Source organism: Chiloscyllium punctatum, chromosome 29 (genome assembly GCF_047496795.1).
Source record: "Chiloscyllium punctatum isolate Juve2018m chromosome 29, sChiPun1.3, whole genome shotgun sequence".
Taxonomy (NCBI): Eukaryota; Metazoa; Chordata; class Chondrichthyes; order Orectolobiformes; family Hemiscylliidae; genus Chiloscyllium; species Chiloscyllium punctatum.
The window spans coordinates 21,468,794-21,540,882 of record NC_092767.1 but is presented as its reverse complement, the minus strand read 5'-3'; the positions used below and the strand labels follow the sequence as shown (position 1 = coordinate 21,540,882).

The window sequence follows — 72,089 nt, the reverse complement described above, 5'->3', positions numbered from 1 at the left end:
GGAAGGTGCTGAGCTGGAAGGTTGGAACTGGGGTAAGGTGGGGGGGAGGGGAAATGAGGAAATGGTGAAGCGCACATTGATTCCCTGGGATTGAAGTGTTCCGAGACGGAAGATGAGGCATTCTTCCTCCAGGCATTAGGGGTGAGGGAGTGGCGGTGGAGGAGGCCCAGGACCTGCATAACCTTGTCAGAGTGGGAGGGGGAGTTCAATTTCTGCCATCACTCATAAAAGATTTTATCTTTGTGACTAAGGCTGTGCAGAAACGTGAGCATAACTTCAGTACACCATGCACTAACTTCATGTCCTGAAGTTTGACTATCTGCGAACAATATTATGTCATTATTGGAGCATTAACACTTGCTTCAGTTCAAGTGGACAAGTAGAGATCATTTTAACCTAATTGCTGTGCTTAATTGGTTAAAGTAGTTTAATGCTGAAGGGCTGTGCACTGATATTTTATATCTGATTTCCAATTTCTTAAGCTTCATTTTTAGCTAACATAGTGACCATGTGCTATTGCATTAGACAGCTTTGGGAATGTGGCCTGTGCCACCTCCACTGGAGGCCTAACCAACACCTTGGTCGGCTGGATTGGTGATAGCCCCTGCATAGGGAAGAATTCCTCTTGTTGCTTGCATGGTATTCCTAACTTATCTGCTTTTGCACGTTCTATCCATGCAGTCACAGAGCAAGAGAAACCAACTTCCATTCACTGAGGGTGGAGCAAAAGGGAAGTTGGAGGGCTTTAGGGAGACTGGGGGGAGATGTGGAGGTCAAGGAAGTATAAGAAGCAGGGAAATGGAAGGATTGGTGAATGGGGGCGAGAATAGGGAACGGGGCTGAATTCTGCCTGGGGAAAAGGTAAATGGAGATGGAGAAGAGGGACACTTGGAGGGAAGTCCCATGTGGAGCCAAACCACCTTTTATCAACTATAATTCCTCCATCAAATACATGCACTGGCCATTCATCCTGCTGTCAGTGGAGCCTGTTTCTTTTTCTATAAATAGTTTCTATCAAATCTTCCCTTCACCTACTCTGCTGTAAGAAGAATATTCCTGGCTTCTCTTGGTTCCAACTATTCTTGCTCTCATCCTTTATCCTCAATACCATTTCAGTGAATCCCCTTTTTGTGCGTTGCCATTCATCCTATATTATGTTATCCAGTGTCGAGCAGAGTTCTCTGACTGGGACTTAACCAACGATTTTTCAAAATTGGGAGAAAATCTTTTGCTTTATTGTAATCTTTGCATCTATTTGCTCCTTCATAATGTCAGAGGTGAGAATATTTACTGATGACCGTACAATGTTAAGCACCATGTGCAACTCCTGTCCTTACTGTATCCTGGAGCCACTTGATTGGTATTCCTGCATTGTCACTGAATCAAAGTCATGGAAGTCCCTGCCTAACATCAGCATAGATGCATCTTCACCGGATAGACCAGTTGTTCAAGTCAGCAACTCACCAGCACTGCCTCAATGGAAGTGAATGACAAGCCTTGCTAGTGTTGACCCTGTTGCTAAACTGTAAGTTAAAACCAAGATTGCTGGAAAATCATGTATCCATAACCTCTCAACACAAATGGAGCTCCATTTCAGGTGCATTGTTTGTAGATATGTTCGATGTTCAAAGTTATTGCACATCTCTGGAAGAGGTGGGATTTGATCCCAGGCCTCCTTGACAAGACACACGGATTTTACCATAAGAGACCTTCAAATTATGGATTTATAAGGTGCAATTTTGGATTGATTATCTAATCTGTGTTATAACTCAGTCTGTAGATGCGCTATTTAGTTCCTGTAGAGGGAAATAAACGTTTTGCTTTGGGAGCAGAGCATGATAATTGGAGCTGTTCTGGGAACGTCCTTAAAACAGGTAAACATCTTACAACTCTGACAACGTTTCATAAGACACAACAGGTTTTAAAACTAAATTGGTTGGTCAGCTTGTCTGAAACATCCTACAAAAGCAAGAAAAATCATACTAAATATGAATCCTTTCTGCCTTCTCCCCATGCTCAGTAATTGGACTGCATTTTGCAGCTGAGGATGATGTAAAAATGCTGAAAGTGTGTTGCTGGAAAAGCACAGCAGGTCAGGCAGCATCCAAGGAGCAGGAGAATCAACATTTCGGGCATGATTTTACAACATCATCTCAAAGGTCTCTTCTGTTTTGAGCAACTGACTATGCAGTGATTGGGAAAAAAAAATGATGTTTTGCAGTGCCCTTCCTGAATGACTTCTGGATTCTCACCAGAAGTGAAATTCATTTCGAGTATATTCTGTCTTTATTTAGATCTCCATCTAACCTGCATCTTTATGTCCAAGGCCTTTCCAAATGCTTGTTCCTTTTCAAAAAACTTTGAGCAAAGAGAGTTTTAACTACTTCAAGTTAAAGTAACAGTGGTGCAATATAGTTCGTATTTTGAAATACTTCCATTGGAAGCTTTGACATAAGAAAGAGTAACAGGGATTTTAATGCTTGGCTTTTTTTTAAAACTGAAGACAATTCTTTGAGAAATCTAATCGAATCTAAAAATAAAGTAACAAAGATGATTGATGAGGGAAGGGCTGTAGATGTCTTACTCATGGACTTCAGGAAGGCATTTGATAAGGTTCGAGCTGAAAATGTGTTGCTGGAAAAGCGCAGCAGGTCAGGCAGCATCAAAGGAGAAGGGGAATCGACATTTCGGGCATGAGCCCTTCTTCATTCCACTGGCTGCCTGATTTTACAGGAATCTTTGGGCTCATTCTTCGGATATTCTAACCCCGATCCAGAAATTACTCCACAATTTATACAGTTTAATTCTCGGTCCTTCCCCGTTTACCTCATTGGCCTTCAAACCTATCAATATTCCTTATTGTGTTCTGCCCCTGCCCAGCTGCACTCCGCCCTTGTTTACTTCTCCCCCTACTCCAAGCCGGGCGACCCTCCCCCCATAAGTGACTTGGCTCGCCTCAGTGCTGGCATGAGGGAAATTTGCTGAGCTTAGAATATCTTGATGTTCTTTTTCAACTTATCTACTTGTCTGTAACCTCTTCCAGTGTTTGCAGGCATATTCCAGTCTTGTATGCACACTTTAGATAGCTCAGCTCTTTGCTGAAACCATTATACACTGGTGTAGGTTAGTTCATTCACATTGTATAAGCAATTATGCTTGCAGAAGTAACACTACTTTATCTATATCCCACACATGTGATTATCAGTTTAATCACAATAGTTGTTTCCAGAAGCTCTCCCAACACCAGTATTAAACTGACAAGGCTGTTAATTCCAGGATTAACTTACAAATCTTCACAGAACAAGGTCATAATGTTGATAACCCTCCAGTCTCCTGACACCTCCTCTCAGTCCAGAGGAGACTGTAATGTTGTGGTCAGTGCCCCTCTCACTTCAATCAGGATCCTTGGATGGATCTCATCCTGATCTGGTGTCCTGTTAACCCCGAGTGCCAACATCATTTGGACAGGTAATTGGACAGAAAAACTTTCCTCCTCAGTGCATCCGCACATTAACAATTTACTGATTAGTATCATAGATGTTTTCTCACCTTCACTGGAAAGACTTAAAAATAAACTCTTATTTCTCTCCAGCGCGAGGCCCCACTCCGCGAGCTCGCGCAGATTCGGTTAAACGGCCGAGCCTCGAGACCCCACGTGAGCCCTCAGGGCGGGCCTTTACTCTCATCCAGCTCTGATTGATCAGAACATCTGTCAATCTCGTGCTTATAGCCAATAGAAGTGCGGTCCCGCGTTGGGAATGTCATCTGGAAGTGAATGTGGATGAAAAGAGAAATCGCTGGAGAAACTCGGCAGGTTTAGCAGCTTCTGTGGAGTTAAAACAAAGGTAACGTTTCAGATTCAGTGACCCTTCATCAGTACTGAAAGTAGCTCGGAAAAAAAGTGAAGTTAGTGGCTCTCCCTCCTGTAATAGGTGGAGATGGAGCCCAGAAAGAGAGAGAAGAGACACAGATAAAGGGGATGGATAATTGTGAGGCAGGGAGAAATAAAAGCTGATACTGGGGAAAATGTAGGAGCAGATTACTGCAGATACTGGAATCTATTGAAAACAAGTCACATTCCTGATGAAGGGCTTATTTCCGAAATGTGGACGGCACAGCATTTCTGCATTTTTGGGGTTTCGCTTGAGTGAAGGATAGGATTGATAAATCAATGGCTGAAAAGGTGGTGCACTGTGCAGGGATTCAGTTTCTTGGATCATTGGGATCTCTTCTGGGACATAAAAGATCTGTTCAAAAGGATGGCTTTCACCTGAACTGGAAAGGGACCAATATCCGACTGGGGAGATTTGCTAGTTCTAGTTTCGGATCCTGTCAACATTTTTAGAGTGATGAGGTGGGAGCTTCTAAGTAACAGTGCATAGACAGAAATATGAGGATGGTTCTGAATCAGAAAAGAGCAAGTTAATTCGAAAAGTCAGACATGAGCGGTCAGAGAATGACTTAACTCTCAGGTCAGGCTGATGAGCTCAGCGCATGTATGGGAATGTGGGTTTGGGATGTCAAAGCTACTACAGGAGCTTGGCTGAGGAATTGACAAGAGAGACAGCTCAACATTTCAGGCTTTAGGTGTTATAGGAGGGATAGTAAGAGAGTAATTAATTCCTTAATGAAATGGCATATTTAATTAAGGAATACATTACTATTGCAATTAGAATAGATATTTCTGAGGGACTGTCGTAGTGTTCAAGTTTTGGTTGGTGAAGAATTTGTTAAATGTGTTCAAGAAAATTTTCTTTATCAATATATAAATGTTCCTGAAGAGAACGAGCAAAACTTGAATATCTTTTGCAAAATAAGGCAGAGCAAGTGACTGGAACTAGTGATTGTCATGCTGTTAGTTTTAAAATAGCTATGGAAAAGGATAAATCTTCCAAAAAAGTTAAAGCTCTTAATTGGAATAAGGCAAAATTTAAGGGAATGATGCAATAACTTTCAAAAGTTGATTAGAGCAAACCATTTACAGGTAAAAGTATGACTGATAAGTGGGAGTCTTTAAAAGTGTGATAATGAGAGTTCAGAAGCATATGGTCCTGTTGGTTGAAGGGTAGAAAGAGGGTATGAACATGCTTAAAAAGGAAATCAGAAAGGCAAAAATGGAAAATTAGATAGCCTGGCAAGTAAGATTTAAGATAACCCAAAAAAGATTCTATAAACACTTCAAGAGCAGGAGAGCAATGAAAGAGAGAGAGAGAGAGAGAGAGAGAGGAGGACCCTTTAAAGATCAACAATGTTGTCTTTGTGTTGAACCTCAGGAAGTGGGAGAGATGGTAACTGAATATTTCACATCAATTTTTATTGTTGAAAAAGAAATGGGGGCTCGAGAACTCCGGGAAATAAATATTGATATTTTAAAAACAGTTTAAGAGGAAGAACTGGAGGTCTTAGAAAACGTAAAGATAGGTAACCCTCCAGTGCCTGATTATATGTGTCCCAGGATGTTGTGGGAAGTTGGGTAGGAAATTACGGGGCACCTTGTAGAAATATTTGTATATCCATGAACATGGGTGAAGAACGAAAGGACTGGAGTTTGGCTTATGTTGTGCTATTGTTTAAGAAAGGATGTGAGGAGAAGCTTGGGAACTATAGACCTGTGGGTCTAACTTTAGTGGTGGGAAAGTTGTTGGCGATGATTCTGAAAGATAGGCTATATATGCTTTTAGAGAGGCAAGGATTGAGTAGAGATAGCATGCATTTTTTGCAAGGAAAATCCTACCTCACAAACTTGCTTGAGTTTTTTTGAGGAAGTAATCAGTAAGATTGAGGGCAGAGCAGAAGTTGTTGACTTGGATTTTAGTGCAGCCTTTAACAAGGTTCTGCATGGTTGACTGGTTAGTAAAGTTAGATCACACGGGATTCAGGGTGGGTTTGCCAATTCGTTACAAAATTGGCTTTGGAAGAGGAGACAGAGGATGGTGGTGGAGGGTTGTTTATCAGACTGGAGGCCTCTGACCAGTGGTGCTCCACAGAATTTGGTGCTGGGTCCACTACTTTTTATCATTTTACATAAATGATTTGGATGTAAATATAGGAGGTATGGTTAGTAAGATTGCAACAAGTTTGCTTTGTCCTAAGATGGCAGCACCATATGGCAGAACGGCTCTTGTGCCAGAACTCATTTGCTCCGACCGCTTTTCTCTTTCTTTCTTTTGCTTCTCTGTTTTATATTTCTCTTCTTGACCTTGTCCTGAGCTTGGACAGTATCATGGCAGCAAGCGTCCAACACAGGGAAGAGTGGGCCCAGGACACACCTCAAGTATGCCGCTACTTACTTTTCCAGAGCATGCACAGGACCTAAAATCAGAATCTGTCATATTGGAGACGACATCAGCGAGATCAACCCAGAGGCAAAAGATCGTGCCTGAGGTTTGGCAACTTTATTGTTGGTTGCGTCCAGCACTAGCACCAGTGCAGTGGTGGAAAGGCACGATGGCAACATCGACGAGGTGGGTCTACCGGTGAGTTATACAGCTCTGACGTTGGTAGGTTTGGCGCAGCCATTGGTTTGGAATGGTCGAGCAGTACATGTCTAAGGATCAGCAACTTCAGTGTTGGTTGGGTCCACTGCAGATGATGGTGAAGTGGTGGTGGAAAAATGATGATTGCATAGGCATTGATTACCGTGCTTAGCTGGCTCATCTTCAGCCATATCTTTCCATTTTTTCTTATTCTTAAATTATTCAAAATAGTGCTGTGTCATGGTGACAAATGAAATGTTTTCACTGTATTTTATTGTATTTTTTATGTAAAGTGCACATGACAATAAAATAATAATCAAAATCAAATCACACCAAAATTGTTGGTGTAGTAGACAGTACAGATGGCTATGTCAAAGTACATCATATGAGCCAATGTGCCAAGGAGTGGCAGAAGGAGTTTAATTCAGATAAGTGTGTGTGTTGCATTTTGGTATGGCAAATCAGGAAAGGACCAATATACTTAATGGGAAGTGTTGTCAAATAAAGAGTCCTTGGGGTGCAGGTTCATTGTTCCTTGAAAGTGAAGTCGCAGGTAGACAGGGTAGTGAAGTAGGCTTTTGGTGTGCTTGCCTTTATTGTTCAGCATGTTGACTATGAGAGTTAGAAAGTCATGTTGCGGCTATACAGGACATTGGTTAGACCTTTTGGAATGCTGTGCGCAATTCTGGTCTCCCTGTTGTAGGAAAGATGTTGTTAAACTTGAAAAGTTTCAGGAAAGATTTACGAGGATGTTGCCAGGGCTGGAAGGCTTGAGCTGTCGGGGGAAGTTGAATAGGATGAGGCTATTTTTCCTGGAGTATTGGAGGCTGAGGGGTGACCTTATAGAGGTTAATAAAATCATGAGGGGCCTGGATTGGGTGAATCACCAAGGTCTTTTTCCTAGGGGCGAGGAGTGCAAACCTAGAGGGTATAGGTTTAGGAGACGGAGTTGGATAATCAGAAGGACTTAGAGAGGAATCGAGAAGTTTGGACAGTGCAGTGACACAGGATTGTTCCCAATTGTCAAACTTACTGTTGATTCTGGCATTCTTACCTGCATTTCATTTCACTTAATTCTATGAAATCAGTCATTTCTTTCACAATCACACCAGCTGGTAACATTTACATCACAACAGAACAGCGAACACTTTCATAGAGATTTTACAAAACGTGATTCACACCTGTCCAAGAAAGCACATAAATTAATGATGAACATGGAAGATTTTGAATACAGGTAAACAGGTGAGAATTGGGTGGCGCGGTGGCACAGTGGTTAGCACTGCTGCCTCACAGCACCGGAGACCTGGGTTCCATTCCCGCCTCAGGCGACTGTCTGTGTGGAGTTTGCACGTTCTCCCTGTGCCTGCGTGGGTTTCCACCGGATGCTCTGGTTTGCTCCCACAGTCCAAAGATGTGCAGGTCAGGTGAATTGGCCATGCTAAATTGCCCGTAGTGTCAGGTAAGGGGTAAATGCAGGGGTATTGGGTGGGTTGCGCTTCGGCGGGTCGGTGTGGACTTGTTGGGCCGAAGGGCCTGTTTCCACACTGTAATGTAATCTGACTTTGAGAATTTAGAGGACAACATGCTCCATTATAAAGATTAAATCACATACTTTTTTAAAATCTGTGTCTTTTGATTGCAAATGTATTTTCAGCAATACTTTACTTGGTCTGTTTCCATTCAGTTCATTCTGGCCTGATGCCGATGTCACCCACTTTTATCATGACAAATTAAATGAAGTTAATTTTGACCCATCAAGCATGCAGGTACAGCAGGCAGTGAAGAAAGCTAATAGCTTGCTGGCCTTCATAACAAGAGGAATTGAGTATAGAAGCAAAGAGGTTCTTCTGCAGCTGTGCAGGGCCCTGGTGAGACCGCAAATGGAATATTGTGTGCAGTTTTGGTCTCCAAATTTGAGGAAGGACATTCTGGCTATTGAGGGGGTGCAGCTTGGATTCACAAGGTCAATTCCCGGAATGGCGGGACTATCTTACTTGAAAGATTGGAGCGACTGGGCTTGTATACCCTTGAGTTTAGAAGGCTGAGAGGGGATCTGATTGAGCCGCATAAGATTATTAAAGGATTGGACACTCTGGAGGCAGGAAGCATGTTTCCGCTGATGGGTGAGTCCCAAACCAGAGGACACAGTTTAACAATAAGGGGTAGTCCATTTAGAAAAGAGTTGAGGAGAAACGTCTTCACCCAGAGAGTGGTGGGTGTGTGGAATGCTCTGCCCCAGAAGGCTGTGGAGGCCAATTCTCTGGATACATTCAAGAAAGAGTTGGATAGAGCTCTTAAGGTTAGTGGAATCAAGGGTTTTGGGGATAAGGCAGGAACAGGATTCTGATTGAGGATAATCAGCCATGATCATAATGAATGGTGGCGCTTGCTCGAAGGGCAGAATGGCGTACTCCTGCACCTATTGTCTATATTACGTAAGATGACAATAACTTATTCAAGGACATGAATTTTAAGGGGTATCTTAAACAGGGGAAGGACCTGTTTACTCGGAATTATGAGGCTGGCCGAAGGAAAGTGCAGCCTCTCAACCTGCACCAGCCGTTACCTCATGGCTGTGGTGACAGCAGATCTATTTATTATAATCACAGAGGTTATTCTGTGGCAGATTAAATGTATTAATTTCCCCTGTCTTTCCTGGATCTCACCACTGTGTAGTGTTCACAATGTTCTGATTCATTCAGCCAAAAATTGTTCTGTCTGGTTGACAGTTACCTCCTCCTTTGATCGATTTAATTGTCATCTGTCTCCAGAACGTGGATACACAGTAATGCACCAAGAAAAATGCAGCTGTTGTCCTCTGAATAACATGCATTCTGGTCTATTTTTAAAAACACCCCCTTCTACTATAGATATGAACCGACAGAGGTAATTGCCAATTGTTTCTGTTATCCAAAGCAGAATTATTTTTCTGTGCCGGTTGAGTGGGATTTGACTGTTTTGATTGGGTTTTAATGCCCTTGGTTCCATACACTTTAATTCTGTCACTCAGTACTGACAGTGAGACATATTCCTGTGACAAGTCGGGCCCATCAGAGACTGAAGGGCCAGAGCAAAGGAGAGAATCCCAGTGACCCAGAGATGGAAAGCAGAAGAAAGTCTGTGATTTTACTTTTGTCGTTATCCGACATTTTCATCATTCTGTGGTCGGTGCAAGAATTTTAGAATTCTTTTATTATAACATTCAGGGAACATACCTGAGATATTACAACATTTCAGAATTTATATTTGCAACGATTGGCGTTTCACTGGTGAATTTAAATTGCTGCATAAGCACTCAGTTCAAGTTCAGACTGCAAGTCAAAGAAATGATGAAGTATCCTGTCATATTAATTATCCAATTAATACATAAACAACATATCTGAGAGTAGTCTAGAGAACCCAGTATATACATTGCATGAATGAAAAAAAAACTCATGAAGGCTATTGCGAATAACTGGAACCCAAGCATTGATCCTTATAATACCCAGTGTCATTACCTTCCACTCCAAACAATACAGGTTCTGTTTGCTATGAATTCTCAATTGAAGTCAGTATATTATCCTGATCCCATTTGCTTTGATGTTGCAAACTAACTTTTCATGTGGGACTTTGTCAAAAGATTTCTGAAAATCCAAATACCCACGTCCACTAGATCTCCCTTGTCTATTCTCTGAGATAATACCAACTTAATAGAATTATTTGAGGAAGTGACAAAGTTGATTGATGAGAGAAGGGCTGAAGATGTCATTTACGTGGACTTCAATAAGGCGTTTGATAAGGTTCCCCAAGGCAGGCTTATGGAGAAAGTGAAGTTGCATGGGATCCAGGCTGTACTAGCTAGATGACTAGAGAATTGGCTGGACAACAGGAGACTGTGAGTAATAGTGGAAGGGAGTTTCTCAAAATGAAGAACTGTGACCAGTGGTGGAGTATCAGTTAGTGAAGGGGACTGTCCGAGAATGCAGCAGAATATGGATAGATTGGAGAGTTGGGCAGAGAAATGGCAGATGGAGTTCAGTCTAGGCAAATGCGAGGTGATGCATTTTGGAAGACTCAGTTCTCAAGCAAACTATACAGTAAATTAGAATCCCAACAGTGTTGTAACAGGCCATTTGGCCCAACAAGTCCACACCAACCCAGTCCCCTACACCAATTAGTCTAGGCTTCCCCGATCTAATGCACCTTGCTTACATATCCCGAACACGATGGATAATTTAGCAAGGTCAATTCACCCAATTTGTACATCTTTGCACTTAAGCCCTGGGGAAATTGACATACGGAGAGATCTGCGTGTTCAGGCTCATAATTCCATGAAGGTGGCAATGCAGGTCAATAGAGTGGTCAAGAAGGCATATAACATGCTTTCCTACGTCGGACGGGGTATTGAGTACAAGATTTGTCAGGTCATGTTACAGTTGTATAGGACTTCGGTTTGGCCACATTTGGAATACAGCAGACAGTTCTGGTTGCTACATTATCAGAAGGATGTGGATGCTTTGGAGAGGGTGCAGAGGAGATTCACCAGGATGTTGCCTGGTATGGAGGGTGCTAGCTATTAAGAGAGGTTGAGTAGAATAAGATTATTTTCATTAAAAAGATGGAGTTTGAGCGGGGGATCCTGACTGATGTCAACAAAACCATGAGAGGTATAGACAGGGTGGATAGCAAGAAGCTTTTTTTTTACCAGGGTGGGGGACTTAATTACTAGGTGTCACAAGTTCAAGATGAGATGGGAAAGGGTTAAGGGAAATATGCGTGGAAAGTTCTTTACACAGGGAGGAGGTAGAGATGGATATGATAGCTTTGCTTAAGATGTATCTAGACAGCTACATGAATGGCCAGGGGACAGAGGGATACAGATCATTGGAAAATAGGCAAAGGGTTTTAATTGAGGATCCGGATCAGCAGAGGCATGGAGGGCTGAAAGGCCTGTTCCTGTGCTGTAATTTTCTTTGTTCTTTTTTGTTAGCGTGGTTTTGTCAGAGGGACAAAATGTATCACAAGTGTGGTGAAATTTTTCGAGGAAGTGACCAGGTCTTTGAATGAGAGAAGGGCAATTGTTGTAGTTTATATGGATTTTAGCAAAGCCTTTGACAAGATTATATTCAATTCCCTACAGTATAGAAACAGGCCATGCAGGCCAACAAGTCCACACTCACCCTCCAAAGGTTAACCCATCCGGACCCATTCCCCTACCTAATGCACCTATCTCTATGGGCAATTTAGCATGGACAATTCACCTAACCTGCACACCTTCGGACTGTGGGAGTAAAACAAGCACCCAGAGAAAACCCGCACAGACACAGGGAGAATGTGTAAACTCCACACAGACAGTCACCCAAGTCTGGAATTGAACCCAGGGCCCTGGTGATGTGAGGCAGCAGTACTAAGCACTAAGTCACTGAACTGTCCCAAAGCCACATTTAGGAGATTAACAACTAAAGTAAAAACACATGGAATTCAGAATAAATTAGAAATTGACTCAGTCAGAGGAAGCAGAGGCAAAGCTGAAAGAAGGCTGTTAGTGTAATTGGAGACTGGTATCCAGTGGGATCAATTTTGGAACTTTTATTGTTTGTGATATTCTTAAATGATGATAAAGGGTGTGTGTGTGTGTGTCGGGGGGGGTGTATGTGAGTGAGTGTGTGTATGTCTGCATGTGTGTGTTCATGTATGTGGGTGAATGTGTGTGTTGTTAGGGGATGGGGGTGGTTGGGGATACTAAGTAAGTTTGTGATGACACAAATATTGACTGGGTGGTTGGCAGTGAGGAAAATATTCTTAGGCTACAAACAAAAATAGGTAGATTAGTCAAACAGGTAGATCAACGACAGATAAAATTTAATCCTGATAAACCCTGACGTGATACATTTTGCCAGAAGTTGCAAAGCAAGGCAGTACTCAGTGAATGGGAAGACACCCAGGCTGCATAAAGCAACCAAAAGATCTTAAGGTGCTTGTTAACACGTCTCTGAAGGTGGCAAGACTGACTAATAGGATAGTTAAGAAGGTGTACAGGATATGTGCCTTTACTAGTCAAGACGTAGGTTATAAGAGCAGGGAAGTGCTGTTGGACTTTGTTTAGGCCATAGTTGAACCATTGTGTGTAGTTCTGGTCACCGCAGCATGGGAAGGATGTGTTTGCATTGGAGGGAGTGCAAAGGAGGTTCAGCAGAATGTTGCTTAGGCTGTAGCAATTTAGCTGTGAAGAGGGAGGCTGGATAAGCTCGGGTTGCTTCTCTAAGAACAGAGATCGGAGTATCTATGAAGTCCATAGACAGGGTGAATAGAAAGCAGTTGTTCCCCTTAGTCAAAGGGCCTATAACAGGGTGGTGTAATTTTAAGCTGAAAGGCAGGAGGTTTAAAGGGCACATGAGCAAAATTCTTCCCCCCTAGAGGTTGGTAAGGGACCTGAAATTGAAATCGTAAACCTTAGAAAAGTACTTGGAAGAGCACTTGAAATGTCATAACATTCAAGGCTATGGGCCAAGTGCTGGAAAGTGGGACTGTTGTAGATTTAGTGTCATTTTGGTGGGATAAACATGATGGTCCAAAGGGCCTCTTCTGTTCGATGTGATTCTGTTATTTGAGAATTCTGAGGATAAGGATCTGAATTTGTTCCTGTTTTTCTTTGTATTTGTTTTAAGAAAGTATTTCCTAGTGTGAGTTCTAGCAGTTATTGTGGTCCACATCAGCTTTTGGTTCTGTACCAGAGTGCTCATTCACAGATAGAATTTCCTAAATGGGTTGCAAAACTATATTTAAAAATGTGTTGCTGGAAAAGCGCAGCAGGTCAGGCAGCATCAAAGGAGAAGAAGATTCGACGTTTCGGGCATAAGCCCTTCTTCAGGAATGAGGAGGGTGTGCCAAGCAGGCTAAGATAAAAGGTAGGGAGGAGGGACTTGGGGGAGGGAGCGTTTGGGAATGCGATAGGTGGAAGGAGGTTAGTGTGAGGGTGATAGGCTGGAGAGGGGTTGGGGGCGGAGAGGTCGGGAAGAAGATTGCAGTTCAAGAAGGCGGTGCTGAGTCTGAGGGTTGGGACTGAGAAAAGGTGGGGGGAGGGGAATTGAGGAAGCTGGAGAAATCTGCATTCATCCCTGGTGGTTGGAGGGTTTCTCCAGCTTCCTCATTTCCCCTCTCCCTTTTCTCAGTCCTGCTTGGCACACCCTCCTCATTCCTGAAGAAGGACTTATGCCCGAAATGTCGATTCTCCTTCTCCTTTGATGCTGCCTGACCTGCTGCACTTTTCCAGCAACACGTTTTTAAGCTCTGATCTCCAGCATCTGCAGTCCTCACTTTCTCCTCGTGCAAAACTGAATTAACAAGAAAAGCAGTGGGATAACAGTACTTAGTAAAACAGCTTTCAGGGTGATCTACAACATGAGATATTGATTGCCTGACTAGCCTCAGCAAAATGAAGGTCATCGCTGAAAAGAATATTGAAAGATATTTCAATATTGATGGGACTGATAGTGCGTGTAATCTGCAAGTCTTATTGTTTGAATACAAGTTGGAATTAGCATTTGAGACCTAATAGGATCAGATTAATCCAACAAAAATCTCAATGATATCACATCATTGTGGGTTTCTCTATGCTGTACAGAATGTGTAAAAACTGAGGATACATTGATGGAATTTGGCTGAGAACTGACCCGATCTGGTTCAGAAAGTGTTCAGCAAGACAGTCTTTCCTGTCGTAGTTTAAAGCCTGCTATTTCTCAGATGGGTTTTGTCATGACCCACTGCTCAGTGACACCTGGTGTTTCCCATTCCTTGATGGAAAGAGATGTTGTTAGTGGATTTTGCTCAGGCAGCTTGCTCCAAATGGGAGGCAAGCTACAATATTAGCAAAAGGTGAGTTGAGCAAGTCATTATGGAGTGATAACTGATGGCGAGCACGGATGGCATTGACTATCTGCATGCTTTCATCAATCAATGGATGTGTGCGGACATAATATTTGTGAGGACAGCTCACTGGGAGCGGTGTTAAGCACAGGGTTCCATTTATGATGTGTATTGTTGAATTATTTGTTTGTCAAAAGACATGTGAGTTATGCTATTTGTAGAAAGAGGCATAGTGCTGTGGTGCACAGTTTAACAGGACAAACACTGAGATCTGGAGTGTTGTGGTAGCAGCTGTCCCAAAGAGGATCAAACAACTTTGTCAAACATAACGTTTCCCATCTTGCCCTTTGTTGCTGTTATCCTTTGATGTTCCCCAAACGATAATGGTCTATGTGAAGATACTCCCCATGTACATTTGCTTGGGATTGTTATTTCATTTTAGGCTATTAATTTGCGTAAGTATTTATTATTGTTATTATTACATTGTTGGTACTGACATTTTAGAGATAAATGCCCGGATATATTTTTAGACCAATTCATTGTGAGGCCATAGTGTTACACCTTGATGCAGTACTCCGTCAACTTTGTGAAATCTCTGTTATTGGACCTGGTCCAGAGGCCTCACCACTGTGGAAATTGGTTTGCCCAAAAGGATTTTTCACAGATGAAAGCCAAGTTGGTTTGTGGTGACTGACATGTGATTTAGGATATTTGATATTTTTGTGCTGCTCCAAGGCTCCAATTAGTATCAAGAACATTTGGCCTGACAGAGTGAAAGTCGGTGCTGCTATTGTGTAATCCTGATGAAGAGCTTATGCTCAAAATGTCGATTCTCCTGCTCCTCGGATGCTGTCTGACCTGCTGTGCTTTTCCAGCACCACACTCTTTCATTTTAATCTCCAGCATCTGCAGTGCTTTCTGTCTGTTGTGCCCTCCAGTTGAACTGAAATTCAACATTGAGAGACTCATGGGTTGGAAACTGTAAATGGATCACCAGTTGATTCATAGTCCATCAGCAGCATACTGCTAAAAGAATATGAATCATCTGTCAACTGTGATTTACAAGATGCTCTTTGCTTCATGGTGTGGGACATCATTGCACCGATTGTCACTTGGGATGTCTGTCCAAGCAGTGATGGTGATTCACACCACTCCCTCTGTCTCTTTCTCTCATTTTCTCTTTCACCCTGTCTTTTTCTCTTTGATCTGAAAGTGCCCACACAATATTGCATCCCCCTATTCTGTTCCCATTTTACTCCCCTCCCAAATGTTTGCCCTTCCCCAATTATTTTGCCCTCACAAATATATTCCTAACCAAATGTGTACCCTCACAAATATTTTGCTGTCCCCCATATCATGCTGAGCCCCACTCCCTGGCGCAGAGATTAATGAGTTTGTCTGGACTAACTGGCCTATAGCTGACTGCTTTCGTGCACAGCAAGATCCCAGTTCCAGAATTATGGAAGCTTCACATCACACAGATAATCCTTTCAGCCCATTATGCCTCCCTACCAACACAACCACCAACAACCCCCAATCCTCCTCCCACACCCTCCATTAAGTGATCCTGGTGCTGTCCAGCTACTCAGGCCTTGTCCCGAATGGCACTGTTACTCCCCTACGTGGGGAGACCGCTCTTCCACCCTGTCTCATACTCTGCCTCTCACCCCTCCATCTATCTCTCTCCTAAAACAGCCCCTTCCCCCTCAAAACCCATCAAACACTCCCCCTCTCCCTGGCTCTCTCTCACCACCTCCTTGCTTCCCATTCCTCCGCTAAAGAACTCAGGGGCATGGCTACTCCGCCTCCGCTCACAGACTCACAACCCCTGGGCTGAAGGACATGGTGAGTATGTTCAGAGACTAACTGGTCTTTTGACTGACTGCTGTAGTGCACAGCAAGATTCCAGTCTGCAGCCAACCGATCACACACTCAATGAGAAAGGTACTTTATGCCCCTTCCACTCATCCCTCCACCCCTTGTCCCGGTTTGGGTAAAACCAGGGAGAGACAGGGGAAATGTGTATCCTACTGCATTAACTGTACAGCAACTTGTGGCACTAAGTCCAAATCTTCCCAATCCCCCTTCCCTGCCACTGGGACAGAGCAGAGGGCCCAGGGAGAAAGAGGGAGAGAAAATGCATTGAGAGAAAAAGAGAAGAACCAACTGACAGAGAATGAGATAGTGACAGTCAGAGGGAGGGAATGAGTGAAAGAGAGTTCAAGTGAGGAAGAGATCGCAAGTGAAAATCCCAAGGACAGAAACAAGATGTCAGGCTAATAAAAGCAAGTATATTATCTCCATTCTTTATCTACCTTCAGAGACTGGTGTACATTCCCCCCAAATCTCTCTAATTGTCAATGCTTCCCAGGGTCCTATTGTTCATCGTGTATTTCCTTGTCTTGTTTGTCCTGCACACGTGCATTACATCACCTCACCTCATTACTGCTGTTTCCTTGATATGAAGGATTACTTTCTGTATAGAGACTTATTGTTATGTTTCACCATTTTATCATGAAATTCAGTGGCGTTGCTATTACTGAGTCCTCTTTATCCATATTCTCTGGGAGTGAGGGACAACTGGGGCGGAGGGGTTGGGGGTGGGGGGTGGGGGTAGGGTATATGGGTCAAACACAGCCAAATGGGACTATTTAACAGTGAAAACTGAGTGGCATCGTCAAATTGGGCTGAAAAGCCTGTTTCCATGCTGTAGACCTCTAGGATTCTATAAAACCTTCACAATCACAGCTCCATCTCCCTCTGCTTGTCAGTGACTATCACCCACACCCCAACACTCACCAGCTGCTACTGAAATTTTCCACTGAGTCTTGTTGAAACAAGGAAGACTCAACATCGCTCCCATTTTATTTCAAAATTCCAGGAGTTGCTTTTCTTGAGTCAATGTAATGTCTCATGTGTTTTGCTTTATCCTTTATAGAGGTGAGAGAAATACACCACACTGTAATATCGAGTCCAAATAGTTGGCACTTCTTGATCCTTTGATCACACAAATACACCAGCCCTGCATTATCTCAGTGATCAGAGCTACCTCTTTCCATCTGAAATGAACTGATTAATCCATAATCTAAGAATGAAATAAATGATTAATAACCAACCAATTAATAAAGTTAAAATTACAGAATCATTTGTATTTTTCCAACTGAAATGCACACATTTTGAAATCAAACTGTAGCAGCTACACAGTAATAGATGGGTGTAAGTGGTGGGGGAGAGAGAATCAAATGAGCTGCTGCACACACAGACAGTGCTGTAGGAAACTAAGGTGTTGATATTTGGGGAATAATGTAAATTGTGATGTAGTTGGACTGGGGGAACCTCATTGGACTTGTGCTGCAGTGACCCAGGATATAAATACCAGCAATTGGCAGAATTTAATCTCAAATAATTAATCCATCTGGAATTGAAAGTTAGTTTCATAGTCCCATTGCAGAATCTAACACCAATTGCTGTAAATACACATCTGCTTCACTCATGTCCTTCACCAAAGGGAATCTGGGAATCTTATCTGGTCTGGCCCAGAAGTGTTTTCAGAAGACATTAAATAGTTCTGACTGATATATAATGTAGGGTTAAAGATGTATGTTTCAGACATGAGTGAGGAATGAAAACAGGAATACTATTCGGTTTCAGCTTCGACATTGAAATTGGCAACACAGTAAAGTACTTCTTCCTAACAACTGGTAGCAAGACAGACATGGTCTAGGTTGTTTTTGCTGATTATTACATCACTTCACTCCTAAATGTTGATTGCCCTTTAAACACCACCTCAAAGACGTGCTTCAAATGGCAAGGATGGAGAACAGATTCTGACTGGGTAGCTTCAGATTCGCAGTAGCAGCACTAGGGACCAAATTCATCACTTTGTGAGGACATTGTCAACCAGATTAGACCTGAAACTCGCATGAAGGGAACCAGTAAGAGAAAACAACTTACTTGTGTCCACTCCTCCAAAAGAGGGAGCCCAGACGTGGGAGAGAGAAGAGCAGTCTGGCAGACAAAGGGATGAATAATTGTGAGGCAGGGAGAAAGACAAGCTGAAAATGGAGTGGGCTGTGCCTGAAGCAGCCCGTGTCATGACCAGGGCCTGGGTTGTGGAGGGTCGATGCAAACTCAATGGGCCAAATGGTCTCTTTCTGCAGTGTAGGGATTCTATGATCTTCGACAAGTTGAGTGACGATCACAGCTAAGTACCTAATGCAATTAATCATTAAAGCAAACATTAAAGTTAGAGCGACACAAACCCTGTTAATTGAGCTAAACGTTGAACTAGGAACTGAACTGAACTACATTGCCAAAGACTTCATCAATTTTGGAGAGTTGGCACAGGAAGATTACCAGGAGGGTACCAGAGCTGGAGAACTTTATTTAAATTTGTTCACAAATGGGAACATCATTGGTTGGGCCGGCATTATTTTCCATCTCCAATTGCCTAAAGGGTAGTTAAAGGTCAAGCACATTGCTGTGGTTCTGGTGTCTCATGTAAGCCAGACCAGGTCAAATGGCAAATTTCCTTACCTAAAGCACATTATTGTATCAGATGGGTTTTCACAACAATGTTTAAATGGGGAAGACTCCTTCCTTTTCCCCTGAAATTGAATTCAATTCCCTCCATCTGCCACGGTAGGATTCAAACTCATGTCCCCAAAACATTGACTTGATTTTTTTCTACCCTTGCCCAGTCCCTTCCCACTTCCATCTGTGATTCCTCTTATGCCTTACTTTGGTTCTGGATGCTGCCAAGTTTATAGTGTTGTCAATCACAGAGACCCTGTTTCCAAAACTCATTCACATTCCACGACAGAATAATCATCTCAATCCTTGTGTTCCTCATGTTGTGGCTCAGACTGGGAACACTTCACAGTTCCCATCTTCATATCCTGCAGTTTGACCTACACTGCTGTCCCACAGGGACAAATCACCTTTGGGTGTAGAAGGATGGACTGGGCAAGGAATGGGAATTTTAATCAGTCACTAAGTTAGCTTGGAAATATCTGCTGCACATTATATTCCATCTGCTAATTCCTTCCTCACTCAATGAAGTTGCCCATATCTTTGGTCATCCCCACAGCTTTCTCTCCCACCCACTGTAGGTCTTTTCAGTGAACCTGGAAACATTGTTCCCTTCAGCTACTCATTGCTATCAATTGAAAGTGTCTGTGTCTTTAGCAGTGACCCATCAGGCAGCCCCACTGGGTACTAACTCGGAGAAAGTGAGGACTGCAGATGCTGGAGACCAGAGTTGAAAAGTGTGGTGTTGGAAAAGCGCAGCAGGCCAGGCAGCATCTGAGGAGCAGAAGAATCGACGTTTTGTGCATAAGCCCTTCTTCAGGAATGAGGCTAGTGTGCCAAGCGGGCTGAGATAAAAGGTGGGGGGGAATTTGGTGGAAGGGCGCTGGGAATACGATAGGTGGAAGGAGGTGAGGGTGAGGGTGATAGGCCGGAGAGGGGGTGGGGGCGGAGAGGTCGGGAAGAAGATTGCAGGTCAAGAGGGCGATGCTGAATCCGGGGGTTGGGACTGAGATAAGGTACGGGGAGGGAAATGAGGAAGCTGGATAAATCTACATTCATCCCATGTGGTTGGAGGGTTCCTAGGCGGAAGATGAGGCGCTCTTCCTCCAGGCGTCGTGTGGCCAAGGTCTGGCGTTGGAGGAGGCCAAGGACCTGCATGTCCTTCGCGGAGTGGGAGGGGGAGTTAAAGTGTTCAGTCACGGGGTGGTTGGGTTGGTTGGTGCGGGTGTCCCAGAGGTGTTCTCTGAAACATTCCGCAAGTAGGTGGCCTATCTCCCCAACGTAGAGGCGACCACATTGGGTGCAGCGGATACAGTAAATGATGTGTGTGGAGGTGCAGGTGAATTTGTAATGGATATGGAAGGATCTATTGAGGTCTTGGAGGGAAGTGAGGGGGCAGATATGGGCGCAAGTTTTGCACTTCTTGCGGTTGCAGGTGAAGGTGCCGGGAGTGGAGGTTGGGTTGGTGGGGGGGGGGGGTGGACCTGACGAGGGAGTTGCGGAGGGAGTGGTCTCTCCAGAACGCTGAAAGGGGTGGGAGGGAAATATATCGCTGGTGATGGGGTCTGTTTGGAAGTGGCAGAAATGACGATGTATCCGAAGGTTGGTGGGGTGGAAGGTGAGGACCAGTGGGGTTCTGTCTTGGTGGCGATTGGAGGGACAGGGTTCAAGGGTGGAGGTGCAGGAAGTGGAGGAGATGTGGTGTAGAGCATCGTCGACCACGTCGGAGGGGAAATTGCAGTCTTTGAAGAAGGAGGCCATTTGGGCTGTTCGGTAGTGGAATTGGTCCTCCTGGGAGCAGATGAGGCGGAGGCGAAGGAATGTCGAATATGGGATGGCATTTTTACAGGGGGCAGGGTGGGAGGAGGTGTAGTCTAGCTAGCTGTGGGAGTCGGTCGGTTTGTAGTAAATGTCTGTGTTGAGTCGGACGCCCGTGATAGAAATGGAGAGGTCTAGGAAGGGGAGGAAGGATTCTGAGATGGTCCAGGTAAATTTGAGGCTGGGTGGTACTCGCTCACCAAGTTGGAAATGACCTTGTTTACTGCCCACCAGCTAGTCCTCCACCCTCCAGGGCACAGCAAACACTGTGACATTCATAGTACAGTCTCTCTTAACATCGCAATGGTGTCACGAACCCACAGAAAAACCACAGAAAGCAGAGATGAGGGAGGGAGGCAGAGAAGTGAGAGGCAAAGAGAGAGAGACACACACAGGGAGAGAAATAGGGAGACAGAAGAGGAGAGACAGACACACTGTCTATGCCTATTAGGGAGAGAGAGCTGTGAGGGCTCACCTGGCTGAATACATCCTAAATGATGAAACAAAATTCAGAGACAGATCTATAGTCATTGACAGTGTGGGGATGGCATTTCAAACCCATAGCCAAAGGAACAATGATGGGAACAATGTCATGGTGACTTCTTCCTCTATACCTAACACCATTCTGTCCCTGTCCTGGGAGTGTTTGATGAGGATGGAGTGGAGGGAGATTTACTCTTATCAATCCCAGGGTTGTTCCTGCCCTGGATGTATACAGTTGGCATTACATGTGGCATTACAGAGGCAACATTTCTCTTTGTATAGCTTCTGCTGTCATTGCCCTGTCAATTTTGGTGGGAGATGGATAAAATGGAGATGTCCGAGTCCTTGAAGTATGAAGCAAGCTCCATTAAACAATCCCTGGATGTTAGACTAACACGCACATTCACACACATAGGTCAGCTTCCGTCATTTGTACAGAAACCACCCTGAACCCCTCGATTAGATTCCAGTCTGAAACGCACTCCTCCATATCTGGTATTCTTTTCCAATCCACCCCGAGACCCTCAATTAGATGTGGACATCATTGCAGTGTTCTGATTTCTGTTCATTAAACAGCCATAATCATTCTCACTCAGTCCCATTTAGTTCCCATTTCTACAAGTAGATTCTATCTCATTTGTTTTCTTTTTGACTGTTTTCCTTTTTTATCTGCATCCAAATGATATCCAGTGTCACTATTTCCAGTGTTAGTGTCTATAGTTAAAACATCTGACATCGCAATGTCCAGCATTACACTGTCCAATGTCACAGTCTGATCTCAAAGTATCTAGTGATAGTGTCCAGAGTGACAGTGTTGTAACCAGACTGACAGTGTCCAGAGTTATTGTGCCTGGAGGTATGGTGTCCGGAATGATACTGGAAAATGAAGCTGAACCAAAACCAACCTCCCGATCACTGGATTTGCAACACAGTGACATTCAACCATTCAATGACCCACAAAATCGTTCAATCGTTCCTTACCAGAATTTACAAATAACAGATCTTGGATGTCAAGTTTATAACTTAATAGATTGTTAATTTCTGTTTATGTCACTATGCAGAACACAGATGATCATAAACCCATGCACCGCCCTCCCCCCCCAATTCGCACACCAGCAGACAATTAAGAGATAAACTTGTTTAAAATTTTAAATTACCAGTTGATAACAGTTTCAATGATAAATAGTAGGCCATCATGAAATCCTTTATGCTGGGTTGTATTACAGGCACAAGAACTGTACACCATGTTTGAATTTAAAGTCACCAGTCAATGCAAACAATTTCTGCAGACCTGTGGAGACTAATACTCATTCCCGAAGACTCACATTCTCATCTCAGATCTTTTAACAAGTTAACAACTGGGGAAATAACTAGACAAAGTCAAACCAAAAAGAACACCAGACCAGTCCAGCAACTTCCAAAGAAGCACTTCCTCGAAGCCCAAAATCCAGTCAGAGCGAGGTCACTCATGGTTTTTGCTTTCTTTCTCACCATTCTCTGTGGTTACCTGCCTGGCAGCATTCCTCTTACTGACTGACCCATTCAATATCCATCCAGCTGTCAGTCCCTGAGCAGAACTACATCTCGGTGCTGAAGCGTCTGCTGTGTTCAGAGAGCAGTAATTCACCTGCATTATCTTTCCTGGCCAGATCCTCACTGCAAACATCAGTCTTTTGTCTGTCCAGTTTTTTTTTAAAAGAAGAACTAGCCACTGTTCAAAGTTCAATTCTCAATTTGGACTCAGTTCCAAACCAAAATGAGAAAAATAAAAAAATAGTGATGGTCACAACACTGGTCTTGCAGTGTCCAGCTGTACAGTGCCCACTCGTGCAGTGTTCCAGTAATGCAGTGTCCACTCGTGCAGTGTTGAGTATTATTGGTGGATGTGTCCCTGTGAGACTGGGCACAAGTAACCCCATCGACCTGTGGCCAACCGCTTCAACTCCCCCTCCCACTCCACAATGACACTTCCTGCACCACCAAATCCAAGTTATCTGATGACTGGAGGAAGAACACCTCATCTTCTGCCTTGGGACCCTCAACCACATGGCATCAACATTGACATCACTAGTTTCCAAATCTCTCTTCTCCCCCCACCTCATCCCAGATCCAACCCTCCAAGTCGGCTTCCCCTCTTCACCTGTCCATCTTCCTTCCTAACTATATGTTCGACCTTCCCCACCGACCAATCACAATCACCCCCACCCATCTGGATTTACTGATCACCTTCCCAGCTACCTTCCCCAAAAGCCCCACCCTCACTCTATTTATCTCTCAACCCCCTTACTCCCCCACATTCCTGATGAAGGGCTTATACCTGAAATATCGGTTCTCCTGCTCCTCGGATGCTGCCTAACCTGCCGTGCTTTTCCAGCACCACACATTTTGACTCTTAGAGTGACTAATGTTACAGTGCTAAGTCTCACAGTGCCCAGTGTTACAGTGGATAGTATTAAGGTATCCAATCTCCACAGTGCCCAACACTATCGTGCCCAGCCTCACACTGTCTCGTGTTACAGTGGCCATGTTACAGCATGCAGTCTCACTGTGCCTGGCCTCCACAGCAGCCAGTGTTATACTATACAGTCTCACAGTGCCCAGTTTCACAGTGCCCAGTCTCTCAGTGTTTCCGATGTCTCACCCACCACCCCTACCACCATCACCGAGGTTTACTCCATCCCAACCTCTAACCCAGCCCCAGTCTTACCAAGTGTCCTGTTTCGGAGATATTCCTCCATGCACTGTACTGCCGTGTTGACCATGTTGGGGTCAAACTTATTTGCAAAGAAACATCTCTGACGGACCACCCAATGTAGATCTCCTGCCCCATACACACAAACCAAGTGGCGATACCTTCCCGTGCAGGGAGGGTATAGGGCACCCCTCGCAACGTCACTAGCCTCAACGGACCACTTTACTGCCCGGCCAAGTGTCCTGGTGGCTGCTTGGGTGTACGGGATGGAGCCTGGTACATTGGGCATTCTGTGCAGGGTAGCCCACACATGCTCGTCCGGACTGTAGGTGTCCTTCGACCACTTGAGGAAGGCCTGGATCTCGGCACTGTCAAACACATGGCCAACAAACTCTCTGGAGGCCATGAAGTAGGTGCTGCCCACGAAGATGGAGGTGCTGATGTTCGGCTGGCCTTTCAGTTGCGCGAAGATGACTTGGTCAAGGGTATCGTTGTGGTATTGCTGACGTTTCTAAAAGGCAAGTGCAAGAGAGAGTGAGAGAGATGAGAAAGCAGAAATTATAGCTTTTCAACTTCACCTATGGCTTTTTCCCTCCCCAACTCCTCTGCACTCTCCTCGCCCCCAGCTCCAGCAAGATCCATGCACACTCCTTCTCTCAGTTACTCACCTTACAGTGGAGAACAAGGCCATTCAGCCCCTCAGGCCTTTCTCACTCCTATTGCCTAGTGCCAGTCACCTGCCAATTTCCCCATATCCCTGCCTCCCAAACCATCTCCCAATGCTCATTCGCTGCGCAAACATATAACTCATCCTCAAACTCTCCCAGTGGATCTGGCTCCAAAAATACACTTCAAGCTGTGCCCTCTGGTCATAAAGGTTGAGAGCACCAGAAAAATAGATCCTTCAGCCCATCGTGACTGCGCTGGCAAAACAGGCTCCTTGCTACTCCAGTCTCATTTTCCAGCACTGGGAACATTGCCTTTCATGCCTCACCAGTGCAATGGAGACACTTTCCTGTGGTCATCAACTCCTGGAGTGGGACTTGAACACAGAGCTTTTGCCTTAGAGAGAAGGACATGGTGTGCAGGGATATAGATCTTTGAAAGTTGCATTGCAGATAGAGAGGGTGGTGAAGTAGGTTTTTGATACCTTTACCTTCATTGGTCAGTGCATTGAATATAGGAGTTGGGATGTAATGTTGCAGCTTTAACAGAGATGGATAGAGCTCTGAAAGATAGTGGAATCAAGGGTTATGGGGATAAGGCAGGAACAGGATACTGATTGTGGATGATTAGCCATGATCACAATGAATGGTGATACTGGCTCGAAGGGCTGAATGGCCTACTCCTGCACCTATTGTCTATAAGGAGGAGTATCTTTGATTATCTCTGATATACCTTTGCCATTACCAAGTGTGATCTATTGTCTGTAGAGGACGTTGGTGAGGTCACTTTTAAAATACTGCATACAATTCTGGTCGCCCTTTGAAAGAAAGAATGTTGTTAAACTTGAGAGGGTGCAGAAAAGATTTACCAGGATGTTGCCGAGATTGGAGGGCTTGAGCTACAGTAAGAGGTTGAATAGGCTGGGGCTATTTTTCCTGGAGGGTCAGACGCTGAGGGGTATCCTTACAGAAGTTCATAAAATCAGGAGAAGCATGGATAGATGTTGAAATAATCAGCCGGATGATAGTACACTTCACACAGCTTCCTTTATCACATACATGCAAGAAGACTCAACCAGCCGGGTCAAATCCCACCCTTGCCTGGAGAGTCTCAAACAGGCAGTTGCAATCACACTTTTACACACAAATCAGCGTTCCCCTTTCACGAATTACATTTTGATTTCAAGCCTTAGCAACACAATTGATCAATCAGATCCTGATCTAAGTACGTGACGTTTAGCATTAGATCATTGACCTTAAACTTCTACAACACCTGTTGAGTGTTGTTTCGGTCTTCCTGCCTTCTCACTTAATGGGAGCCAGTTTCAGTAAGCTAGCTAGCTTGCTTACGTGCTTGGCTGCACTTCTCTGTTGCTTCTCAGAATTGTTTAGCTGACCTCCTTTTCTGTTCTTGCCCCATTTTGATTCCTTCCAGGTCGGCTGTATAGCTAAACGTCTTTTCCCAACGGTGGGGGAGTCCAAAACTAGAAGCATAGGTTTAAGTTGAGAGGGGAAAGACCTGAGGGGTTACTTTTTCACGCAGTGGGTGATGTGTGCCTGGAATGAGCTACCAAGAGGTGGTGGAGGCGGCTGGTACAATGACAATATTTAAAAGGCATCTAGATGTGGACATGAATAGGAATAGGTTCGAGAGATACGTGCCAAAGGCTGGCAAATGGGACTAGGTCAGATTAGGATGACTGGTCAGCGCAGACAGGTTGAACTGAAGGGTCTGTTCCATACTGGATGATGCTGTGACTCCATGGTCTCTGGTTATTGAGGTTTAGAGCACCAAAATAATAAGTTGCCCTTCAGCCCATCGTGTCTGCACTGGTCAAAAAGACCAGCTTCGAACTATTCTCATCCCATTTTGTAGCACTTGGCCCATACCCTTGAGTGTCTCACAAAAGCAATGAAGATACCTTCCTATAGCCATCAGCTCCTGGATTAGGACTTGAATCCAAAGCTCCTCTCTCAGAGTGAAGGACACCACACATTAGATTCTCTACAGTATGGAAACAGGCCATTTGGCCCAACAAGTCCGCACCAATCCTCTGAAGAGCAACCCATCCACACCCATTATCCTACCCAATATTTACCCTTGACTAATGTACCCGAACACTATGGGCAATTTAGCACGACAAATCTACCTGGCCTGCACATCTTTGTGGATTGTGGCAGGAAACCAGAGCACCCGGAGGAAACCCACGCAGACATGGAGAGAATGTGCAAACTCCACACAGACAGTCGCCCAAGGCTGGAATCGAACGCAGGTCTTTGGCGCTGTGAGGCAACAGTGCTTACCACTGAGCCACCGTGCCACCCCTTCCACAAGATACAAGACACCTTATTTACATTGTGTCAAAAGATATCTTTTATCCTCGGTCCTTGTGGCATCATGCATGGGAGATATGGATCCTTGGTTACCAAGGGGAGGTAGATGGTATTCCAGAATGTGGATGGTGGAACAGGATCAAAAGGGCCAATGGCCTACTCTTGTTCCTTGTATATATGGGAGCAGATTTTATTTTTCCAACTTACATCGGAACTTGCCATCATCTCATACAAATGTAGTTTAGGCTTCATTTGCATTTCAATTCCTCAGATCTCCCCACCATGCCTCTAACCCAAAATCTTACATCTGAATTCCATTGCACTTGTACAATCGGTGAACAGTGAAGTATATTTCCTTGTCTTCATTACCGAGTGCTCACCCTGTACCCACTGAATAAACCTCACCCCAATCTCCTTTGTTCCAATGGGAACATCGTTGACCTTTCCAACTGTGCCATCCAACTTAAATCCTGGCACCATTCTGCGAAATCTCCTCCCTGTCCTGAGGGCCCTCACATCGTTTTATAGTCACCGGAAATGACCACAACAATCCAAGTGGGGCTAAACCAATTCGACATGCAGCATAACTCAACCATTTATTGGCATCAATGCCTCTATTTATGAAGCCTTCTGCTTTTCTACCCTCTTATGGCCTCCCCCATCTTCTAATGTCGATGAATGTTTATTGCCAGATCCCTCTAATCCTGCGCACTCTTTACGATTGTGCCATTACATTTCTATTACCTCTCCACATCCTTCTCCCAAAACATATCACCTTACACTCTTCTGTATTCACCTCTGACTGGATGCTGTCTGTTCACTGTGATGACTCTGGACAATTCACATCATCCTCACCATTTGCCAATCCTCCAGGTTTATCATTGCCCCGAATATGGGCATTCTGCCACATACTCCAAGATTGATATCACTGACATATTGAATAAAAGCAGTCGTCTATTTAGGGCTGAGAAACGGAAAAATTTAACTTACACGATAGTAAAGTTATGGAATTCTGTAACACAGAAAGCTGTGGAGTTTGAGTCATTGAATATTTCCAAGAATGCGATTAACAAATATTTAGGTTTCAAAAGCATCAAAGGCATGGGGAGAAAGCGGTAGTATGGCATTGAGATAGAGGATTAGCCACGATCATATAGTATGGTGGGCCTCATGGAGGGCCAAATCATCTTCTCCTGCTCCGGGTCTTGATGTTTATATGTCCCAGCTGTGTGGATCATTCCCATCCACCAACCTACCAACCTCTAGTCCAAAACAAGATCCATGAATCAGGGCTTGTGTTGTCAATTTTGTTGTCCAGCCATTTTTATCTAGTGCCTAGTGAAACACTTCATTGAATCCAGTTCAGACAACATTCTCTGCATTCAAATTCTCAGCAACTACATCAATGCATGATGCGAGGTTGGAGACTTACCTTTTGAAAACCTGCACTGGCTTTGCTTCATTAATTTGATCTAAAGCAGGTTGGTGCGAATTGCAGCCGTAACTACCAGCATGAATGTCAAGTGCATGATATAAAGTAAACTAGGATCCATGTGGTGTGAGCCTCGGAGACCCAGGTTCAAGTCGCTTCTGTTCCAGAGTTGTGCGATAACATCTTTGAACAGGTTCATCAGTAAATGTAAGACCATTAACAAGTCGGGACAGGAGTCGGCCATTTGGTCCCTCAAGCCAGCTTCACTCGGATCGTGGCTGATTCAACATTCCTCAAGTCCATGTTCTTGCCCTATCCCCGTAACGTTTAATTCCCCAACTGAGCAAGAATCTATTCATCTGAGCCTTAAATATATACAAGGACAGCTCTCTGTGGCAAGGAATTCCAAAGATTCACAACCTTCTGAGAGAGGAAATTCTACCTCATCTCAGTCTCAAACTGGTGCCCCTTTATTCTGAGACAATAACCCCCCCCCCCCCCTCCCCTCCCCCGGACCTGGACTCTCCCATGAGGAGAAACATCCTTTCAGCATTTACCCAGTCAAGCCCCTTAATCCTGTCCATTTCAATGGGGTCACCTCTCATTCTTCTAAACTCCAGTGAGTAGAATCCTGTTTAGCCTTTTGTTTTTTAAGATAATCCCTCCATAATGGGGCCATCCCACTGAACATTCTCTTAACTTCCTCCAATGAAACAACATGTTTTCTGAAATAAGGTGACCAGAAGTGCTCACAGTATTCCGGATGTGCTCTCACAAGCACCTTGCACAGTTGCAGTAAGACTGCCTGACTTTTATACTCCAACCCCCCTCCAAATAAGGGCAAACATTCCCCTTCAGTTCTAAAGAAAGGTCACCAAACTCGAAACATTGACTCTGTTTTCTCTCTATGAATGCTATCCGACCTGCTGAGTCTCTCCAGAAATTTCTGTTTTCGTCCAACATTCCATTAGTCTTCCCAATTACCTGCTGCCCTCGTGTGCAAGCTTTCCATGTTTCATTCACTACTTCCCCCAAGTCCCTTTGTGTTGCAGCTTTCTGAAGCTTTCTCCATTTAAATAATATTCTATTCTTTTGATTTCCCTTCCAAATGAACAATTTCACATTTTCCCACATTGCACTCCATTTGCCAACATTTTTCCCAACTTAACCTATCAATATCTGACTGTAAAGCACATAAGACAACATTTTTTACTGTAACTCGATTATACATGACAGTAATATATCAGCAAGGTTTGAGAAGGTTTGTAGTTCAGGTTGAGGTTCTAGATGTAGGTTTTGCTCGCTGAGTTGGAAGGTTCGCTGAAGATGTTGCCTAGTATGGTGACAAAAAATCTGAAAATGAACCTTCCAGCTCAACGAGCAAACCTACATCCAGAGTAATATTTCAAGTCAACCTCAGAGTACAACGGGATCTTGATCAGATGGGATAATAGGCCGAGGAGTGCCAGATGGAGTTTAATGTCGATAAATGTGAGGTGCTCCATTTTGGGAAAGCAAATCAGGGCAGGAATAATACACTTCATGGTAAAGTCTGGGGAGTGATGATGAAACAAGGGATCGTGGAATGCAGATTCATAGTTTCTTGAAAAAGGAGTCGCTGATAGACAGGGTAGTGAAGAAGTCGTTTGCTACACTTGCCATTATTGGTCAGTGCGTTGTGTGTAGGAGTTGGGAGGTCATGCTGTGGCTGAACAGGACATTGGTTTGGCAATTTCTGGAATACAGCATGCTATTCTGGTCTCCCTACTATAGGTAGGATGTTGTGAAACTTGAAAAGGTTCAGAAACGATTTACAAGATGTTGCCAGAGCTGAATGTGGAAATGCAGGAGATTGGTACTAGATGTGGAATAATTACAGACACGATGGCTGAATGGCATCCTTCCGCAAGAATTCTTTAATTCTGTGACTGGCGCAGAGGGAGATTAACTTCAAGGTTCATGTTATCAGGAGGGACACCAAAGCCCTTAGCTGAGTGGTCAGAAAACTCCCTACTCTTTATTTGAACTAAGGCATAACCTGTCTCCACCACTATCATACCATAAGTCAGCCATTCGTCCCTTCAAGTCTGCACCACCATTCAAGAAGATCACTGCTCTTCTGGTTGCAATTTCAATTCCACATTTCTATCGTTTGTCCTGGGGTCCTTATCTTTTTTTTAAAAAAAGGTCACCTTGCTCACCCTTTTATAACTTCATCAACTCAGCCTTCACAACTTTGTACAGAACTTACACAGTGCAACAGCCCTCTCAGGGGAAAATTATTCTGCAAGGCATTGGTGAGGCCACTTTTGGAGTATTGGATAAATTTGTGATCGCCCTGCTGTTAGAAGGGTGTTGTTAAACTGCAAAGGATGCAGAATAGATTTACAAAGATGTTGCCAGGACTGCAGTTATAAGGAGAGGCTAGATAGGCTAGGACTTTTCTCACTGGAGTATTGGAGGGTGAAGGGTGACCATATGGAAGTTTATAAAATTGTGGGGGAAATCAATAAAAGTGAAGAGCCCCAGGATGGGGGAGTCCAAACCCAGAGGGCATAGGTTTAAGGTGAGACCTGAGGGTGGTGCAAATACGCAGCAAGTTGCCAAAAAGAATTGTTGTAGTGGGTACAATCACAAGATTTAACAGACAACATAAATAGTTCAAGTTTAGAGGGAAATGGACCAAAGACAGGATAAGGGGACTAGTTCCAATTAGGATACCTGGTTAACATGGATGAGTTGGACGAAAGGATATGTTTCGGTGCTGTAGGACTCTTGACGATATCTTATTCTCCAGAACATCTTGTCAAACCTACAAGAGAAAGCAACGTCCCATCAATCACCTTATCATGTCCCCTCAGAGAAATTTATACATTTCAAAAAGATCTCTCAGATTTCCAAACTTAAATGTGTAAAAGCCAATTTGTTCAACCTTCATCCCTGGGAAAAAGGCAGGTGAAACTTGCTGTCAATGTAATTATTTTGTGTTTTAAATGAGAGAAAAATGTACAGACTGATTCTGATGTGGTCTCATCAAGGCCTTGTGTGGCATTCTCTCCACCCCTCAGGTCTGGAAATGGACTCTACATTTTGAAGAAAAATGTCTGTATGAATAGACTCTGGACTAGAACGGACTCTGTTTGTTTGTAATTAACTATCATATGATTTGTTGGGCTTATCACCTGCACTGTCTTGCATGTCCCTGGGTCTGGCAGGTGTTACTGTGAGCTGGGAGGCTCGTGGGTCGTCCTGAAAGCTGTCACCCCGAGAGCCGGCGAGTGGGTAGGCCATCCTGTGAACCTGAAGGTTGGTAGGCTGTCCCGAAAGCCAGAGGGTGGGTAGGCCACCCTGATGACAGTCTCTCCGATAACTAGATGGTGGGTAGACCGTTCTGAGCACTGTCAACCTGAAAAGGGGTAATCGGGATGGGCTGTCCTAGAGGTGGTTGAAAGCGGTATCAGAGCAGCCAAGAGCCAGAAAGCGTGTAGGGGCGGGCTGAGATCCAGAAGGCTTGTGGGCTGCCCTGCAAGCTGTCGTCCCAGGGAAGGGGACAGGCTGTCCTAGAGGTGGCCGAAAGGTGTGCCAGGATAGCCATTAGCCAGATGGCGCATCGGGGTGGGTGAGAACCCAATGGTACGTGGGGCAGACCGAGAGCGAGAAGGTGGGTAGCCGTCCTCAGCGCTGTCACCCCAGGTGGGTAGTGGGGCGGGCAGTCTTAGAGGTGGTCGAAAGGTGTGTCAGGGCGGACCGAGAGCCGGAAGGCGCGTGGGGGGGGGGGGGGGGGGGGGGGGCGGGGCTGCTATAGAGTGGTGAAAAGTTGGGAGGGACGGGGGCTTGCTGGGTCTGCATTATCTGCACTTTTTAACGTAACAGGATTGTTTTATGCATAAATGTCATTGTTGCTGTCTTTTCATATTTGAAACTGGGATTTGTGGTTTGTCCTCAATTCCCTGTAAACTGGTTGAACGGTAGGGTTTGGGGCCTAGCTTTGCTGCTCCTCTCCCTTGTAAAATTGCTGTTGTATACAGCTGTAAATGTTAACTGTTGTGCTGTAACCTCTTTTTTGGTACTTGTTTAATAAAATAAAAAAAAACAGGGGAATGCTCCTCTCCCTTGTAAAATTGCTGTCTCTTGTATACAGTTGTAAATGTTAACTGTTTTTGTAAACTGTTCAATAAAATTTATAAACAGGAGATTCAGAGGTCTTCTGGATTTAGGGGACTGACTCTGTGCTGGCTGGGTCACAGTCAGTGTGTTACTGTTGGTTTCTGCTTGTTTTTTGTGTGGGGGAAACCTGATTCCTGAACTGGCTGAATTATTTAGCCAGTTTGTTAACTGGCATTCCTTTACTGAGGACTGATTGTTAAACTCCTGATGCACAGACCGTGTTTCTCATTAGGGGACTGTTGTTTCACTGACTGGTTATAGTCTGTGTGTTACTCTTTTCTTCACTTTTGAGAAAAGGACAATGTTAATTTTGTGGTAGGGCTTAGCCCTTGGACTCTAGTTTTGTTTTTTGTATGTGTCCTCACTGTTTGGACTGAGCCCTTGTGGAAGACATACATTTTACCAGAGGAGCTGTTCCTGTGGGGAGGCCTAGCCCTGAGACTGGGCCTCTGAAGATTGAACACATGTGTGTACTGGGAGGTGAGCACTTGCTGTATCCTGGAGTTTGGGAGAAGACCTTCCCTTCAGGAGTGGACCAAAACCCCTGTGAGTTAATCACCTTTACAATGTACTGTGCTCCTGTGAGTGGGCCTGGCTCTCCAAGGATGTGCCAGGACTCCATGGAGACTGAACACCTGTGTGCTGTGGGGTGTGCATTTGCTGCCTTTGGGAGTGGACTCTGCCCTTGGTTGTAGACCTTGTTTTTAGCAGTGGACTCTATTTCTGACAACACATGTTGTAAACTGGAGTGGACTCTGTTCCTGAGAAGGACTCAGTTTTTTCACAATTAACTCTATTGTGTTTCTTGTTGGGCTTATCACCTGCACTGTCTTGTGTGTCCCTGGGTCTGGCAGGCCTTACTGTGAGCTGGGACGTTCATGGGTCGTCCTGAAAGCTGTCACCCCGAGAACCAGAGGGTGGGTAGGCCACCCTGATGCCAGTTGCCCCTAGAGCCAGTAGATGGGTAGGCCATTCTGAGCGCAGTTGTCCTTAGAATGGGTAATCTGGATGGGCTGTCCTGCAGGTGGTTGGAAGGTGTGTCAGGCCAGACTGAGAGCCGGAAGGTGCGTAGGGGCGGGCTGCCTTAGATCGGCCAGAAGGTGGGAGGGATTTAGCTGGGGGGTGGGGGGTGGAGGCTTGCTGGTTTTTTGGGGGTCTGTATTGTATGCTCTGTTTCTTACACAGTTGGACTGTCTTATATGTAGGGAATGTCATTGTTACTGTTCGTAATGATTGAAACTGGGATTTGAGGTTTGTCCTCCTTTCCCTGAAAACCGGTTGAATGTCAGGGTTTGGGGCTTGGCTTTGTCATTCCCCTCCCTTGTAAAATTGCTGTTTCTCTGTATACAGCTGTAAATGTAATTGTTTGTATAAACTGTGAATTGTTTAATAAAATATAATTAAACAGGACTGTCTGTTTCCTTTCTTCCTGGTGATGGAATATAAATTGTGAGGAGCAATTATAAATGTTGTCTGTGAAAATCACAAAGCTGAATCATGAAAGAGGAAGGGGAGTGTAGGTTAAGCTGGATATACTTGTACAAACAGTTATAAGCATCTGTTTCCCACTTCTGCAAAAACAAAAACCACAATCAAGAGGTCATAAGGCTCAGTGTGGACGAAGAATGAGAGGAAATGTTGCTTTCGCAAGCAAGGAAGCAGATGGCAGTGAAGGTAGATATACGCTAACAATAGACCACAGAGGGATGTGGTGAAATGGCCAAGCAAAACCTGTACTGTTACGCACAAGGCCAGATAAGGCAAGAGATAAACAAGAGGAATGGGCGCTGGGTTTAGAGTAGTGGGAGGAGGGAAAGAGAAATGAATTGTATTAAGGTTTTGTACTGTGTGCCTACCTTGTAGATACCACTCTTGCAAGAGTATATCAGATGATACTGCTGCTGCAGATCTTGTCTTGCACTGAAATTATTGAAGTGAGTGAGTTCTATTTCCCACATAAATTAAGATTTACACACTTGTTGTTTTTCACTGCATCTGACACCTACACACATGACATGGGTACAAGGGAAAAATAAGCATGACTGCTGTCGGGTGGTAGTGGAAGAAAAATAAACAGGCATGTCAAGGGATCTGCTCACTGAGAGCTGGCTCTAGGGGAGCTGGATCAGCATATGAAGGACTCTTCAATCCTCTCGAGGAGAGGAGACTGACTTCGAAACAGCTTCAGTGTGTCTTATGTGCTGCTGTTGGTGTCAAACTACTGAAAAGGAGTTTCAAATGTTTTTTCATGGTTTGTTGTGATTGTTTTCTGGGGTTTCTTTCTGCTTATTTCTGTTCATTTGAAGCTGTGCTCAGCTGCCCAGGCAGCTACTACCACCACTGCTGCTACAGTCTGGGCCTGCTCCTCCGACTGAAGCCTGGACCTCGCCTGCACCCCTGCTGCTGCTGCCTGGGCCTACCTACACCTGGGGATGACTTTGACTGCTACTCCTGAGGCTGCTTCCGAAAAAAAATAAACAGGATGATCAGATGTTCTGTTCACTCTGAGCTGGCTCTGAGGAAGCTGGATCCGTGTCAAGGACTCCATGTGTAAACAAAATGGTGAGTTGGTGACTGGATAATGGCCTCTGTGAAGTTATTCCTGATGTAGGGGTTTCCTGCTCCTCTGATGCTGCCTGACCTGCTGTGCTTTTTCAACACTGCTCTAATCTTGACTGTAATCTCCAGCATCTGCAGTACCCACTTACAGTCACAGAGATGTACAGCATGGAAACAGATCACCGGTCCAAATTGTCCAGGCTGACCAGATATCCCGACCCAATCTAGTTCCACCTGCCAGCACCCGGCCTATATCCCTCCAAACCCTTCCTATTCATATACCCATCCAAATGCCTCTTAAATGTTGCAATTGTACCAGTCTCCACCACATCCTCTGGCAGCTCATTCCATACACGTACCACATTCTCCATGAAAATGTTGCCCCTCAGGTCTCTTTTATATCTTTTCCCTCTCAACCGAAACCTATGCCCTCTAGTTCTGGACTCCCCGACCCCAGGGAAAAGACTTTGTCTATTTATCCTATCCATGCCCCTCATAATTTTGTTAACCTCCTATAAGGTCACCCCTCAGCCTCTGATGCTCCAGGGAAAACAGCCTCAGCCTGTTCAGCGTCTCCCTTTAGCTCCAATCTCCAACCCTGGCAACATCCTTGTAAATCATTTTGGAATCCTTTCAACATCTTTCCAATAGGAAGGAGACCAGAATTGCATGCAATATTACAACAGGGCCTAACCAATATCCTGTACAGCCACAAATGACCTCCCAACTCCTGTACTCCATACTCTGATCAATAAAGGAGCATATACCAAACGCTGCCTTCACTATCCTATCAACCTGCAACTCTGCTTCAAGGAGCTAGGAACCTGCACTCCAAGGTTTCTTTGTTCAGCAACACTCCCAAGGACCATTAAATGTTTAAGTCCTGCTAAGATTTGCTTTCCCAAAATGCAGCACCGCACATTTATCTGAATTAAACTCCATCTGCCATGTCTCAGCCCATTCGCCCATCTGGTCCAGATCTTGTTGTAATCTGAGGTAACCCTCTTCACTGTCCACTACACCTTCAATTTTGGTGTCATCTGCAAACTTACTAACTGTACCTCTTATGCTCGCATCCAAATCATTTATGTAAATGACAAAAAAATAGAGGGCCCAGCACCGATCCTTGTGGCACTCCACTGGTCACAGGCCTCCAGTCTGAAAAACAACCCTCCACCACCACCGTCTGTCTTCTACCTTTTGAGCCAGTTCTGTCTCCAAATGGCTAGTTCTCCCTGTATTCCATGAGATCTAACCTTGCTAATCAGTCTCCCATGGGGAACCTTGTTGAATACCTTACTGAAGTCCATATAGATGACATCTACTACTCTGCCCTCATTAATCCTCTTTGTTACTTCTTCAAAATTCACCCAGACAATCTCTGACACCTTTCCCCTTCCTGGACCTCTCCATCTCTGGCAACCGACTAACCGCGGACATCTACTACAAACCCACCAACTCCCACAGCTACCTGAAATACACCTCCTCCCACCCTACCCCTGTAAAAACATTATCCCTTATTCTCTGCCTCTGCTGCATCTGTTCCCAGGAGGACCACTTCCATCACAGAACATCTCAGATGGTGTCCTACCTCCAAAAACTACAACTTCCTCTCCCACATGGTTGACAATGCTCTCCAGTGCATCTGCTCCATTTCCTGTACCTTCATCCTTAAACCACACCCCTCCCAACACAACAGAGACAGTACCCCTTGGTCCTCACCTTCTACCCCACCAACATCCAGATACATTGCATTATCCTTCACCACTTCTGCCACTTACAAACAGACCGCACCATTAGGGACATATTTTCCTCTGCACTCCATCTGCATTTCAGAGACCATTCCCTCTGCAACTACCTTGTCAGATTCACACCCCCTACCAACCCACCCTCCCCTCCTGGCACCTTCCCTGTCCTCTGGAAGAAGTGCAAAACCTGTACCCACACCTTCCCCCTCACCTCAGTCCAAGGCTCCAAAGGATCCTTCCACATCTGACAGAAGTGTACTTGTACCTCCACCAATGTTATCTACTGCATCCATTGCACCTTATGTGGTCTCCTCTACATCGGGGAGACAGAACTCTGACTTGTGGATTGTTTCAGAGAACATCTCTGGGACACCCACACTCACCAACCAACCCCACCGCCTCTGGCTGAACACTTTAACTTTCCCCTTCTGGATTGATGGTGCTGGAAGAGCACAGCAGTTCAGGCAGCATCCAAGGAGCTTCGAAATCGACATTTCGGGCAAAAGTCCACTAATCCAGAATCCAGTCATTGTTTTTACCACTTTAACTCTCCCTCCCACCAAGGGCATGCAGGTTCTGGGCCTCCTCCATCACCAAACCCTTACTAGCTGACGCCTGGATATTCCACCTTGGAACCCTGCAACCAGGCAGATCATTGTTGATTTCACTAGTTTCCTCATTTCCCCACCCCAACTTATCACAGTCCCAAGCCTCCAACACAGCACCACCCTCCTGACCGGTCCACCTTCCTTCCCACCTGTCCACTCCACCTTCCACAACCCCCACCCCCCCCCCCCCCCCCCCCCGCCACATACCTTCATCTGTCTATCACTTTTCCAGCTTCCTTCCACCCCCAGCCCCACACCCTTCCCACTTATCTCTCAGCCTCCTGGCCCACAAGCCTCATTCCTGATGAAGGGCTTATATCCGAAACATTGATTCTTCTGCTCTTCAGATACTGCCTGAGCTGCTGTGCTTTTCCAGTGCCACATTCTTGTCTCTGATCTCCAGCATCTGTAGTCCTCACTTTCTCCTCCACTCTTAACCTACCTACATTCCTGTATACTCTCGTAATCAGTCTATATCCCTCCTTATCCCAGGCCCAGCCCTCTCTTTTTACGCCATCCCTTTCACCTGACCGTCTTCCTTTCCACCCATCTGCTCCCCCCCCACCCACTGTCCAATCACAGCCACCTCCTCCCTGCATCCACCAATCGCCATCACACCCACCTTTCCCCAGCCCCACACCCCCATTTTGTCTGCAGCCCCTTCCTCTCCCTGGGTTCTGATGAAAGTTTCCGACCTGAAACATCAATTGCCCTTCTACTCTGTTTGCAGCTGAACTCTCTAACTCCTCTCTATTCCTTTGTACGTTCTGAACCTCCCTCCATGCAGTTGAACAATTTTAACAACCTTGTCTCTCTTTGTACAGTCGGGAGTGAAGGACTGGAAGAGAGAGAGAGGGATGATGGAGGGAGGGAGGATGGAAAACACTTGGATGGAGAGAGGCCCAGCAGACAGGAATGCGGTTACATTTTTGAACCCTGGTGCAGGATCCGACTCAATCACGTTGAAGCCGTTCAGAGCTCTGAGGCTGCGGACTATCTCCCGGTTGGTCTTCAGGGGGAAGTCTTGGACACACACGTTGATGAAGTACCTCCAGGGGACAGGGCTCTCCAGCAGCTCCTTCATGCAGTTGAGATCTGCCTGAACTCTGCTCCAGCCAGATTAGGTGACCCACTCCAGCTTGGCTGCGACAAAGACATTGTGGAAACACGAAGCGACGGCCCGAACGGCCGCATGAAATTGACTCAGGGATTTGCGGTCCACGTGGATACAGTAGACATTCTGTGGGGCGTAAATGCTCCGTAGAAGCCTCTCGAACATCTCAATGCTCTGGTGGATGGCCATGGAATAAGCCAAGGGGAAGTGTTCCTCCTCAGGGCTCAGGGGGACAGTGATATACTTGCGGGCCCTCACAAACGATCTGCAATTTCGGGTCATGTTCAGATAATCTCCCTCAGTGACGGCCTGGTGCTTGAGGGGGATAGTAATGGAGTTGAGGAGGGCCCTTTCCACCTCCTGCCTGTCCCCTGGATGATCTGCCAGCAGGTGGAGTTCTCCTCGACCAGCAGGAAGTGTTCCTGCATTGGACTGCCGCCTGGTTTCACCAGCCTGAGGGTCAGCCGGCTCCCTCCTCTCTGGACCAGCAGCCATTGGCACAACAAGACCACACTGAGCACACACAGCGCTGATCTGAGGCACGACCAGTGGGCACAACGCTGGCTCAGCTTGGGCACAGCGCTTTCCAGAGGGCAGTGTCCCCAGCCTACAGGCGATAGGCAAACGCAGAATGGATGCTCTCTGTGCTGGGCAGCACTGCCTTCACTAGACCGTGCGGAAGGAGTGACTGCAATTTGCTGGAGAGGTCGCCCCAGCCAGTCCCCTGTCCTTGTTAGACTCTTGTCTTTCCTTTTCCTCAAGATTCAACGAAAAACTCCGACTTTCACTCCCTCTCCCCCCGGAACTGCTCTCCCTCTGGAATTCCTCTCCCACTTTAACACCTCTCCCTCTATCTGTGACCCCTTTGTAACCCCTCTCCCTCTATAATCCTTCTCCCTTTGTAATCCCTCTCCTCCACTAACTCATCCCTCTCCCTCAGTAACTCCTCTCTTGTTCCTCCTCTCTTTCTGTCCCTCTGTAACTCCTCGTTCTCTCTCTCTGTCTCACTAACTCCTCTCCCTCTCCCTGTCTCTCTCAGTAACTCCTCCCGCCCTCCTCTGGATGAAACCCAGCCAATGTTCCGTTGTTTCTCTCTCGGAGTCCGGGCTCCCCTCGCTCCTGTCTGCCTGCTTGGCTACAGGCGTTTCCTTTCCCGGTCTCTGCTTCTCTCCAGCCGTTCCTGGACCGGTGTCGCACGGGTGAAGTAAAGGAGAGGATCGCGATTGGAGAACCTACTACCAGAGAGAACACAGAGCCAGCCAAGTCCAATAACCCACGCCCCAGCCTGGGCTGAGATGCTCTTTCAGGAAGGAACCTTCCATCGAGCCCACAACAATGTGGGAGGGGTAACCCTTGGATGAAGAGAGAACCAGAAGACGGGAAGGTGGTTACCTGTTTGTACTGTGACTCTTAACTGCCCTCTGGGCTATTAGGGATGGGCAATAAACACTGGCCTGGCCAACGGTGCCCCCATCCCATGAATTTATTTGTAAAAAGGTAACAATAGTAAGTCAAATTAAATCAAACTTCACCACCCGTCATCTCTCTCTCTCTCTGATGCGAAATTGGAGTTATGGTGATTTGACCGTTCATAATAAAGCTGTGAATCTGAGCACAGCAAGTTGATATGGATCCAAAAAAAAATCCCCTGGCCAAGAGTGGCTCAGAGGTTAGCATTGTTGGAGCACAGTACCAGGGACCAAAGTTTGATTCCAGCCTTGGGTGGCTTTGTGGAGTTTTGCATGTTGTCTGCTTGGGTACCCTTCGGGTGCTCTAATTTCAAAGATGTTCAAGTTAGATGGATTGGCCATGCTGAATTGCCCATAATGTCCAGGGATGTGCAGGCTAGGTGGGTTACCACAGCCACACACACACACACACACACACACTCTGCAGGTTTAGGCAATGCTCAATCTAATGCAACATCCTGGTGGTTCTCCTTTGCACACCCTCCAGTACAATCACATCCTTCCTATAATGCGGTGACCAGAACTGCACACAGTATTCCAGCTGTGGTCTCACCAAAATCCTGTAAAGCTCCAACATGACACCTCCCTGCTCATGTATTCAGTGGCTTTGATCCTTCTTAATTCCCTTACCTGCCTATCCTGCTGCCTTCACGGATGGCTGGAACACACAAACCAGGATCCGTCTAATCTTCTGTGCTTGCCAGGGTCCTCCTATTTAACGTGTACTCCCTTGCCATGTTAGTCCTCCGGAAATGCATGTCACAGAAATTTGGGCATTCAGTAGCACAGAATGGAGAAAAAAAACGACTAGCAACAAGAGATGGCATCTTTTAAACATTGTAACTGTGCCCACATACATTACTTCATCTGGAAGTTCATTCCATCACAAACCACTCTATGGAAAAAAGAGTTGCTCCTCAATCTTTAAATCTTTTTCCTCTGACCTTACAAACATGGCCCTGAGTCTGAACTCCCCCACACTAGGGAAAAGATCCTTGTCATTCACCTTATCAATCACTGTCATGATTTTATAAACCTCAGCAAGGTCACCCCTCAATTTCCTATGCTGCAGTGAAAAACACATTCAGTTCTGATGTGGATCCTTCAGAGAGGGGACAAAAAATGTTTACCAGGATGTTGTCTGGAATGGGGGATTTTACCTGTGAAGAAAGATTGGATAGACTGGGTTTGTGTTCACTGGAATGCAGGAGGTTGAGGGGCGACCTTATAGAAGTTTATAAGATTGTGAATGGCACGGATAGGGTGGAAAGTATGAGGCCTTTTCTCAGGGTGGAAGAGTCAGTTACTCGGGGACACAGGTTCAAGGTGGAGGGGTCAGGGGGGTGTTTAAAAGAGATATGTGAGGCATGTTTATCATGGAAGGGTGGTGAGTTCATGGAACACACTGCCAGAACAGTCAATGGAAGCAGACACTATTGTAGTTTTCAAGAAGCATCCAGCAGCAGGCATGAATAGGAAGGGAACAGGGGAATACGGATCCTGTAAGTGAAGACAGTTTTAATATGGAAAGCAAAATGTGTCAGTGCAGGCTTGGAGGGTTGAAGGGCCTGTTCCTGTGCTGTAATGTTCTTTGTAAAATGTCCCCAGCCTCTCCAGTCTATTTTTATATCTCAAACCCTGTACTCCTGGCATCATCCTGGTCAATCTTTTCTGAACCGTCTCCATTTTAATAATATCCTTCCTACAGCAGCGTGAGCAGAACAGGACACAGTCTTCCAGAACTGGTCTTACCAACTTCCTGTCCAACCTCAGCACACCATCCCAACTCCAATATTCAGAGAGCTGAACAATGAAGGTCATCACACTCCAGCAGGTATTGTTTCACCCTGACTCACCTAGTAACTGTCCACATCTCGCTGGGACACTGATGTGAAACATCTTGGCTCTTTGACTGATTCGACCAAGTCTCATTTCCTACTGTTCCTGTGTATCCCTCAGAACAGGAATGTAAAGTGCATTCCCATGGCAACATCACAATGACATACTTGTTTGTGGATTCACATGAAGTGGGCATCACTGACTGGGACAGCCTTGTCACCCATCCCCCTAATCTCTCCGGCATAAATGATAAGGAACTCTCCTCTTTAACTCCACTGTCCTTGTGTTTTAAGAATCCTGACTACAAATGCAAAGTCACATGGGAGAGAGTTCCAGGATTCTGTCCCAGAAAAACTGAAGGAAGGATGATTATTTTCAAAGTTGGGATTAAGGGTGAAGTGGAGAGTAACTGCAGAAGGAGTAGTGTTGCGTCATATTGCTGGCCTTGTCTTCAAGGTGATATTGATGTTGGGTTTACAAGGTGCTGTTGAGGGACCTTTCCTGAATTACTCTAGTAAATCTACAACAGGTATAACATTGTTTCCTGGGAAAAATGGACAGGATTCATCAGAGAAGGGAAAGGCAAATTGCTCAAAGTCTCATGAGATGATAACATGGAGGGCCCAAGCAGCTGAAGGCCGGTGGAGTAATGGAATCAGGGGATGGTCAAGAGGCTGGAATCGCAGGAGGGCTGACATCATGGAGTGATAATGAGCATTGATGTGACAGCTAAGAGAGGGTTATTGGGACTGGCGAAGGTTTCAGAGATAGGGTGGGGTGTAGGGTGCGGAGGAGGTTCAGGAGATAGAGAAGGTGTCAGGGCTGGATGAGGTTACAGAGATAGGGAGGAGTGTACTGGGTGGAGGGGGTGACAGAGTCATAGAGATGTACAATGCAGAAACAGTCCCATCAATCCAACACGTCCATGCCAACCAGTTCTCCTAACCTAATCTTGACTCAATTGAGGAGAAAGTGAGGACTGCAGATGCTGGAGATCAGAGCTGAAAATGTGTTGCTCGAAAAGCGCAGCAGGTCAGGCAGCATCCAAGGAGCAGGAGAATCGACGATCAGGCATGAGCCCTTCTTCAGGAATGAGGAAAGTGTGTCCAGCAGGCTAAGATAAAAGGTAGGGAGGAGGGACTTGGGGGAGGGGTGTTGGAAATGCGATAGGTGGAAGGAGGTCAAAGTGAGGGTGATAGGCTGGAGTGGGAGTGGGGGTGGGGGCGGAGAGGTCAGGAAGAAGATTGCAGGTTAGGAAGGCGGTGCTGAGTTTGAGGGATTTGACTGAGACAAGGTGGGGGAAGGGGAAATGAGGAAACTGGAGAAATCTGAGTTCATCCCTTCTGGTTGGAGGGTTCCTAGGCGGAAGATAAGGTGTTCTTCCTCCAACCGTCATGTTGCTATGGTCTGGCGATGGAGGAGTCCAAGGACCTGCATGTCCTTGGTGGAGTGGGAGGGGGAGTTGAAGTGTTGAGCCACGGGGTGGTTGGGTTGGTTGGTCCGGGAGTCCCAGAGGTGTTCTCTGAAATGTTCCGCAAGTAGGCAGCCTGTCTCTCCAATATAGAGGAGGCCACATCGGGTGCAGCGGACGCAATAAATGATGTGTGTGGGGGTGCAGGTGAATTTGTGGCAGATATGGAAGGATCCCTTGAGGCCTTAGAGGGAAGTAAGGGGGGAGGTGTGGGCGCAAGTTTGCATTTCTTGCAGTTGCAGGGGAAGGTGCCGGGAGTCGAGGTTGGGTTGGTGGGGGGTGTGGACCTGACGAAGGAGTCACGGAGGGAGTGGTCTTTTCGGAACGCTGATAGGGGAGGGGAGGGAAATATATCCCTGGTGGTGGGGTCCGTTTGGAGGTGGCGGAAATGACGGCGGATGATATGCTGTATATGGAGGTTGGTGGAGTGATAGGTGAGGACCAGTGGGGTTCTGTCCTGGTGGCGATTGGAGGAGCGGGGCTCAAGGGCAGAAGAGCGGGAAGTGGAGGAGATGCGGTGGAGGGCATCGTCGATCATGTTCGGGTGGAAAATTGCAGTCTTTGAAGAAGGAGGCCATCTGGGTTGAACGTTATTGGAACTGGTCCTCCTAGGAGCAGATGCACCGGAGACGAAGGAATTGGGAATATGAAATGGCGTTTTTATAGGGGGCAGGGTGGGAGGAGATGTAGTCTAGGAAGCTGTGGGAGTCGGTTGGTTCATAGTAAATGTCCGTGTTGATTCGGTCGCCCGAGATAGAAATGAAATGGTCTAGGAAGGGGAGGGAGGAGTCTCAGACGGTCCAGGTGATTTTGAGGTCGGGGTGGAAGGTGTTGGTAAAGTGGATGAATTGTTCAACCTCCTCGTGGGAGCACGAGCCAGTGCCGATACAGTCATCGATGTAATGGAGGAAAAGGTGGGGTGTGGTGCCAATATAGCTGCGGAAAATGGACTGTTCCACATATCCTACGAAGAGGCAGGCATAGCTGGGGCCCATGGGCACCCACATGGGCACCCAAGTAGCCACCAATGTCAGGCTTACCGGTCTATAGCTTCTCTCAGATTTAAAGCATCACCTTTTCATTCTGAGGCTATGTTCTCTGGTTCTAGTCTCTCCTACTCGTGGAAACACCTTTCCATATCCAGTCTACCATGGGGTCTCAGTATTCTGTCAGTTTCAATCAGATCTCCCTCACTCTTTTGAACTCCATTGAGTCCAGACCCAGAGTCCTCAGCCACTCCTCATGTGCCAAGCCTTTCATTCCTGGGATCATTCTTATAAAATGCTTCAGGAATGCTCTTAACTTACTATTGTGAGAGATGACATTACACTGAATTATATATTTTGACTGCAGGCTATAAAACTACCGAACTTTAGCAGCAAGCTATGTTAGTGTCCCTTTCTCACTGACTGCTGCTGCTATCTTCTCAACAGTTTGAAGGGTCTATGATGTGTAGATACTAAACAGTACAAACTGAGTATACACATCTCTCTGTAATGAGAACAACCCATGGTCTACTCAGACTATGTGGACTTTACCTTTACCTTCACCAAGCATACATTAATATGATTAAGAAAACATTTACTCAACAACAGGAATGTTGGATGATTACAAAAATAACTTGGTCCACATATATTTTGCCTGAACCATGGTTGTTACCATATAACCAAAAACAATTATACATGAGGAAGTCTAAACCTAGTTTATTCATCCTAGAAGTGTGTTGCAATTCGGTTCTTTCTGTTTTCTTGTCTTTGACAGTGCATTACCCTATAATGTAGGTATGTCTGCGCTCATGTATGTTCACCCTGTTCTATGTCCTTGTCTTTATCTTCATCTTCACTCTCAGAAGATTACTGCTGATCCCCTATTTCCTCTGCCTACAGTCCACACCCTGTTTGTCGACTGCACTTGAGAAAGGCATAGTGCCCCATTTCTGATCGATACTGCAATGCCCCACTGGAGCTTCCAACTCATCTTGAAGTGGTTGAGTTATGATTGTTCAACTATGGCCCTGGTGGAAGCATGGGCAGTGTTGTATTTTAATTTTGCCATTGCCTCAAGGATGCACTGGCACCTTGATAACATTCAGAGACCCTTATTTCAAGGAGATTGGAGTGGAAGAGTAGGGAATACTTACAGGTGAGACCACATAGAGCCATACAACATGGAAACAGACCGTCCGGTCCAACAAAGCCTTGCCGAACATTATCCCAAACTAAACACGTTCCACCTGCCCGCTCATGGCCCAGAGCCCTCCAACCCTTTCCCACTCGTGTACTTATCCAAATGTCTTTTAAACCTTATAATTGTACCCACATCCTCCCTTTTCTCAGGAAATTCATTCCACGTGCGAACCACCCTATGCATAAAGAAAGTTCCTCATCTTTTTAAAATCTCTTTCCTCTCACTTTAAAAATGTGCCCCCTCGTCTTGAAATGCCCACCCTTGGGAAAAGACAACTAGCATTAACTCTATCCATACCCATCATTCTTTTATAAACTTCTATCAGTCTTGAATAATGTGGGCAGTTTTGGTCACTTTGTTTGGGGAAATTTCATTGGAGGCAGTTGAGAGAAGGTCTACTAGGCTAATCCCCAGAGAGCAGGGATTGTCTAAATAGCGATTGCTAAACAGGTTGGGAGTCTACTCACTGGAACTTAGAAGAATGATCTAATTGAAAAATATGGAATTCTTGAGGGGTTTTATAGGGAAAATGCTGGGAGGAGGTTTCTCATCATGGGGGAGTCGAGGACCAGAAAGCATGGTCTCAGAATCAAGGGTTGCCAGTTTAAGACTGAAACGAGGAAGAATTTCTTCTCTTTGTGTCTTTGGAAGTTCTTGTCACAGTGCCTGTGGGGGCAGAGTCCTTGTGTATATTTTAGGCTGAGATGGATAGATTCTTGATCAGTCAGGGAATCAAGGCTTCCAGGGAAAGCACAGGAAGGTGAAAGTGAGGAACGTTGGATCAGTCACGATCCTATTGAATGGTGGAGCAGGATCAAGAGCTTAAGGGCCTACTCCTGTTCCTGTTTCTTATGGCATTATTGTCATGTGGCCATCCTGAGCACTAACCCACTGTTCTGGAAATCATGGTGTCGAATACTCCCACAGCTGATGGTGAAATATGAAATCAATAAAATCTGGATTTAAAAACTAGCCTATGACGACCATATAACCATGTTGATTCTCAGATTACAGGTTTATTAGTGAAACTCCAGATCCATGGCAATTATGTTGGCTCTTAACTGACATCTGAAATAATCAAGTTAGACACTCAGTTCAAAGGTAATAATGGATGGAAAACAAATGGCAGCCTTACCAAAAAAGCCATATCCCTGGAGAGAATAATTAGAAAAGAAAAACATGTTATGAACCAAATTTAGAGAATTTTTCATTTAATTCCCTGCAGCTCTTCTTCTGTGGCCCAAAGTCTTTGGAAGGAGGCAGGATCTCAGGACTTGTCTTCTACATCAACATCATGGCAGCTCCAAGACAGTCTGAAACAATCCCCAAACTCTGGCATCGATGGTTCCATATAAGTTAAACATTGTTGAAGTGACAAAACCTTTCCACTCTCCAGCTCTGCAGATTGGTGATAGGGCAGTCTGAAAGCAACATGGGTACAGGCTATGGCACCCTACAGCTGGGGGAAGGTAGTAATGGCAGAGAATCCCACTGCCCGGGTTGCTTCGCTCTCCTTGTTATGGGTGAATGATATAAACAAGTCTAATCTGGAGAAAGAGGCATCAGTGACAGCTTGGATGTATTTGCAGGTTGCCTCAACTGGGAGATGCTACAAAAGACCCGATGTAAAATATCTGTGTGTGTAAAATGTATGGGATTTCGAACTAATGACAAATATATTTTGTCCTAATTATTTGAAAGCACTTAATAATTATCCAGGTATGTCTTTCTGGAACCTTGACTTAAAGGTGGAATGTGCCTCCTGGAATATTAATGGTTATTTGTTATATTGTGCTCGTTTGTCAGAAAAATCATTGACAGATTTTGTTCTGAGCAAGGATCACTGGACCCAAAACATTAACTCCTGATTTCTCTCCTCAGATGCTGCCAGACCTGCTGAGTTTTTTTTTTGTTTTTGGAATGACTGCAGTTTTTGAATAGGAAATGGGACTTTATTTTGTGTTTTGAAATATTTTATAATATATTGCAAATAGAAAGGAAAACAAAGAACTGCAGATGGAAATGGAGATCTGAAAGAACCAAATTCAAAACATGCCTGAGAAATTCAGAGGCTCTGGTAACATCTGAGGCAAGAGAAACACAGTTAACACTGAGTCTAGTGTGACTGTTCCTCAGAACTCTGTTTCTCTTTCCACGGATGCTGTCAGACCTGCTGAGTTTCTCCAGCATTTTGGATGTTTGTTTTGATTTCCAACATCACCAGTTTTTGCCTTTAGTCAGATCTGAAGATAAAGCCGTTCATATCTGTGTCTTAGGGCACACTGTTCACAAGTAATCCATGGCTCATACATTCAACAATAAAGACATTTGAGAGTGCAGGTGGGAGACAATTTAAAATAAGGAAAAAGAGAAAGTGCTGAGGGAATGCAGCAAGTTAGCAGCATCTGTGGAAAAAGAGACAGACAGACAGACACAGTTAACATTTTGAGTTCAATGTTCAGTTTTCATGACAATTTAAGGTCTCCTCTGAATGACAGAACCTCCCACTAGTTCTATTCTGGTAGCTCAGGACTGATGTTCATGTTCAAGTTTTGTACAAGGGCCAGATCCTACTCAAATGGCTACAGTTTAAGCAGTTAAAACCTGTGTAAATTTTGGGAATGAATATGAGGGTTTTGCAATTAAAGCCCAGCTACCAAGCCAAATCAAGCTACAATTGAAAATAATACATTTCCATTGGCTCAGAACAAGGCAAACAAACAAAATAAATTGATTGCCAGAATGTTTCATTATTGAGGTTAGTCTGCCCTTCCCTCTGAACATAATAAACTGCAATGAACAATGCACCTGCTTCTAGAATTGGTTTTATTTCAACAATAAATACTTTGTACAGTGAGCAATAAAATCTTGCTGAGGACACAGGACAGTGAATATTTTCTCTGTGCTGACATTTGAAACACAGATGGAAGTGATATGGGATATTTTGGAACTATCATGGTCCCTGGATCACTAAAGATTAGATATGTAAGTAAGATACATATGGAAATCCTGATGATATGACTTGCACGTTTCAAATTCCCATGACCCTCTGTCGACCTTCTCCCTGACCATCAAGAACACCCATGGCTTAACTCCCAGCTCCCTGTGTACCAGCTCCCCAGCCTGTGATATCTTACCTTGGTTTATTTAAACATTCCCATCTATCAGTCTGTTCCTTTGCCCATGTGATTACTATCCAAACCCACACATTACCTTCCGAATACTCAGTGACCAAGTGAGTAAGCTAACCTTCAGATCCAGCCCCACAAACCTCCAGACCCTCCGAACCCTGTCAGCTGAAATTACAAACATGGATCATTCGATTTCAGCTCCACCCCTTACCCTCCCCTTATCTGACCTGTCAAACACTTGACTGTTCGAACCATCCTCCAAACCAGAACTGACCAGAAAATACCACCACCCACACATTCTAATTACTCCCACCAACTGGATTCTGCAATTCAACCTCAACCATCCAGCTTTTGCCCCCAAACAGACACAATTACCCCCATTGAAATGCATTGACACAATAGACTCAGGCCTGAATATACAGCTCCTTTTCCCAACGACCTGGATACACTCAAGGCAGAATGACCAGCTCATCCTTGTACCAGCTCAGCAATCTGCATTATCCAATCTTCATTTATTTATCAAAGCCATCCTCTGAAATGTGAAGGAAGGATGTGACTCAGGAAACACATAGATTTGACAAAAATCTTCTGTGAAAATTGCAGCTCTGTATCAGCTGAGCGACAGAATTCCATGATTATGTGCGATGAATCTGTCACAGTCACATTCCATCAAGTTGCTCTGGAGAGTTTCAGAGATCGGAACTCTGGGTCGGAGACAGAATTGTCACATTCGATGGATTTCCAACCAGAATTCTTGAGACCAAAGTTTGGTTTCAGGTCACTAGATTCAAAACGTTAACTCTGATTTCTCTGCACAGATGCTGCCAGACCTGCTGAGCTTTTCCAACAATTTCTGTTTTTGTTTCTGATTTACAGTATCTGCAGTTCCTTCCATTTTATTTAATTTCAAGGACCTGAATGCTCAGCATTTGTCCAATATAAAATTTTCAAATAGCCAATCACTACGAGACAGAGACGAACAATTAATAAGTCTGTTGTCCACCTGTAAACTTGTGAAATACTGACTCTCTTTGTCCCTGTGCTGTGTAACTGACTTACTTAAGGACTAATGCAACAGGCCAGACAGACAGTAAGTCAGGAGCCATGTGAGACAGTATTGAATGCCCATTGAATGCTCATTGGCATTTGGTGCTAAAAGTTTGGATTAAGACGCAGTCTGGATAAATTAGATATTGCAAACAGGAGATAATCAAATGGACAGTCACTATTTTCAATAATATAAAAGAAAGAACGGTGAATGTTGGAAATCTGAAACACAAATAGAAATTGCTGGATATTTCTCTCTGCAATCTCTCTACCGATGCTGCCAGACCCGTGGAGCTAATATTTTGACCCTTTTGCAGAATTGGACTTGAAATGTTAACTCTACTTTCTCTCCACTGGCTTCAATAAGCAGCTCTGCCACCCCCATTTTGGAGCAGATATTTTAATCTTCATTTGCTGAGTAACATCAACTCAGACAGCTCAGTTTCCAGACATGAAAGTTTGTGTTTTGGAAATGCACATGCAATTTAAATCCCTCTCATTTGCCCTGTTGAAAAGGCTTTGGCTTCTTTTGATGGGCAACATAAAGACAGACCGTTTTCCCATGATACAAATATAAATGGTTTCTGTTCATATGAGCCTATCCAATATGTTTGTATTTAAACAAATCAAAATAATAGCTCTATATCTGAACGTGGGCAGCTTTTGTGTCAACTTAAACAAATCCATAGCACACATTGATGTAAATAAATACAGCGTGAGGACAGTTCAGGGATAGCAGCCACTCAAGGGGCTGATCGATAGGCCCCCTGATGTTAGACATGAAGAGATATTGGCTGCTTGTGATAGTGAGATGGCAATCATCACTGCTGACTTGAATCTACACAAAGACTGTGTAAATCAGGTTGGCAGCAGTAACGTGGATGAGAGGTTATTGATGACCTTCGAGAAAGTATCTTAGAGCTGCGTGTTCTGGAGCAACCAGACAGAAGGTTATGTTATTATCATCTTATTGATACTGTGTAATGTGACAGGATTTATGAAACAATCTCAGTGTAAAGGCTCTCCTATGTTGCAGCCATCACAATATGATTCAATTTTACATCCAATTTCAATGGAAGAAGATTAACTCTGAGGTAAGTGTTTCAAACTTAAACAAGGTCCACTCTGCGGGCATGTAAACTAAGCCAGCTGAAGTGAATGGCACAACTGGCTCGGAGAGAGATCAGGAGAGACAGTGATGGCAGAGAGTTAAGAGGATACCTCAGAATATTCAGAAGAAGTATATTCTGACTAAAACAAGAGACTTTAAAGGGAGGACTCGCTTTCTGTGGTTGACTGAAAAGTTGAAAAAACCGTCCAACTTGAGGATATTGCAAAGATGGGTGGCAGGACAGATGATTGATTAAAAAATAAAGCATGGCACAGAAAAAGGTTAATTTGAAGGAGGAAAATGGAATCTCAGAACCCAACTCAAAATCTTAAAAACAACAAAGTAAGAGTTTCCATGGGTATTTAAAAACAAAACATGTACGCAATGTGAGTGTCACTCCTCTGGGGAGTGAGAATATTGAGTTATTGGGAGATGATAGGGGGCAAAAAGCGCAGAGCTGGAAAAGCACATCAGGTCAGACAGCACCCAAGGAGCAGGAGAATCGATGTTTCAGGCATAAACCCTTCATCCATAGATGTTAAGGAAATGGCGAATTAAATGAATAAGTACTTTACTTCTATCTTCACTATAGAAGATACAAAAAGCATTTCAGTAATAGTGTTAAGACACTGTTTTGCTGACATTTAAACTTAAGGCCAACTGTGTCTGCATGCTGACTCAGAACTGAGCACATGCACAGTTCCAGATTGTCTGCATCATCATCCCAATCTCCCTCACCCTCTCCCCTCCTCTCTGAATCTGAACATCACCACCATTCTCCGCACCACCTCCACCAGCCCCAACCACCATCAGACTGGACATCAATCTCTCTCTTCTCCAGGTCACAATCTCTCTCTCACCCTCAGACTTTCTCTCCCACCCCCACTCTATCCCTCCAAATCTCAACATCCAGTGAAACTGAGCAGACATGGAAAGAAGATGCATGATTGAAACACTTCAACCAATCACATTCACCCATGAATGAGCAAGTATCTCCCTAGAGAATACTGCATGTGCTCCTCAGTGTCAACTGTAAGTCAGGAAGTAGGAGGGAGGGATGAACACAATGTAATTACAGTCACTAAGGAGGCTGGACTCAGCAAACTGATAATAGGTCTCATCACCTTCTGTCTTCATCCCAGAGTCTTCAAAGAGGTTGTTAATTCGGTTGTAGATGCATTAATGCAAATTCTTTGAATTTCCCAAGATTCATTCGACTTCACTCAGTCAGAGATCATTTAGTCTGTCAATGTTTTGCCCCATCCCTTGTCAGTGACCATCACCTCCCTGCCTCGAAACCTCTTCTGGCCCCAAGGCCTATCTGGAATGACTTGATGGCACTAACTGCTGTTTGTAGACTCCCGCTGACACTTACCTCTAGGATGCACAAGGTTCACTTGGTACAAGGTTCATTAATTGAAACCTGCTGTTTTCTATTACTACGGTATAATAATTCTATTTAACCCTGACCGTAAATTCATTTCAACAGTCCCTTATTTTGAAAGAGGATGTAAATGCATTAAAGACAGTTCAGAGAAGGTTTACTCGATGAATATTTTGAATGAGTGACTTCTGCAATCGGGATAGGTGCTCAGACTGGGTTTGTTTCTGCTGGAGTTTAGACGAGTTAAGAGTGATCTGATCAAACTGTATCGATGCTCTTAATGATGTTGACACAGTGAATATGGAATGGATGTTTCTTCTTGTGGGTGAGTTCAGAATTAGGGACCATGTTTATAAAATTAGTAAGGGGTCACACTTTTTAGGACAGAGATGAAGAGAATTCTTTTTTCGGGTGTGCAACTTTGGAATTGTCTGTCCCAGAAAGTGGATATTTTTAAGTCACAGGTAGATTTATTCCCTTGCATAACAAGAATCTAAGGTTGCACTGGGTAGATGGGAACTCAAAACATAGACTTAGCATCCATAAACTTATGAAAGAATGGAATAGGTTCAAGCGAGCAAATGAATTTGTTAAATGCATTCATGAAAGTTTCCTCAAGCAGTATATAGAGGATCCTACTCAGGAAGGGACAAAACTCGACCTACTCATGGGAAATTGGGCAGGACAGGTGATGGAGGTGATAGTGGGGGAGCACTTTGGGACCAGTCCTATTAATTTTAAAGTAGTTATGGAGAGGAACTGGTCCACAGGTTCAAGTTCTAAATTGGAGCAAGGTGAATTTTGATGGAATTAGCCAGGAGCTTGCAGGGGTTGATTGGAGTAGTTTGTTTGCAGGTAAAGGGACCTCCAGCAAGTGGGAGGCCTTTAAAAGTGAGCTCGCTGGAATTCAAGGTCTATATGTTCCTATAAAGGTGAAAGGCAAGGTTGACAGGAATAGGGAACCCTGAATGACAAGAGATATTGAGGCTTTGACCGGAAAACGAATGAGGTATGGCTGAGGTACCGGCAACTGGGACCAAGGGAATCCCTGGATGTATACAGGGGATGCAGGGTGTTACTGAAGAAGAAATCAGGAAAGCAAAAAGGGGGCATGGGATGGCCTTGGCTGTGAAGGTTAGGATGCATCCAAAGAGGTTCTTTAAGTAAAAAGGAGTAAGAATAACTAGCGAAAGAATAGTTATTTCGTATTTTCTAAAGGCAAGTGTAAGTCATTGTGTTCCAGAGGCAATTCATTTGGACAAATTGATCGGCTTGAAGCAAAGCGCACTTTAGTCTTACACTGCAGTTAAAATAGTGATTTTAAAATAGCGGCAATTCCAAGATGGAGGTGGAGTAGGACACCTGAGATCGAGCTTGTCCACTCCGCCCATTTAGAGTCATCGGGTCATCGGGTCATAGAGATGTACAGCACAGAAACAGACCCTTCGGTCCAACTCATCCAGATATCCCAACCCAATCTAGCCCCATCTGCCAGCACCCGGACCATCTTCCTCCAAACCTTTCCTATTCATATACCCATTCAGATGCTTTTTCAATGTTGCAATTGTATCAGCCTCCACCACATCCTCTGGCAGCTCCTTCCATACATGCACCACCCTCTGTGTGAAAAGGTTGCCCCTTATGTCTCTTTTATATCTTTCCCCTCTTACCCTAAACCTATGCCCTCTAATTCTGGACTTCCCCTCCCCATTTGTCTATTTATCCTATCCATGTCCCTCATGACTTTATAAACCTCTATACAGTCACCCCATAGCCTCCGACACTCCAGGGAAAACAGCCCCAGCCTGTTCAACCTCTCCCTACAGCTCAAATCCTCCAACCCTGGCAAGATTCTTGTGAATCTTTTCTGAACCCTTTCAAGTCTCACAACATCCATTTAAAAGGAAGGAGAGCAGAATTGCACACAATATTCCAAAAGTGACCTAACCAATGTCCTGTCCAGCTGTAACTAACTCCTGTGTTCAATACTGTGATGAATAAAGGAACTCATACCAAAGCCTTCTTCACTATCATATCCTACCTGCAACTCTATGTTCAAGGTGCAAGAACCTGCACTCCAAGGTCTCTTTGTTCAGCAACACTCCCTAGGACCTTACCATTAAGAGTATAATTCTTGCTCATAGTTGCTTTCCCAAAATGGCTCCTACCATCACTACTTTACAGTTGATAAACTTTTGCACTAACTCCCTGAAAATTTATCTTTACATAGCTTTCCCATGAGTTCTTGGCCGATAGAATACAGGCCTAATGCACTTTATGGTCTCTTAAGAATGTCAACCCCTCTGTGACAACTTCCCAACTGCAGCATTGCAATGTGCCCTTGCAGATTAGAGGGATAATGAGTGGGATTAGTTCAGCCTTGTTCAAAAGAGGAGAATTACTTGACTATCAAAGTAGTACATACTATTCAAGCTCAATGAAGGAGGAACAGAATATTGGTTTGCTTCAGCATTATCTCATATGCTGCAGATGGGAGCTCTGTGAGTATTCCTTCATTTGAAAAGGGGATTTTCAAACTAAATGAGAGAATAATTGTATTAGATAAAATCAACCAAGTCCCATTCACCAGCACCTAGCCCACACCCCTCCAAACCGCTCCCACTCAAATACCCATCCAGATGCCCCTGAAATGTTGCAATTGTACCAGCCTCCACCACCTTCCCCGGCAACCCAGTCCACACACACATACCTTTCCTTTTCATTTTTCTCTTTTCCTTCTTCGCTTTTCCATTTTAGATCTTTCTCCCCTCTTCTTTCTTCTTCCTGGCCATGGGACTCCTGGCCTCAGACTGTGCACAAACCCAGCCTGACAGTCTCTCAGCCCAGCTGAGCAATCTCTCAGTAGCCCAAGGTGCCGCTCTCTCAATGGCTGAGCATGTGCAGTCTCTTGGCCAGGTGTGTTGATCTCTCGGCCCGGTGTGATGATCTCTCAGCCGGTTGTGGTGATCTCTTGGCCGGGTGTGGGGATCTCTCTGCCTGACGTGGTGATCTCTCAGCCGGTTGTGGTGATCTCTTGACCGGGTGTGAGGATCTCTCGGCCGGGTGTGGGGATCTCGCAGCCTACCATGGTAATCTCTCAGCCCAGCGTGATGATCTCTCAGCTGGGGTGATGGTGATCTCGCAGCCTGGCATGGTGATCTCCCAGCCTGGTATGGTGATCTCTTGGTCTGGCATGGTAATCTCTCGGCCTGGTGTGGCAATCTCTCAACACAGCGTGATAATCTCTCAGCCCGGCGTGGGGATCTCTTAGCTCGGTGTGGTGATCTCTCAGTTCGGTGTGGTGATCTCTTAGCTCGGTGTGGTGATCTCTCAGTTCGGTGTGGTGATCTCTTGGCTCAGCATGATGATCTCCCAGCCTGGTGTGGTGATCTCCCAGCCCGGTGTGGTGATCTCCCAGCCCGGTGTGGTGATCTCCCAGCCCGGTGTGGTGATCTCTCAGTTCGGTGTGGTGATCTCTTGGCTCAGCATGATGATCTCCCAGCCCGGTGTGGTGATTTCTTGGCCCAGCCTGTTGATCTCTCAGCCCAGTCTGATGATCTTTTAGTCCGGTGTGGTGATCTCTTGGTCCAGTGTGGTGATCTCTCGGTCCAGTGTGGTGATCTCTCAGCCCAGCATGTGCAGTCTCTTGGCCAGCTGTCGCCTTAGCACGGACCTCTGATCTCAAGGTGATTCTTTGAAGTGCGGTCCAACTGAGATTAAGCACTTAAGAAAGACTGTAATGTTTGAACCTGCATCTTTATTCCTTTATTTTCCACTTAAAAGTAAGAATGTCTGCAACGTGTAACTTTTAAACTTACATCATATGTTTTATGTTATAGTATATTTACTTTAAAAATAAAAAGTGTTGAATTTTTAATATTGTTCTTTCTTCATACCTTCTTCTTAAGATTCTGTGCCGAGGTATTTGTCCCTAAGATGGTGCATTGTGTGGTGACATTATACACTTCTCACTGTACTCCTGTACCTTTGTACTGAGTACACGTGACAATAAAATTAAAATCAAATTACAGACAAAAGAAAGAAGAGTTGGAATAACTATTGGAAAACTTAGCAGGATAATGGGTTATTTATCTCATAAACAGCAACTGCTCCAATAGCGTAACATCCCATAAACACATCCTTGGCACTGGCAAACTCAGTAAAATAGATTGTCTCACATGCAATTCTGGACAAGGACTGTAATAGAGTTGTTCAAGATTACATTTGCTTTCAGTATTCTGGAAATAGTTCAATATTTATTTATCTCTTTAAATCTTTCCTATTCATGTCCCTGTCCAATGTCTTCGAAATGTTGTAATTGTACCTGCCTGGACCACTTTCTCTGGCAGCTCATTCCATACACACACCCCCTCTGCATGAAAATGTTACCCCTCAGGGAGGGAGTAGTGTATAAAAGGAGGGAGGTCTTGTTACAACTGCACGGTCACTGTTTAGACCACACATCGAGTATTGCGCTCAGTTTGGTTTCCTTTATGAAAATGATATACTTGCATTGGAAGCAGTTCAGAGAAGTCTCAGTTCCTGGGAGGAAGGGATCCTTGTTTCAAAACTCCAATTAACCTGGATTAGAAACATTAACTCTCCTATCCCTCCACACATGCTGCCAGACCTGCTGCGGTTCTCCAGTGATTTCTTTTTGGTGTGTTCCAAGAGGTTTATATCTAGAATAATTAATACCCCGGAGTGAGTTACAGACTGGAATCTAATCGAGGGATTCGAAGTAGTGATCTGACTGGAAAGCCACTGGAATTCTGAAAATGTGATTGCACTGATATTTTTGTCTCAATAGTATCCAGCGGAGGTGTCTTTTTAAAAGTAAAACTCAATATTCAAACTTCCAAGTGCACTAGTCTTGGAAAGCCACATCTGGGACTGTATCCTCCAAGGTGGGTCTGTATCTCAGTGACCTGGAGTTGTTTCATAGCATCCCTGTTACAGTGTTTTAAATGCAGGAAGAGCTCACTGAACAGAGAAGAACAAAGAACAATGCAGCACAGGAACAGGCCCTTCGGCCCTCCAAGCCTGCGCTGACACATGTTACCCTTCCATACTAAAACCGTCTTCATTTCCAGGATCCGTATCCCTCTATTCCCTTCCTATTTGTGTATTTGTCCAGGTATTCCTTGAATGCTGCTAATGTGTCTGCTTCCACCACCTCCTCTGGCTGTACATTCCAGGCACTCACCACCCTTTGTGTGAAAAACGGGCCTTGCACATCTCTTTTAAACTTCCCTCCTTGTGGTTTGAACCTGTGCCCCTCGTAATTGACGCCCCCCCCAACCTGTGAAAAGCCTCATATTTCCACTTCATCCAATGCCATTCACAATCTTATAAACTTCTACATTCCAATGTAAACAAATCCAGCCTATCCAAACTTTCTTCATCGCTAAAACCACTCATAATAAGGCAACATCCTGGCAAACCATTTCTGTACCCTGTCTAAAGTATCAACGTCCTTCTGGTAGTGTGGTGATCAAAACTAGACACAATATTCCAAGTGCAGCCAAACTAAAGTTCTACAAAGATGAAGCATAACTTGCCTTTCATAGAAATCATAGAATCCCTACATTGTGGACGCAGGCCATTTGGCCCAACAAGTCCACACCTACCCTCTGAAGATATCCCACGCAGACCCATTTCCCCTCCCCTGTTATTCCGCATTTCCCCTGAATAGTGCGCCTACCTTACACATCCCTGAACGCTATGGGCAATCTACCTTGGCCAATTCACCTAAGCCACACATCTTTGGACTACTGTTATACTCAATGCCCATTCCAATGAAGGCAAGCATGCCATAGGCCTTTTTACTCCCTTATCCACCAGCAAGAAAGGAATCACATGTCAGATATTGACAGGATAGATCGAGTGCACATGTCAGGTATAGACAGGATAGATCGAGTGAATCCTTAGAAGAGTATACGTAAGAGAGAAATCAGGAGGGCAAAAAGGGGACATGAGATAGTTTTGGCAAATAGAATTAAGGAGAATCCAAAGGGTTTTTACAAATACATTAAAGGACAAAAGGGTAACTGGGGAGAGAATAGGGCCCCTCAAAGATCAGCAAGGTGGCCATTGTGTGGAGCTGCAGGAGATGGGGCAGATACTAAACGAGTATTTTGCATCAGTATTTACTATGGAAAAGGACATGGAAGATATAGAATGTAGGGAAATAAATGGTGACATCTTGAAAAATTACAGAGGAGGAAGTACTGGATGTCTTGAAATGAATAAAAGTGGATAAATCCCCAAGACCTGATCAGGTATATCTGTGGGAAGTGATTGCTGGGCCTCTTACTGAGATATTTGTATCAGCGATAGTCACAGGTGAGGTGCTGGAAGACTGGAGGTTGCCTAACGTGGTGCCACTGTTTAAGAAGGGTAGTAAGGACAAGCCAGGGAACTATAGACCAGTGAGCCTGATGTCGGTGGTGGGCAAGTTGTTGGAGGGAATCCTGAGGGACAGGATGTACATGTATTTGGAAAGGCAAGGACTGATTAAGGATAGTCAATATGGCTTTGTGCATGGGAAATCATGTCTTACAAACTTGTTTATCATTTTTGAAGAAGTAACAGAGGATTGATGAGGGGAGAGCAGTAGATGTGATCTATATGGACTTCAGTAAGGTGTTCGACAAGGTTCCCCATGGGAGATTGATGAGCAAGGTTAGACCTCATGGAATGCAGGGAGAACAAGCCATTTGGATACAGAACTGGTTCAAAGGTAGAAGACAGAGGATGGTGGAGGAGGGTTGTTTTTCAGACTGGAGGCCGATGACCAGTGGAGTGCCACAAGGATCAGTGCTGGGTCCACTACTTTTCAAAATTTATATAAATGATTTGGATGTGAGCATAAGAGGTATAGTTAGTAAGTTTGCTGAAGACACCAAAATTGGAGGTGTAGTGGACAGTGAAGATTACAATGGGATTTTGATCAGTTAGGCTAATGGCCTGAGGAATGGCAGATGGAGTTTAATTGAGATAAATGTGAGGTGCTGCATTTTGGGAAAACAAATCTTAGCCGGACATACAGATTCATGGTAAGGTCCTAGGGAGTCTGGCTGAACAAAGAGACCTTGGAGTGCAGGTTCATAGTTCTATGAAAGGGTAATCTCAAGTAGATAGGTTAGTGAAGAAGGCATTTGTTATGCTTTCCTTTATTGTTCAGAGTATTAAGTATAGGAGTTGGGAGGTCCTGTTGTGGCAGTACAGGACATTGGTTAAGGCACTGCTGGAATATTGTGTGAAATTCCAGTCTCCTTCCTATTGGAAAGATGTTGTGAAACTTGAAAGGATTAAGTAAAGATTTGAAGGGATGTTGCCAGGGTTGGAGAATTTGAGCTATATGGAGAGGTTGAATAGGCTGGGACTTCTTTCCCTGGAGCATCGAAGGCTGAGGGGTGATCTTATGAAGGTTTATAAAATCATGAGGGGCATGGATAGGATAAATAAACAAAGTCTTATCCCTGGGGTGTGGGAGTACAGAACTAGAGGGCATGGGTTTAGGGTGAGAAGGGAAAGATATAAAAGAGACCTAGGGAGCAACTTTTTTATTCAGAGGGTTTTATGTAAATGGAATGAACTGCCAGAGTAAGTGGTGGTGGCCAGTACAATTGCAACATTGAAAATGCAATGGATGGGTATGTGAATAGGAAGGGTTTGGAGGGATATGAGGAGAAAGTGAGGACTGCAGATGCTGGAGATCAGAGCTGAAAACGTGTTGCTGGAAAAATGCAGCAGGTCAGGCAGCATCCAAGGGGCAGGAGAATCGACGTTTCGGGCATGAGCCCTTCTTCAGGAATGAAGGGATATGGGCCATGTGCTGGCAGGTGGGACGAGACTGTTTTGGGATGGCATGGATGAGTTGGATGGAAGGGACTGTTTCCATGCTGCATATCTCTACGACTCTATAACACTGTGACACTGCCACCTTTAGTGATCTGTTGATGTGTACACCCAGATCCCTCTGCATGTTAATGCTCTGAAAGGTTCTGCCATTCACTATATAATTGCCAGCTGTATTTGACCTTTCAAAATGCATCACCTCACATTTGTTGAGATTAAACTCCATCTGCCATTTTTCTGCCCAACTGATCTACGTTCCTCTGACAATCTTCCTCGTTATCCGCAACTCCACCAATCTTTGTATCGTCCCAATCTTTGTATCATCCACAAATGTACCAATTAGACTGGTCACGTTTTCCTCCAAATTATTTATAAAGACCATGAACAGTAGAGGTCCCAGCTCTGATCCCTGTGAACACCACTAGTCACAGCCCTCCATTCTGAAAAGCTTCCTCCACCACTCCCCTCTGTCTCTTATGATTGAGTCAGTTCTAAATAGGAAAATCCATCTTACCAGCTCATCCCCGATACCATGTGATTCACCTTTTGTACCAGTCTGCCATGAGGGATCTTGTTTTACTGAAGTCCATGTAGACAACATCAATTGGTTTTCCCTCATCAATCATCTTCATCATCTCCTCAAAAAACGTGGTCAAGTTAGGAAGGCACGACCTCTCCCTCACAAAACCATGCTGTTTGTCACTAATCCACTTTCTTCTAAATGCGAATAGATCTTGTCCATGTGAATGTTTTCCAATCATTTCCCTAACACTGACATAAGGCTCACAGGTCTGTAATTCCCAGGGTTATCCCTGCTACCCTTCTTAAACAATGGGACAACATCAGCTAGTCTCCAGGCCTCTGGGACCTCACCTGTGCCCAGAGAGAACACAGAGATGTCTGTCAATGCTGCAGCAATTTGTTCTCTTGTCTCCCTCAATATTCTGGGATCGATCCCATCAGGACCCAGGGACTTATTTACCTGAATACTTTTTAAGACACACAGAATGTTTCCGTGTTCATGTTTAACCTGATGTCATGAGGCTTCATGGGGTCTGGCATCAATGCTGAGCACTTCCAGAACACAGCCCTCTTGACTGTATCCCACGGAGCTGTTCTCTCTGCTGGCTCTGTCCTGCCAGTGGGACAGGACCTGCCCTGAGATGGTCACTGTGTTGTCTGGGACATTGTCTGTAAAGTGGGATTCTGTGAGTATGGCTATGTTCGATTGTTGCTCGATTAGTCTGTGAGGAATAGACTGCAGGGCAATTTTATGTTTTATACAATAAAAAGTTAACATGTCTTGATTTCTTTCAATTTTAAAATCAAGCCAGACAAAACTATCTTTTTCAGTTGAAGACAATTTAACTATTTTTCACTTCAATAATCCGAGTACACAACTCAATTCAATAACTGCAGTAACCAGCTGGGTCACCTTCCCAACACACTGCCCGACCAAATACATTGAAAACGGCTTCGGAAAGGCCTGAATTCAAATATAGTGCTGCTGCACCTCACTGTCCCTCCAATAAAGAGTGAGTCAATGATGGGATCTGAAATCTGTCCAGAGAGCTTCCAAACTGAATCCAGGCAGTTATTCAAATATCGCCTCACTCCAGACAATTCAGAACTATCTCACAGAGGGTACAGAATATTCCCAAAGGGGAGAGAGACCAGCAGGATGTTGCTGTACACATTGGAACCCATGATACAGGATGGGAAAAGGACAAGGTTCTGGGGAGAGAAAATAGGAATTTAGGCAGGAACTTAAAAAGTCATTTCCGAGGGTTGTAGTAGGAGGGGATGAGGGTGTGAGTCTTTTTAGGGTAGAGAGTATGAGAAAGAATATCAGGCTTATATGATTTAACCAAATCAGAAATTATAGATGTCCTTAATAAAAGCGGAGGGGTGAGTAAACGGATTCCCGAGGCTGGGTTTTGAGATTTCACTCCCTATTGTCGGTCTCCTCCCTCATTCATTCCATTTCACGGAGGCACGATTTGACAGTAACTTTCTTAAAGGGGACAGAGACCCCATTCAATCTGTATCGAACAGGTCCGTGCCGATGGAGACAACTTGTTTGATGTCCTGCAAGCTGTTCAAGTCCCGGTAGATGGTTCTGAGGGGGATTAGTATTCTCATCTTTTCATAGTTTCGGGTGAGATAGTGCGCTGGGGAGTGGGGAGACCACAGTTTGATGAATGACTGAATGAAATGCGGAAGGTGTAAATACCGAGCGATTGTGAGTGGGTTGGTAAATAAAGGACCTTAATATAAAAATAAAGAAACATATAGTACAATATCTCACAAAACCATAGAATAAGATGTTTGAAGGTGATTGACTCTCTGTATCAGTAAAGACACGCCAGCTAGCCCACGGAGACATTGGTAATGATTAACTGATATGGGGGAGCAGGGCAGAACCTCAGCAGATCACAGGGTATTCAGGGACAAAGGTTACAAGATAAACAAGTGACTACATCAGCGAACAGGCCCCGTGTGTTTGACCCTGACTGGGAGATATGTAATAGACAGTGACCTGATGTCATCAAAATGCCGAGTTAATTGGATTATTAATTGGATGTAATTAATTTACAGACCTGATGGAATTAACTGCCTGGCCAACTAATTTACAGACCTGATGGAATTAACTGCCTGGCCAACTGATTTACAGACCTGATGGAATCATCGCCCAGTTGGTTGACTTGTGGACTTGATATGATCAACTGCACAATAACAGTTAGTTTGTAGACTGACATAACTTTGATGTCAGAAACTGTAAGAATGGTATTGTGCTGGTGTTTGACAGAGAGAGCTCGATTGTCCTGTGTGATGGTCTGGAGTTCCTCTCCTGGCTGCAATCGATTCCCGATGGAATAAACTGCTGTTCCTGCTGAATTGTCCAGGCCTTCAGAGTCTTCTTGCCTCAGAGACAGCGGTCAATCCTACAGCAGTAATATCTGGATTACTCCCAGTGCCATGTTCCAGTGGGAGTAGGAACAGGAGGGGAGAGCAGATGAATGTGCGGCTGAGGAGCTGGTATTGGGGAGAAGGATTCATATTTTTGGATCATTGGAATCTCTTCCAAAGCAGAGACTTGGGACTACCATAGTGTTAAGGGTTTGGATGGAGAGGAATGTGTGAAGCGTGCACAAGCAAATATTCTGATTCAGTATGTGGATGTGCTTACGAAAGAAGGAGCAAAACTTGACCTACTCTTGGGAAATAAAGCAGGACAGGTGACTGAGCTATCAGTGGGGCAAGGGCTTCAGGGCCAGTGACCCTAATCCTATTAGATTTAAAATAGTGATGGAAAAACACAGACTGGATCTAAAAGTTAAAGTTCTAAATTTAGAAGAAGGCCAATTTTGATGATATTAGGCAAGAACTTTCAAAATTGATTGGAGGTGGGTTTTCACAGGTAAAGGACGGCTGGAAAGTTGGAAGCCTTCAACAATGAGATAATGAGAGTCCAGAGACAGTACGTTCCTGTAAGAGTGAAGGGCAAGGCTGGTAAGTGTAGGGAATGATAGATGACTAGAGAAAATGAGGTTTTGTTCAAGAATAAGAAGGAAGCATATGTCAGATATAGACAGCAGGGATCGGGGGAATCTCAAGAAGAGTATAAAGGCAGGAGAAGTATACATAAGAGGGACATCAGGAAGGTGAAAATGGGACATGAGATGGCTTTGGCAAATAGGGCTAAGGAGAATCCAAAAGGATTTTATAAATACATTCAATACAAAAGGGTAATTATGGAGAGAATAGGGCCCCCGAAAGATCAACAAGCCCACCTGTGGATCAACAAGCCCACCTGTGGATCAACAAACCTACCTGTGGATCAACAAGCCCACCTGTGGATCAACAAACCCACCTATGGCTCAACAAACCCACCTGTGGATCAACAAGCCCACCTGTGGGATCAACAAACCCGCCTGTGGATCAACAAGCCCACCTGTGGATCAACAAACCCACCTGTGGCTCAACAAACCCACCTGTGGATCAACAAACCCACCCGTGGATCCACAAACCCACCTGTGGATCAACAAACCCACCTGTGGGATCAACAAACCCACCTGTGGATCAACAAGCCCACCTGTGGCTCAACAAACCCACCTGTGGATCAACAAGCCCACCTGTGGGATCAACATAACCACCTGTGGATCAACAAACCCACCTGTGGATCAACAAGCCCACCTGTGGGATCAACAAACCCACCTGTGGATCAACAAACCCACCTGTGGATCAACAAACCCACCTGTGGATCAACAAGCCCACCTGTGGCTCAACAAACCCACCTGTGGATCAACAAACCCACCCGTGGATCCACAAACCCACCTGTGGATCAACAAACCCACCTGTGGGATCAACAAACCCACCTGTGGATCAACAAGCCCACCTGTGGATCAACAAACCCACCTGTGGATCAACAAACCAACCTGTGGATCAACAAACCCACCTGTGGATCAACAAACCCACCTGTGGATCAACAAGCCCACCTGTGGATCAACAAACCCACCTGTGGATCAACAGGCCCACCTGTGGATCAACAAACCCACCTGTGGATCAACAAACCCACCTGTGGGATCAACAAACCTACCTGTGGATCCACAAGCCCACCTGTGGATCAACAAACCCACCTGTGGATCCACAAGCCCACCTGTGGATCAACAAACCCACCTGTGGATCAACAAGCCCACCTGTGGATCAACAAAACCACCCGTGGATCCACAAACCCACCTGTGGATCAACAAACCCACCTGTGGATCCACAAACCCACCTGTGGATCAACAAACCCACCTGTGGATCCACAAACCCACCTGTGGATCAACAAACCTACCTGTGGATCCACAAGCCCACCTGTGGATCAACAAACCTACCTGTGGATCCACAAGCCCACCTGTGGATCAACAAACCCACCTGTGGATCAACAAGCCCACCTGTGGATCAACAAACCCACCTGTGGATCAACAAACCCACCTGTGGATCAACAAACCCACCTGTGGATCAACAAACCCACCTGTGGATCCACAAACCCACCTGTGGATCAACAAACCCACCTGTGGATCAACAAACCCACCTGTGGATCAACAAACCCACCTGTGGATCAACAAGCCCACCTGTGGATCAACAAACCCACCTGTGGATACACAATCCCACCTGTGGATCAACAAACCCACCTGTGGATCAACAAACCCACCTGTGGAACTGCAGCAGATGTGGGAGACACTAAATGAACATCTTGCATCAGTGTTTATTGTGAAGAAGGATATGGAAGCTAGAGAACTTGGGGAAGTAAATATCTGTAATAAGGACATCTTCAAAACGCCCATATAACCGAAGAAGAGGTGCTGGACATCTTTAAACACATAAAATTTACATATCCCCAGGACCTGTCCATGTGTACCCGAGAGCTCTGTGAGAAGCTCGGGAAAGGATTATTGGGCCCCTTGCTGAGATATTTATATCATCAATAGTCACTGATAAGGTGCCAGAAGACTGGAGGTTGGCGAACGTGGTGTCATTGTTTAAGAAATGTAGGAAGCAGAAGCCAGGGAATTACAGATCGGTGAGCCTGACATCGGTGGTGGGCAATATGTTGAGGGGAGATCCTGAGGGATCCTGGGGATTTACATAAATTTGGAAAGGCAAGGACAGATTAGAGTTTGTCAACATGGTGGGAAAACATGTCTCATTAACTGAACTGAGATTTTTAAGGATGTAATGAAGAGGATTGATGAAGGCAGGGTGGTGAATGTGATTTATATGTACTTCAGTAAGGCATAAAACAAAGTTCTCATTCCTGAAGAAGGGCTTATGCCTGAAATGCCGATTCTCCTGCTCCTTTGATGCTGCCTGACCTGCTGCGCTTTTCCAGCAAGACATTTTTCAGCCCTGATCTCCAGCATCTGCAGTCCTCACTTTTTCCGAGTAAAACAAAGTTCTGCATGGTCAATTGTTTAGAAACATGAGGTCACGTGGAATGCAGGTAGAATACTAGCCATTTGGATACAGAAGGTAGGAGACAGAGGGTGGTGATGGAAACCTGTGAGACCTGTGACCAGTGGTGTGACACGTTGATTGGTGCTGGGTCCACCTCTTTTCATCATTTATGTATCTCCCTCATTCTCACTTTGGGCTTGCTCTGACCATGTTAGTCTCGGGCCCACAGCCACGTCCACGACTCGATGGGCCGAATGACCTTACTTCCACTCCTAGGTCCTATGTCTTATGGTCACATCCCAGATGGCCATCCGACAGCACTCAGGACCCACAGCCGCTGGCACACTTCCCACAATGCATCACCACTGCTGCCTCCCGACAGAACTCCAGAAATGAAGGAAAATACATACTACAAGGAGAGAGAGAGAAAGGAAAATGGCCAGCCTGGAGCAGACAGGCCGAATGTGCCTGTTCCACAATCTTGGACAACTTGCTCAATCTCCCCCTCACACTGCCCGCTCCCACTCTCTCTCTGCCTCACACTACCAGCTCCCATTTTCTCTCCCTCACACTGCCGGCTCCCACTCTCTCTCTCCTTCACACTGCCCCCCCCCCACTCTCTCCCCCTCACACTGCCCGCTCCCACTCTCTCACTCCCTCACACTGTCCGCTCCCACTCTGTCTCTCCCTCACACTGCCCGCTCCCACTCTCTCTCCCTCACACTGCCGGCTCCCACTCTCTCTCTCCCTCACACTGCCCTCTCCCACTCTCTCTCTGCCTCACATTGCCCGTTTACACTCTCTCTCCCTCACACTGCCCACTCCCACTCTCTCTCTCCCTCACAAAGTCCGCTCCCATTCTCTCTCTCCCTCACACTGCCCTCTCCCACTCTCTCTCTGCCTCACACTGCCTGCTCCCACTCTCTCTCTCCCTCACACTGCCCTCTCACACTCTCCCTCGGTCACACTGCCGACTCCCACTCTCTCTCTCGCTCGAACTGTCAGCCCCCACTCTCTCTCTCCCTCAGACTGCCAGCTCCCGTTCTCTCTCCCTCACACTGCCCTCTCCCACTCTCTCTCCCATCACACTGCCCTCTCCCACTCTCTCTCCTTCACACTGCCCACTCCCACTCCCTCTCCCTCACACTGCCAACTCACACTCTCTCTCCCTCACACTGCCCTCTCCCACACTCTCTCACTCACACTGACCACTCCCAATCTCTCTCCCTCACACTGCTCGCTCCCACTCTCTCTCTCCCTCATACTGCGAACTCCCACTCTCTCTCCTTCACACTGCCCGCTCCCACTCTCTCTCCCTCATACTGCCAACTCCCACTCTCTCTCCTTCACACTGCCAACTCCCACTCTCTTTGCCTCACACTGCCGACTCCCACTCTCTCTCTCCCTCACACTGCCTGCTCCCACTCTCTCTCTCCCTCACACTGCCCTCTCACACTCTCCCTCGGTCACACTGCCGACTCCCACTCTCTCTCTCACTCGAACTGTCAGCCCCCACTCACTCTCTCCATCAGACTGCCAGCTCCCGTTCTCTCTCCCTCACAATTCCTTCTCCCACTCTCTCTCCTTCACACTGCCCACTCCCACTCCCTCTCCCTCACACTGCCAACTCACACTCTCTCTCCCTCACACTGCCCTCTCCCACTCTCTCTCACTCACACTGACCACTCCCAATCTCTCTCCCTCACACTGCCCGCTCCCACTCTCTCTCTCCCTCATACTGCCAACTCCCACTCTCTCTCCTTCACACTGCCAACTCCCACTCTCTCTCCTTCACACTGCCGGCTCCCACTCTCTCTCTCCATCACACTGCCCACTCCCACTCTCTCCATCACACTGCCCGCTCCCACTCTCTCTCTCCCTCACACTGCCCTCTCCCACTCTCTCTCCCTCACACTGCCCACTCCCACTCTCTCTCCCTCACACTGCCAACTCCCGCTCTCGCTCTCCGTCATACTGCTGGCTCCCACTCTCTCTGCCTCACACTGCACGCTCCCACTCCCTCTCCCTCACACTGCCCACTCCCACTCTCTCTCTCCCTCACAATGTCCGCTCCCACTCTCCCTCCCTCACACTGCCCACTCTCACTCTCTCTCCCTCACACTGTCGGCTCACACTTCCCTCTCCCTCACAATGTCCGCTCCCACTCTGGCTCTCCCTCACACTGCCGGCTCCCACTCTCTCTCCCACACACTGCCTCCCCAACTCTTTCTCCCCCTCACACTGCTGGCTCCCACTCTCTCTCTGCCTCACACTGCCCACTCCCACTCTCTCTCTCCCTCACAATGTCCGGTCCCACTCTCTCCCTCCCTCACACTGCTCGCTCCCACTCTCTCTCACTCACACTGCCCGCTCCCACTCTCTCTCCCTCACACTGCCCACTCCCACTCTCTCTCTCCCTCACAATGTCCGCTCCCACTCTCTCTCCCTCACACTGCCGGCTCACACTTCCCTCTCCCTCACAATGTCCGCTCCCACTCTGGCTCTCCCTCACTCTGCCTTCTCCCACTGTCTCTCACTCACACTGCCCACTCCTACTCTCTCTCTCCATCACACTGCCGGCTCACACTTCCGTGTCCCTCACACTGCCAACTCCCAACTCTCTCTCCTTCACACTGCCAACTCCCACTCTCTCTCTCTCACACTGCCTTCTCCCACTCTCTCTCTCTCCCTCACACTGCCCGCTCCCACTCTCTCTCTCCCTCACACTGCCCGCTCCCACTCTCTCTCTCCCTCATACGGGCAACTCCCACTCTCTCTCCTTGACACTGCCAACTCTCACTCTCTCTCTCCCTCACACTGCCCACTCCCACTCTCTCTCTCCCTCACAATGTCCGCTCCCACTCTCTCTCCCTCACACTGCCGGCTCACACTTCCCTCTCCCTCACAATGTCCGCTCCCACTCTGGCTCTCCCTCACTCTGCCTTCTCCCACTGTCTCTCACTCACACTGCCCACTCCTACTCTCTCTCTCCATCACACTGCCGGCTCACACTTCCCTGTCCCTCACACTGCCAACTCCCAACTCTCTCTCCTTCACACTGCCAACTCCCACTCTCTCTCTCTCACACTGCCTTCTCCCACTCTCTCTCTCCCTCACACTGCCCGCTCCCACTCTCTCTCTCCCTCACACTGCCCGCTCCCACTCTCTCTCTCCCTCACACTGCCCGCTCCCACTCTCTCTCTCCCTCATACGGGCAACTCCCACTCTCTCTCCTTGACACTGCCAACTCCCCCTCTCTCTCTCCATCACACTGCCTTCTCCCACTCTCTCTCCACCTCACACTGCCCACTCCTACTCTCTCTCTCCATCACACTGCCGGCTCACACTTCCCTGTCCCTCACACTGCCAAATCCCAACTCTCTCTCCTTCACACTGCCAACTCCCACTCTCTCTCTCTCACACTGCCTTCTCCCACTCTCTCTCCCTCACACTGCCCGCTCCCACTCTCTCTCTCCCTCACACTGCCCGCTCCCACTCTCTCTCCCCCTCACACTGCCCGCTCCCACTCTCTCTCTCCCTCATACGGGCAACTCCCACTCTCTCTCTCCTTCACACTGCCAACTCCCACTCTCCCCCTCACACTGCCCTCTCCCACTCTCTCTCCTTCACACTGCCAACTCCCACTCTCTCTCCCACACACTGCCGGCTCCCACTCTCTCTCTCCATCACACTGCCTTCTCCCACTCTCTCTCTCCCTCACACTGCCCGCTCCCACTCTCTCTCTCCCTCACACTGCCAACTCACACTCTCTCTCCCTCACACTGCCCTCTCCCACTCTCTCTCACTCACACTGACCACTCCCAATCTCTCTCCCTCACACTGCCCGCTCCCACTCTCTCTCTCCCTCATACTGCCAACACCCACTCTCTCTCCCTCACACTGCCAACTCCCACTCTCTCTCTCCCTCACACTGCCAACTCCCACTCTCTCTCCTTCACACTACCAACTCCCACTCTCTCTCACTCACACTGACCACTCCCAATCTCTCTCCCTCACACTGCCCGCTTCCACTCTCTCTCTCCCTCATACTGCCAACTTCCACTCTCTCTCCTTCACACTGCCGGCTCCCACTCTCTCTCTCCATCACACTGCCCACTCCCACTCTCTCCATCACACTGCCCGCTCCCACTCTCTCTCTCCCTCATACTGCCAACTCCCACTCTCTCCTTCACACTGCCGGCTCCCACTCTCTCTCTCCCTCGCACTGCCAACTCCCACTCTCTCTCTCCCTCACACTGTCAACTCCCACTCTCTCTCTCCCTCACAATGCCAACTCCCACTCTTTCTCCTTCACACTACCAACTCCCACTCTCTCTCCCTCACACTGTCCACTCCCACTCTCTCTCTCCCTCACACTGCCCGCTCCCACTCTCTCTCCCTCACACTGCCCACTCCCACTCTCTCTCCCTCACACTGCCAACTCCCGCTCTCGCTCTCCGTCATACTGCTGGCTCCCACTCTCTCTGCCTCACACTGCATGCTCCCACTCCCTCTCCCTCACACTGCCCACTCCCACTCTCTCTCTCCCTCACAATGTCCGCTCCCACTCTCCCTCCCTCACACTGCCCGCTCCCAATCTCTCTCCCTCACACTGCCCGCTCCCACTCTCTCTCCCTCACACTTCCGGCTCCCACTCTCTCCCTCCCTCACACTGCCCAATCCCACTCCCTCTCCCTCACACTGCCCTTTCCCACTCTCTCTCCCTCACACTGCCAACTCCCACTCTCTCTCTCCCTCACACTCCCCTCTCCCACTCTCTCTCACTCACACTGACCACTCCCAATCTCTCTCCCTCACACTGCCGGCTCCCACTCTCTCTCTCCATCACACTGCCCACTCCCACTCTCTCCATCACACTGCCCACTCCCACTCTCTCTCTCCCTCACACTGCCCACTCCCACTCTCTCTCCCTCACACTGCCAACTCCCGCTCTCGCTCTCCGTCATACTGCTGGCTCCCACTCCCTCTCCCTCACACTGCCCGCTCCCACACTCTCTCTCCCTCACAATGTCAGCTCCCACTCTCTCTCTCCCTCACACTGCCCGCTCCCACTCTCTCTCTCCCTCACACTGCCCTCTCACACTCTCCCTCGGTCACACTGCCGACTCCCACTCTCTCTCTCGCTCGAACTGTCAGCCCCCACTCTCTCTCTCCCTCACACTGCCCTCTCCCACTCTCTCTCCTTCACACTGCCCACTCCCACTCCCTCTCCCTCACACTGCCCTTTCCCACTCTCTCTCCCTCACACTGCCCGCTCCCACTCTCTCTCCCTCACACTGCCCACTCTCTCTCTCTCTGCCTCACACTGCCCGCTCCCACTCTCTCTCCCTCACACTGCCGGCTCACACTTCCCTCTCCCTCACAATATCCGCTCCCACTCTGGCTCTCCCTCACACTGCCGGCTCCCACTCTCTCTCTCACACACACACTGCCCACTCCCACTCTCCCTCCCTCACACTGCCAGCTCCAACTCTCTCTCTCCCTCACACTGCCGGCTCACACTTCCCTCTCCCTCACAATGTCTGCTCCCACTCTGGCTCTCCCTCACACTGCCGGCTCCCATTCTCTCTCCCTCACACTGCCCTCTCCCACTCTCTCTCTGCCTCACACTGCCGGCTCCCACTCTCTCTCTCCCTCACACTGCTGGCTCCCACTCTCTCTCCCTCACACTGCCCTTTCCCACTCTCTCTCTCACTCACACTGCCCACTCCCACTCTCTCCATCACACTTCCGGCCCACACTTCCCTCTACCACACACTGCCAACTCCCACTCTCTCTCCCTCACACTGCCAACTCCCACTCTCTCTCTCCATCTCACTGCCTTCTCCCACTCTCTCTCTCCCTCACACTGCCCACTCCCACTCTCTCTCCATCACACTGCCCGCTCCCACTCTCTCTCCCCCTCACACTGCCAACCCCCACTCTCTCTCTCCATCACATTGCCTTTTCCCACTCTCTCTCCCTCACACTGCCCTCTCCCACTCTCTCTCCCTCACACTGCCCTCTCCCACTCTCTCTCTCCCTCACACTGCCAACTCCCAATCTCTCTCCCTCACACTGCCCACTCCCACTCTCTCCATCACACTGCCGGCTCACACTTCCCTCTCCCTCACACTGCCAACTCACACTCTCTCTCCCTCACACTGCCAGCT

The 72,089-nt window shown here is 46.1% G+C and overlaps 1 pseudogene; it reads right to left on the bottom strand.

Moving 5' to 3' along the window:
* Window positions 1-23,414: 23,414 nt before the first annotated feature.
* LOC140454396 (beta-1,3-galactosyl-O-glycosyl-glycoprotein beta-1,6-N-acetylglucosaminyltransferase-like) lies at window positions 23,415-38,966 on the bottom strand (annotated as a pseudogene).
* Between the last annotated feature and the right edge of the window lie 33,123 nt (window positions 38,967-72,089).